The sequence below is a fragment of the Leuciscus leuciscus genome (genome assembly GCF_965113295.1).
Source record: "Leuciscus leuciscus genome assembly, contig: HAP1_SCAFFOLD_153, whole genome shotgun sequence".
Classification (NCBI taxonomy): Eukaryota; Metazoa; Chordata; class Actinopteri; order Cypriniformes; family Leuciscidae; genus Leuciscus; species Leuciscus leuciscus.
Window position 1 is genome coordinate 67756 of NW_028118514.1, and position 70029 is coordinate 137784.

At 38.8% G+C, this 70029-nt stretch overlaps 4 protein-coding genes and 1 long non-coding RNA gene across 40 annotated transcripts; 3 read left to right on the plus strand and 2 right to left on the minus strand.

The window, feature by feature from the left end:
- Nucleotides 1–15365: 15365 nt before the first annotated feature.
- LOC309491370 lies at nt 15366–16779 on the minus strand. Its single transcript, XR_014203087.1, has 2 exons — nt 16696–16779; nt 15366–16016 (listed from the first exon to the last, which is right to left on the minus strand). It is a non-coding gene; the product is annotated as an uncharacterized lncRNA (long non-coding RNA).
- Nucleotides 16780–16849: 70 nt separating this feature from the next.
- LOC309491369 (uncharacterized protein) lies at nt 16850–20039 on the plus strand. 3 transcript variants are annotated; one of them, XM_082190398.1, is made up of 7 exons: nt 16850–17080; nt 17214–17415; nt 17504–17611; nt 17725–17858; nt 17964–18137; nt 18246–18481; nt 18711–19882. In XM_082190398.1, the coding sequence occupies exons 2-7, from the start codon at nt 17290–17292 to the stop codon at nt 19265–19267; spliced, it is 1335 nt and encodes a 444-aa protein (XP_082046524.1). In that variant the 5' UTR covers nt 16850–17080; nt 17214–17289; the 3' UTR covers nt 19268–19882. The 3 variants fall into 3 exon arrangements, with proteins under 3 accessions (XP_082046524.1, XP_082046523.1, XP_082046525.1); XM_082190399.1 differs by lacking the exon at nt 16850–17080 and having other exon boundaries at nt 17110–17415; nt 18711–18932; nt 19779–20039; XM_082190397.1 differs by lacking the exon at nt 16850–17080 and having other exon boundaries at nt 17108–17415.
- Nucleotides 20040–20628: 589 nt separating this feature from the next.
- LOC309491368 (uncharacterized protein) lies at nt 20629–24918 on the plus strand. Of its 3 annotated transcripts, none has more exons than XM_082190394.1 (13): nt 20629–20768; nt 21028–21156; nt 21291–21335; nt 21425–21543; nt 21632–21754; nt 21829–21894; nt 21993–22081; nt 22179–22284; nt 22609–22714; nt 23002–23080; nt 23189–23424; nt 23793–24014; nt 24198–24918. In XM_082190394.1, the coding sequence occupies exons 1-13, from the start codon at nt 20759–20761 to the stop codon at nt 24605–24607; spliced, it is 1740 nt and encodes a 579-aa protein (XP_082046520.1). In that variant the 5' UTR covers nt 20629–20758; the 3' UTR covers nt 24608–24918. The 3 variants fall into 3 exon arrangements, with proteins under 3 accessions (XP_082046520.1, XP_082046521.1, XP_082046522.1); XM_082190395.1 differs by having other exon boundaries at nt 21028–21147; XM_082190396.1 differs by lacking the exon at nt 20629–20768 and having other exon boundaries at nt 21029–21156; nt 21513–21543.
- Nucleotides 24919–28093: 3175 nt separating this feature from the next.
- Nucleotides 28094–44241, minus strand: LOC309491366 (regulator of telomere elongation helicase 1-like). 8 transcript variants are annotated; one of them, XM_082190391.1, is made up of 34 exons: nt 43579–44241; nt 42896–42934; nt 42104–42302; nt 41795–41888; nt 41130–41211; nt 40961–41021; nt 40747–40816; nt 40526–40610; nt 39983–40048; nt 39751–39892; nt 39538–39576; nt 39331–39409; nt 39080–39177; nt 38924–38979; nt 38778–38849; nt 38114–38195; nt 37276–37408; nt 37076–37189; nt 35230–35270; nt 35046–35131; nt 34633–34710; nt 34450–34527; nt 34211–34357; nt 33632–33747; nt 33423–33546; nt 33152–33323; nt 32666–32814; nt 31994–32089; nt 31560–31749; nt 31019–31156; nt 30809–30913; nt 30488–30709; nt 28311–28433; nt 28094–28214 (listed from the first exon to the last, which is right to left on the minus strand). In XM_082190391.1, the coding sequence occupies exons 2-34, from the start codon at nt 42923–42925 to the stop codon at nt 28204–28206; spliced, it is 3378 nt and encodes a 1125-aa protein (XP_082046517.1). In that variant the 5' UTR covers nt 42926–42934; nt 43579–44241; the 3' UTR covers nt 28094–28203. The 8 variants fall into 8 exon arrangements, 6 of the variants coding, with proteins under 6 accessions (XP_082046517.1, XP_082046516.1, XP_082046514.1 ...); XM_082190390.1 differs by having other exon boundaries at nt 42896–42982; XR_014203062.1 differs by lacking the exon at nt 43579–44241 and having other exon boundaries at nt 28196–28214; nt 28311–28407; nt 30488–30548; nt 30662–30709; nt 42896–43149.
- LOC309491367 (uncharacterized protein) lies at nt 42255–57145 on the plus strand. 25 transcript variants are annotated; one of them, XR_014203073.1, is made up of 24 exons: nt 43162–43285; nt 44359–44404; nt 44677–46015; nt 46162–46368; nt 46475–46618; nt 46753–48376; nt 48558–48665; nt 48887–48973; nt 49086–49326; nt 49406–49626; nt 50049–50211; nt 50310–50411; nt 50514–50624; nt 50741–50822; nt 51942–52125; nt 52461–52627; nt 52747–52826; nt 52924–53655; nt 53726–53807; nt 54096–54141; nt 54344–54553; nt 54717–55485; nt 55585–55673; nt 56013–57145. XR_014203073.1 is itself a non-coding variant. In XM_082190393.1 (22 exons), exons 10-13 carry the CDS (start codon nt 49580–49582, stop codon nt 50544–50546), a joined length of 345 nt encoding a protein of 114 aa, XP_082046519.1. In that variant the 5' UTR covers nt 43162–43285; nt 44359–44404; nt 44677–46015; nt 46162–46368; nt 46475–46618; nt 46753–48376; nt 48558–48665; nt 48887–48973; nt 49086–49326; nt 49406–49579; the 3' UTR covers nt 50547–50624; nt 50741–50822; nt 51942–52125; nt 52461–52627; nt 52747–52826; nt 52924–53655; nt 53726–54553; nt 54717–55485; nt 55585–55673; nt 56013–57145. The 25 variants fall into 25 exon arrangements, 1 of the variants encoding a protein (XP_082046519.1); XR_014203076.1 differs by having other exon boundaries at nt 52924–53019; nt 53154–53198; nt 53313–53655; nt 53726–54553; XR_014203070.1 differs by having other exon boundaries at nt 53726–54229.
- Nucleotides 57146–70029: the final 12884 nt, after the last annotated feature.

Genomic DNA, 70029 nt, shown 5'->3' on the forward strand with positions numbered 1-70029 from the left:
TAAATAGATAGATAGATGAATAGATGAATATATAGATACATGAGTTTAAACAACTTTTTGTTAAAAAAAAAAAAGTTTTTGTTTGAAAAAGTGAATGTTTTTAGGCCTGTGTTATACATGGATGGATGGAGTGATGGAGTGATGGAGTGATGGATGGATGGATGGATAGATAGATGGATAGATGGATAGATGGATAGATGGATAGATGGATAGATGGATAGATGAGTTTGATCGACTGTTTGTTCATATTTTTTTATTGTTTTGTGTTAAATATTGAAAGTAGTCTTTGGACTAATGGTTAGTTTGGGTTTAGGGTTAGTTTGGGGCTATGGTTAGGTTAGGGTTAAAATGGCATATAGGTAGGGAGGTAAAAACGACTTTCACCCTCATTAGTAACCACCCTCATTTGCATAAAGGGCATCTGATTGGCCGAATCTTAACTGTCCATATATCTGCAACGGTGTGTTTTATCTGTACGAAACTTGGTTTATATAGTAATTGATGTATGGCTAGTCGACTGGTGGTGGTTTGGTGCGCCTCTAGCGCCACCAGGTGTGTAGACACGGTACTGCACTTTATTTTTTAGATTTGTTTTTTTTTAACAGGGGTCTATTTTATAAATTGCTGTTGTATCTAGGGTTATTTTATATAGGGGTGGTCTATCCTGGTATATTTTGGGTAGGGTCTGTGTAGGTCCCGCCAGTGGTCAGTGTTTTTTGGTTTTGTTTTCTGTTTTTTTGTGCAGGTGGTGGGTAGGTTTAGCTGGTTAGGTGAGGTAGCGTGCCAGGCCTTTGGCCTTTGACCCTGCATCCATGCAGACGCCCTGACGCAAACTGAACTTGAGTTTTCCCCCAGCTGTTCACCTGTCAATGCAAAATGGTTGCATTTGCCGTGCATATCAGCACGAGTGCTGAAACAGCACCAATGCTGACAGGTAAGTGTCTATTTCTATAGATAGATTGATGGATGGAGTGATGGATGGATGGATGGATGGATGGATGGATGGATGGATGGATGGATGGATGGATGGATGGATGGATAGATAGGTACATGAGTTGAAACAACTTTTTGTTAAAAAAAATGTTTTTGTTAAAAAAAATGTTTTTGTTTGAAAAAGTGAATGTTTTTTAGGCCTGTGTTACATTGATGGATGGAGTGATGGAGTGATGGATGGATGGATGGATGGATGGATAGATAGATGAATAGATGAATATATAGATACATGAGTTTAAACCACTTTTTGTTAAAAAAAATATGTTTTTGTTTGAAAAAGTGAATGTTTTTAGGCCTGTGTTATACATGGATGGATGGAGTGATGGAGTGATGGATGGATGGATGGATGGATGGATGGATAGATAGATAAATAGATAGATAGATGAATAGATGAATATATAGATACATGAGTTTAAACAACTTTTTGTTAAAAAAAAAAAAGTTTTTGTTTGAAAAAGTGAATGTTTTTAGGCCTGTGTTATACATGGATGGATGGAGTGATGGAGTGATGGAGTGATGGATGGATGGATGGATAGATAGATGGATAGATGGATAGATGGATAGATGGATAGATGAGTTTGATCGACTGTTTGTTCATATTTTTTTATTGTTTTGTGTTAAATATTGAAAGTAGTCTTTGGACTAATGGTTAGTTTGGGTTTAGGTAGGGAGGTAAAAACGACTTTCACCCTCATTAGTAACCACCCTCATTTGCATAAAGGGCATCTGATTGGCCGAATCTTAACTGTCCATATATCTGCAACGGTGTGTTTTATCTGTACGAAACTTGGTTTATATAGTAATTGATGTATGGCTAGTCGACTGGTGGTGGTTTGGTGCGCCTCTAGCGCCACCAGGTGTGTAGACACGGTACTGCACTTTATTTTTTAGATTTGTTTTTTTTTAACAGGGGTCTATTTTATAAATTGCTGTTGTATCTAGGGTTATTTTATATAGGGGTGGTCTATCCTGGTATATTTTGGGTAGGGTCTGTGTAGGTCCCGCCAGTGGTCAGTGTTTTTTGGTTTTGTTTTCTGTTTTTTTGTGCAGGTGGTGGGTAGGTTTAGCTGGTTAGGTGAGGTAGCGTGCCAGGCCTTTGGCCTTTGACCCTGCATCCATGCAGACGCCCTGACGCAAACTGAACTTGAGTTTTCCCCCAGCTGTTCACCTGTCAATGCAAAATGGTTGCATTTGCCGTGCATATCAGCACGAGTGCTGAAACAGCACCAATGCTGACAGGTAAGTGTCTATTTCTATAGATAGATTGATGGATGGAGTGATGGATGGATGGATGGATGGATGGATGGATGGATGGATGGATAGATAGGTACATGAGTTTAAACAACTTTTTGTCAAAAAAAATGTTTTTGTTAAAAAAAATGTTTTTGTTTGAAAAAGTGAATGTTTTTTAGGCCTGTGTTACATTGATGGATGGAGTGATGGAGTGATGGATGGATGGATGGATGGATGGATAGATAGATGAATAGATGAATATATAGATACATGAGTTTAAACCACTTTTTGTTAAAAAAAATATGTTTTTGTTTGAAAAAGTGAATGTTTTTAGGCCTGTGTTATACATGGATGGATGGAGTGATGGAGTGATGGATGGATGGATGGATGGATGGATAGATAGATAAATAGATAGATAGATGAATAGATGAATATATAGATACATGAGTTTAAACAACTTTTTGTTAAAAAAAAAAAACTTTTTGTTTGAAAAAGTGAATGTTTTTAGGCCTGTGTTATACATGGATGGATGGAGTGATGGAGTGATGGATGGATGGATGGATAGATAGATGGATAGATGGATAGATGGATAGATGGATAGATGAGTTTGATCGACTGTTTGTTCATATTTTTTTATTGTTTTGTGTTAAATATTGAAAGTAGTCTTTGGACTAATGGTTAGTTTGGGTTTAGGGTTAGTTTGGGGCTATGGTTAGGTTAGGGTTAAAATGGCATATAGGTAGGGAGGTAAAAACGACTTTCACCCTCATTAGTAACCACCCTCATTTGCATAAAGGGCATCTGATTGGCCGAATCTTAACTGTCCATATATCTGCAACGGTGTGTTTTATCTGTACGAAACTTGGTTTATATAGTAATTGATGTATGGCTAGTCGACTGGTGGTGGTTTGGTGCGCCTCTAGCGCCACCAGGTGTGTAGACACGGTACTGCACTTTATTTTTTAGATTTGTTTTTTTTTAACAGGGGTCTATTTTATAAATTGCTGTTGTATCTAGGGTTATTTTATATAGGGGTGGTCTATCCTGGTATATTTTGGGTAGGGTCTGTGTAGGTCCCGCCAGTGGTCAGTGTTTTTTGGTTTTGTTTTCTGTTTTTTTGTGCAGGTGGTGGGTAGGTTTAGCTGGTTAGGTGAGGTAGCGTGCCAGGCCTTTGGCCTTTGACCCTGCATCCATGCAGACGCCCTGACGCAAACTGAACTTGAGTTTTCCCCCAGCTGTTCACCTGTCAATGCAAAATGGTTGCATTTGCCGTGCATATCAGCACGAGTGCTGAAACAGCACCAATGCTGACAGGTAAGTGTCTATTTCTATAGATAGATTGATGGATGGAGTGATGGATGGATGGATGGATGGATGGATGGATGGATGGATGGATAGATAGGTACATGAGTTTAAACAACTTTTTGTCAAAAAAAATGTTTTTGTTAAAAAAAATGTTTTTGTTTGAAAAAGTGAATGTTTTTTAGGCCTGTGTTACATTGATGGATGGAGTGATGGAGTGATGGATGGATGGATGGATGGATGGATAGATAGATGAATAGATGAATATATAGATACATGAGTTTAAACCACTTTTTGTTAAAAAAAATATGTTTTTGTTTGAAAAAGTGAATGTTTTTAGGCCTGTGTTATACATGGATGGATGGAGTGATGGAGTGATGGATGGATGGATGGATGGATGGATAGATAGATAAATAGATAGATAGATGAATAGATGAATATATAGATACATGAGTTTAAACAACTTTTTGTTAAAAAAAAAAAACTTTTTGTTTGAAAAAGTGAATGTTTTTAGGCCTGTGTTATACATGGATGGATGGAGTGATGGAGTGATGGATGGATGGATGGATAGATAGATGGATAGATGGATAGATGGATAGATGGATAGATGAGTTTGATCGACTGTTTGTTCATATTTTTTTATTGTTTTGTGTTAAATATTGAAAGTAGTCTTTGGACTAATGGTTAGTTTGGGTTTAGGGTTAGTTTGGGGCTATGGTTAGGTTAGGGTTAAAATGGCATATAGGTAGGGAGGTAAAAACGACTTTCACCCTCATTAGTAACCACCCTCATTTGCATAAAGGGCATCTGATTGGCCGAATCTTAACTGTCCATATATCTGCAACGGTGTGTTTTATCTGTACGAAACTTGGTTTATATAGTAATTGATGTATGGCTAGTCGACTGGTGGTGGTTTGGTGCGCCTCTAGCGCCACCAGGTGTGTAGACACGGTACTGCACTTTATTTTTTAGATTTGTTTTTTTTTAACAGGGGTCTATTTTATAAATTGCTGTTGTATCTAGGGTTATTTTATATAGGGGTGGTCTATCCTGGTATATTTTGGGTAGGGTCTGTGTAGGTCCCGCCAGTGGTCAGTGTTTTTTGGTTTTGTTTTCTGTTTTTTTGTGCAGGTGGTGGGTAGGTTTAGCTGGTTAGGTGAGGTAGCGTGCCAGGCCTTTGGCCTTTGACCCTGCATCCATGCAGACGCCCTGACGCAAACTGAACTTGAGTTTTCCCCCAGCTGTTCACCTGTCAATGCAAAATGGTTGCATTTGCCGTGCATATCAGCACGAGTGCTGAAACAGCACCAATGCTGACAGGTAAGTGTCTATTTCTATAGATAGATTGATGGATGGAGTGATGGATGGATGGATGGATGGATGGATGGATGGATGGATGGATGGATGGATGGATGGATGGATAGATAGGTACATGAGTTGAAACAACTTTTTGTTAAAAAAAATGTTTTTGTTAAAAAAAATGTTTTTGTTTGAAAAAGTGAATGTTTTTTAGGCCTGTGTTACATTGATGGATGGAGTGATGGAGTGATGGATGGATGGATGGATGGATGGATGGATAGATAGATGAATAGATGAATATATAGATACATGAGTTTAAACCACTTTTTGTTAAAAAAAATATGTTTTTGTTTGAAAAAGTGAATGTTTTTAGGCCTGTGTTATACATGGATGGATGGAGTGATGGATGGATGGATGGATGGATGGATAGATAGATAAATAGATAGATAGATGAATAGATGAATATATAGATACATGAGTTTAAACAACTTTTTGTTAAAAAAAAAAAAGTTTTTGTTTGAAAAAGTGAATGTTTTTAGGCCTGTGTTATACATGGATGGATGGAGTGATGGAGTGATGGAGTGATGGATGGATGGATGGATAGATAGATGGATAGATGGATAGATGGATAGATGGATAGATGAGTTTGATCGACTGTTTGTTCATATTTTTTTATTGTTTTGTGTTAAATATTGAAAGTAGTCTTTGGACTAATGGTTAGTTTGGGTTTAGGGTTAGTTTGAGGCTATGGTTAGGTTAGGGTTAAAATGGCATATAGGTAGGGAGGTAAAAACGACTTTCACCCTCATTAGTAACCACCCTCATTTGCATAAAGGGCATCTGATTGGCCGAATCTTAACTGTCCATATATCTGCAACGGTGTGTTTTATCTGTACGAAACTTGGTTTATATAGTAATTGATGTATGGCTAGTCGACTGGTGGTGGGTTAGGGTTAGGTTAGGTAGGGAGGTAAAAACGACTTTCACCCTCATTAGTAACCACCCTCATTTGCATAAAGGGCATCTGATTGGCCGAATCTTAACTGTCCATATATCTGCAACGGTGTGTTTTATCTGTACGAAACTTGGTTTATATAGTAATTGATGTATGGCTAGTCGACTGGTGGTGGTTTGGTGCGCCTCTAGCGCCACCAGGTGTGTAGACACGGTACTGCACTTTATTTTTTAGATTTGTTTTTTTTTAACAGGGGTCTATTTTATAAATTGCTGTTGTATCTAGGGTTATTTTATATAGGGGTGGTCTATCCTGGTATATTTTGGGTAGGGTCTGTGTAGGTCCCGCCAGTGGTCAGTGTTTTTTGGTTTTGTTTTCTGTTTTTTTGTGCAGGTGGTGGGTAGGTTTAGCTGGTTAGGTGAGGTAGCGTGCCAGGCCTTTGGCCTTTGACCCTGCATCCATGCAGACGCCCTGACGCAAACTGAACTTGAGTTTTCCCCCAGCTGTTCACCTGTCAATGCAAAATGGTTGCATTTGCCGTGCATATCAGCACGAGTGCTGAAACAGCACCAATGCTGACAGGTAAGTGTCTATTTCTATAGATAGATTGATGGATGGAGTGATGGATGGATGGATGGATGGATGGATGGATGGATAGATAGGTACATGAGTTTAAACAACTTTTTGTTAAAAAAAATGTTTTTGTTAAAAAAAATGTTTTTGTTTGAAAAAGTGAATGTTTTTTAGGCCTGTGTTACATTGATGGATGGAGTGATGGAGTGATGGATGGATGGATGGATGGATGGATGGATAGATAGATGAATAGATGAATATATAGATACATGAGTTTAAACCACTTTTTGTTAAAAAAAATATGTTTTTGTTTGAAAAAGTGAATGTTTTTAGGCCTGTGTTATACATGGATGGATGGAGTGATGGATGGATGGATGGATGGATGGATAGATAGATAAATAGATAGATAGATGAATAGATGAATATATAGATACATGAGTTTAAACAACTTTTTGTTAAAAAAAAAAAAGTTTTTGTTTGAAAAAGTGAATGTTTTTAGGCCTGTGTTATACATGGATGGATGGAGTGATGGAGTGATGGAGTGATGGATGGATGGATGGATAGATAGATGGATAGATGGATAGATGGATAGATGGATAGATGAGTTTGATCGACTGTTTGTTCATATTTTTTTATTGTTTTGTGTTAAATATTGAAAGTAGTCTTTGGACTAATGGTTAGTTTGGGTTTAGGGTTAGTTTGAGGCTATGGTTAGGTTAGGGTTAAAATGGCATATAGGTAGGGAGGTAAAAACGACTTTCACCCTCATTAGTAACCACCCTCATTTGCATAAAGGGCATCTGATTGGCCGAATCTTAACTGTCCATATATCTGCAACGGTGTGTTTTATCTGTACGAAACTTGGTTTATATAGTAATTGATGTATGGCTAGTCGACTGGTGGTGGTTTGGTGCGCCTCTAGCGCCACCAGGTGTGTAGACACGGTACTGCACTTTATTTTTTAGATTTGTTTTTTTTTAACAGGGGTCTATTTTATAAATTGCTGTTGTATCTAGGGTTATTTTATATAGGGGTGGTCTATCCTGGTATATTTTGGGTAGGGTCTGTGTAGGTCCCGCCAGTGGTCAGTGTTTTTTGGTTTTGTTTTCTGTTTTTTTGTGCAGGTGGTGGGTAGGTTTAGCTGGTTAGGTGAGGTAGCGTGCCAGGCCTTTGGCCTTTGACCCTGCATCCATGCAGACGCCCTGACGCAAACTGAACTTGAGTTTTCCCCCAGCTGTTCACCTGTCAATGCAAAATGGTTGCATTTGCCGTGCATATCAGCACGAGTGCTGAAACAGCACCAATGCTGACAGGTAAGTGTCTATTTCTATAGATAGATTGATGGATGGAGTGATGGATGGATGGATGGATGGATGGATGGATGGATGGATGGATGGATGGATGGATGGATGGATAGATAGGTACATGAGTTGAAACAACTTTTTGTTAAAAAAAATGTTTTTGTTAAAAAAAATGTTTTTGTTTGAAAAAGTGAATGTTTTTTAGGCCTGTGTTACATTGATGGATGGAGTGATGGAGTGATGGATGGATGGATGGATGGATGGATGGATAGATAGATGAATAGATGAATATATAGATACATGAGTTTAAACCACTTTTTGTTAAAAAAAATATGTTTTTGTTTGAAAAAGTGAATGTTTTTAGGCCTGTGTTATACATGGATGGATGGAGTGATGGATGGATGGATGGATGGATGGATAGATAGATAAATAGATAGATAGATGAATAGATGAATATATAGATACATGAGTTTAAACAACTTTTTGTTAAAAAAAAAAAAGTTTTTGTTTGAAAAAGTGAATGTTTTTAGGCCTGTGTTATACATGGATGGATGGAGTGATGGAGTGATGGAGTGATGGATGGATGGATGGATAGATAGATGGATAGATGGATAGATGGATAGATGGATAGATGAGTTTGATCGACTGTTTGTTCATATTTTTTTATTGTTTTGTGTTAAATATTGAAAGTAGTCTTTGGACTAATGGTTAGTTTGGGTTTAGGGTTAGTTTGAGGCTATGGTTAGGTTAGGGTTAAAATGGCATATAGGTAGGGAGGTAAAAACGACTTTCACCCTCATTAGTAACCACCCTCATTTGCATAAAGGGCATCTGATTGGCCGAATCTTAACTGTCCATATATCTGCAACGGTGTGTTTTATCTGTACGAAACTTGGTTTATATAGTAATTGATGTATGGCTAGTCGACTGGTGGTGGTTTGGTGCGCCTCTAGCGCCACCAGGTGTGTAGACACGGTACTGCACTTTATTTTTTAGATTTGTTTTTTTTTAACAGGGGTCTATTTTATAAATTGCTGTTGTATCTAGGGTTATTTTATATAGGGGTGGTCTATCCTGGTATATTTTGGGTAGGGTCTGTGTAGGTCCCGCCAGTGGTCAGTGTTTTTTGGTTTTGTTTTCTGTTTTTTTGTGCAGGTGGTGGGTAGGTTTAGCTGGTTAGGTGAGGTAGCGTGCCAGGCCTTTGGCCTTTGACCCTGCATCCATGCAGACGCCCTGACGCAAACTGAACTTGAGTTTTCCCCCAGCTGTTCACCTGTCAATGCAAAATGGTTGCATTTGCCGTGCATATCAGCACGAGTGCTGAAACAGCACCAATGCTGACAGGTAAGTGTCTATTTCTATAGATAGATTGATGGATGGAGTGATGGATGGATGGATGGATGGATGGATGGATGGATGGATGGATGGATGGATGGATGGATAGATAGGTACATGAGTTGAAACAACTTTTTGTTAAAAAAAATGTTTTTGTTAAAAAAAATGTTTTTGTTTGAAAAAGTGAATGTTTTTTAGGCCTGTGTTACATTGATGGATGGAGTGATGGAGTGATGGATGGATGGATGGATGGATGGATAGATAGATGAATAGATGAATATATAGATACATGAGTTTAAACCACTTTTTGTTAAAAAAAATATGTTTTTGTTTGAAAAAGTGAATGTTTTTAGGCCTGTGTTATACATGGATGGATGGAGTGATGGAGTGATGGATGGATGGATGGATGGATGGATGGATAGATAGATAAATAGATAGATAGATGAATAGATGAATATATAGATACATGAGTTTAAACAACTTTTTGTTAAAAAAAAAAACTTTTTGTTTGAAAAAGTGAATGTTTTTAGGCCTGTGTTATACATGGATGGATGGAGTGATGGAGTGATGGAGTGATGGATGGATGGATGGATAGATAGATGGATAGATGGATAGATGGATAGATGGATAGATGGATAGATGAGTTTGATCGACTGTTTGTTCATATTTTTTTATTGTTTTGTGTTAAATATTGAAAGTAGTCTTTGGACTAATGGTTAGTTTGGGTTTAGGGTTAGTTTGGGGCTATGGTTAGGTTAGGGTTAAAATGGCATATAGGTAGGGAGGTAAAAACGACTTTCACCCTCATTAGTAACCACCCTCATTTGCATAAAGGGCATCTGATTGGCCGAATCTTAACTGTCCATATATCTGCAACGGTGTGTTTTATCTGTACGAAACTTGGTTTATATAGTAATTGATGTATGGCTAGTCGACTGGTGGTGGTTTGGTGCGCCTCTAGCGCCACCAGGTGTGTAGACACGGTACTGCACTTTATTTTTTAGATTTGTTTTTTTTTAACAGGGGTCTATTTTATAAATTGCTGTTGTATCTAGGGTTATTTTATATAGGGGTGGTCTATCCTGGTATATTTTGGGTAGGGTCTGTGTAGGTCCCGCCAGTGGTCAGTGTTTTTTGGTTTTGTTTTCTGTTTTTTTGTGCAGGTGGTGGGTAGGTTTAGCTGGTTAGGTGAGGTAGCGTGCCAGGCCTTTGGCCTTTGACCCTGCATCCATGCAGACGCCCTGACGCAAACTGAACTTGAGTTTTCCCCCAGCTGTTCACCTGTCAATGCAAAATGGTTGCATTTGCCGTGCATATCAGCACGAGTGCTGAAACAGCACCAATGCTGACAGGTAAGTGTCTATTTCTATAGATAGATTGATGGATGGAGTGATGGATGGATGGATGGATGGATGGATGGATGGATGGATGGATGGATGGATGGATGGATAGATAGGTACATGAGTTGAAACAACTTTTTGTTAAAAAAAATGTTTTTGTTAAAAAAAATGTTTTTGTTTGAAAAAGTGAATGTTTTTTAGGCCTGTGTTACATTGATGGATGGAGTGATGGAGTGATGGATGGATGGATGGATGGATGGATAGATAGATGAATAGATGAATATATAGATACATGAGTTTAAACCACTTTTTGTTAAAAAAAATATGTTTTTGTTTGAAAAAGTGAATGTTTTTAGGCCTGTGTTATACATGGATGGATGGAGTGATGGAGTGATGGATGGATGGATGGATGGATGGATGGATAGATAGATAAATAGATAGATAGATGAATAGATGAATATATAGATACATGAGTTTAAACAACTTTTTGTTAAAAAAAAAAACTTTTTGTTTGAAAAAGTGAATGTTTTTAGGCCTGTGTTATACATGGATGGATGGAGTGATGGAGTGATGGAGTGATGGATGGATGGATGGATAGATAGATGGATAGATGGATAGATGGATAGATGGATAGATGGATAGATGAGTTTGATCGACTGTTTGTTCATATTTTTTTATTGTTTTGTGTTAAATATTGAAAGTAGTCTTTGGACTAATGGTTAGTTTGGGTTTAGGGTTAGTTTGGGGCTATGGTTAGGTTAGGGTTAAAATGGCATATAGGTAGGGAGGTAAAAACGACTTTCACCCTCATTAGTAACCACCCTCATTTGCATAAAGGGCATCTGATTGGCCGAATCTTAACTGTCCATATATCTGCAACGGTGTGTTTTATCTGTACGAAACTTGGTTTATATAGTAATTGATGTATGGCTAGTCGACTGGTGGTGGTTTGGTGCGCCTCTAGCGCCACCAGGTGTGTAGACACGGTACTGCACTTTATTTTTTAGATTTGTTTTTTTTTAACAGGGGTCTATTTTATAAATTGCTGTTGTATCTAGGGTTATTTTATATAGGGGTGGTCTATCCTGGTATATTTTGGGTAGGGTCTGTGTAGGTCCCGCCAGTGGTCAGTGTTTTTTGGTTTTGTTTTCTGTTTTTTTGTGCAGGTGGTGGGTAGGTTTAGCTGGTTAGGTGAGGTAGCGTGCCAGGCCTTTGGCCTTTGACCCTGCATCCATGCAGACGCCCTGACGCAAACTGAACTTGAGTTTTCCCCCAGCTGTTCACCTGTCAATGCAAAATGGTTGCATTTGCCGTGCATATCAGCACGAGTGCTGAAACAGCACCAATGCTGACAGGTAAGTGTCTATTTCTATAGATAGATTGATGGATGGAGTGATGGATGGATGGATGGATGGATGGATGGATGGATGGATGGATGGATGGATGGATGGATGGATGGATAGATAGGTACATGAGTTGAAACAACTTTTTGTTAAAAAAAATGTTTTTGTTAAAAAAAATGTTTTTGTTTGAAAAAGTGAATGTTTTTTAGGCCTGTGTTACATTGATGGATGGAGTGATGGAGTGATGGATGGATGGATGGATGGATGGATAGATAGATGAATAGATGAATATATAGATACATGAGTTTAAACCACTTTTTGTTAAAAAAAATATGTTTTTGTTTGAAAAAGTGAATGTTTTTAGGCCTGTGTTATACATGGATGGATGGAGTGATGGAGTGATGGATGGATGGATGGATGGATGGATGGATAGATAGATAAATAGATAGATAGATGAATAGATGAATATATAGATACATGAGTTTAAACAACTTTTGTTAAAAAATATATTTTTATGTTTGAAAAAGTGAATGTCTTTTAGGCCTGTGTCACATGGATGGATGGAGTTAGACTTTTGGTTGTTTGGACTTGGGTAGATTTGGATTGTGCTTGAGTGGGTGGGGCTTGTTTTCAGCTTGTGTGTGAGTTAGGTTTTGATTTGGGTTAGGTTTGGACTGATGCAGTACCAGATTTGATGCCAGATCACTTGTGATGGAGCGTCACTCTGTTGCACATCTTTTATAGAATCAAAACAGATTCGTCCCCCCCCCCCCCACACCCCCCCCCCCCCCCCCCCCTTTATTGTTTTTATTGTTATTAGGTCCCTAAATCCCTCCCAGACACCGAAAGGTCAAAAAGGTCAAGCCATTGTGCCAACCACAGAAGAATGAGCCAGACGATGAAAGCACAAAGGTGACTATGTACAATATTTTTTTATTTTTTTATTAATTCATTAATTAGTTTATCAGGTCATGTATAATATTTTTATTATACTTGTTAATATTTATTTATTTAATTAATTGTGATGGTTAATAAACATTAAATATGAATAAAATATTCAAATATACATTCATTCATCTTATTATTCAGACATCTCTATTCAGACATCTTATTATTCTGATTAATGTCATAATTCATGAGAACTAGTTTAACATCATTATTAATTTTTAAATCATGTTGCAAGTGAGAGTGAATATAGCACCGTGAATATAGCACCTGTAAAGCAATGGAAATGTGGGAATGTTATTTCAGTTTTTTTTTTTTTTTTTTTTTGACTGATTACCAGAGCCTCATCGTGTGCTTCACCTCAGTAAGTGAGGTTTGGCATAAAGTTTTTCTTCTGTGTGCTTCAGGGTTTGATGAGTACTGGCGCCACCCTGTGTAAAATGTAAGTCACTGCACTTTTTTCCACTGTCAGCACCTAGGAGCTGTCCTGTGCAAACAAGTGCTCAACGTGTCCGTCCCCCACAAAACCCAACACCACACCCACCCTGCGAACACTACTGGCTGCAAGTACTATTTTGATTTCATGCTTATCCGAAGCTCGGTTCCGAGGACTGTATGAATTAGTTGTTTATATGGATATAAACAGATCAAATATCTGTTGGAGTGATGCCAGAGCCTGCCAGATTTTTTTTACCCCTTCCCCACCATGAATATGACAGCGCTGTCCCCTTATGTGCAGGAGACGTCTTTCCAGTATGTACAGTGGTTGTGCTGCCTGAACAGGGTGGGCCAGTGAGAAACATCTGCACAGCAAACCTATCAATGCTGCTCTGGAAAATGTCACCATAACAATGTGAATTTAATAAATATGAAGGTACATATACAAATAAGCTTGTTTTCTTTTCTTTTTTTTTCCTTTTTTTATAAAGTCCCCCCTAGAATCAAAGCAACTTAATGCCTTATAATGCCAATTTGTTGACACACCATTGAAGTGCAGTTTACATATTAATGTTATTTCAACATTAACTTGGTACATCAGACAGCGACATTGTATTACCAGTGTTTAAAAAAAATTATTTAGAATCAACGTCACATTGTGACATTGATCAAACACATTACCAAATAACTTTAGTAATTCAGATTTATTTCTCTCAAATAAGTATTAACATAGTTTTTAATGGCAGTTCTGTTTTGTCCTTATAAATTGCGAGTTATGAAACAGTTAGTAACCTCTATAAATTCATAATTGAAGGATTTAAGTAGAAACACAGGATGCAATTATGCATTTGAAAAAAAAAATTGTGACTTCCTTCAGCTTATGTGATACTATTCACTGCAAATGTTCCTTTTATTCATATATACATGGTTCTATGAATGTATTTTACAAAAAACATGTAATCTTCATTTCTATAATGTTATTATATTGTAGTTACAACCAATAACTTTAGTAATTCAGATTTATTTCTCTCAAATAAGTATTAACATAGTTATTAATAGCAGTTCTGTTTTGTCCTTATAAATTGTGAGTTATGATATGCAATTATGCATTTGGAGTTGTTTGCTTGTCAATGTAACTAATGATCAATCATTCCTGCAATAAAATAATAATGTGTAGAAAATAAATAAGAATACTTACAAACAGTTGTACTAAATATATATATATCTTCTTTTTACATATTGGTTTAAAAATATTTTTAAAAAATTGTATTACACATCGTTGACCTTAGGTTATTAAATGTTTGATCAACACACTTTCATTCCAGACTTTTATTCCATGTAGTGATGTTGGAAAAAAGTTAGGCCCCACCCCATTGGATTTAAATTCCACTTTGAATAGCGGAAACCAAACGACTTTATCGAACAACTTTTACTTATTAGACTTTGTCGAATACGTATTATTCCCTGACTGATTTTTCCATGGCTGATACAGTACAGAAAAGGTAATGCTTCTAAACATTATTTTTTTGTGTTATATCGGTTTCCTCTAGTCAGCTCCAGGTCGACGAATGCGCCCGCGTTCCTCCGACTTATTTGCAGCAACATAGTCTCCGAGTATCAACATTTATGGTAATAATAATCAATGTTTTTTGATCGGCTATTCGGCATGCGATTGATTTCTGAAGTGTCTCATATATATAAACATTAAGTATTCAAGGTGCTATAGGTGCTATGGGCGTGGTCTTCGTGGTAAGCGCTAACGGGACATTTTTTGAAAACATTAAGACGTCTTACAGGTCTAAAACTGCTAAACGGTAGTGTAGTTCCAAAGTTTTGAAGTAAAGCCTTTATGTAAAGAAAATGTATAGTTAGAATCCAGCTTTCAACTTCGACTTGTTTTTTGTGAATAAGCTACAATCAATTCATTGAGGTCAGAGGTCATGGTGGTTACAGAGAAACCAATTTCTCTCAACCAAAAAAAAACAAACAAACAAAAAACTCATGTTAACAACGTTTCAAAGCAAACCTATTGTGTTTTCAATTTAAGAGACACCCGATCACCAGGCATTTTCCACCTATATTCTTAGTTTAAACTGGACTGCAAATACACTACCAAAAATGATTTTCCAACTTAGTGTTTGTCTTTTTTTTTTAAAACAGTCCAAATATTGAAAAATATATATACACTATATATAAATAATTATGCATTTAATAGAGGAGTAAAACGGAATAAGATGCAATGTCTTGTTTTCTGGAAAGAATACAAACAAAGCGAGTTGTTTAGAAGAACAAACAATTACTACAACAATTGCACAAACAAATTATTTTATTTTTTTAAAACCAAGTTTTCAAGCGAATTCATTGTGTGTTTCTCAGCGTTTAAAGACAACGTTTAGGTTTAAGATGACCATTGTCATTAAAGGGTGTGAGCGTGCACAGACTAAGGCCCTCACAATGCAAATGGCATTAGTGCAGGGCAGGCCCTGTTGTGCTGCTGCTCATTTAGTGTGGTTTTTTTTTTTAATTACATTTCTTCAAATCATGAATTGTTCTTTAAAATCGTTGAAATAATTTCTTTCACGTGTCTGTTTGTCTCCCAGGACTCCTGATCGTCATCTTGTCCACTGCTTGCGGTGCCACAAGCCTCAGGAGTGCATCTCCGTTCACCTGGCTCGTGTGTGCATGAGGAGCAGCACTCCAGAGGAGAGAGCAGCCGAGGTGCAGAGCGCAAAGGCCTCAAGCAAGGGTTGGGTCCGCTACGGCAGAAACTGGGACTACAATGTCATCTGCAAGCTCATTCCTGACAGATGCTCCCAGGCCAACTTGGTCAATGAACTTCTTCGCCGCGGCTTCTTCGTTGCCAATCAGCCCTCGGAGACCGATGCTGAAGCTCCATCTCCAACCCGCGTAGTCCCGTCTGGTCCGACTCAAAAGTAAGTGCAGTAAACCGTGTGCTACACTGCAAAAAGAAAAAGAGTGTTATTCCCCCTCCGTATCCTTGTCTCGTTTTCCAGTCCAAATATCTAACAATTCTTAAATCAGGATGCATTCACTAGATGTCATAATTATAGTGGGTCCTGTTTTCTGTGATAAGTAAATCAGATTGAAGGGAGTTGTTAACAAAGACATTCACTGCAAAAAATGCTTTTCTTACTTAGTATCCGTGTCTTGTTTTCCAGTCCTAATATCAAAAGAATTTCTTAAAATCAAGATGAATTTACTAAAGTAGTAAAATGCTATATTATGTCTGGTTTTCTGTGGAAATAATTAAAATGAAGGGTTTTTTTGCTTAACACAAGCAAAACTATCGGTCCATGGGGTAAGAAAAATATGGTTTCTTATTGAATTTAAGGTTCTTTTTCTTAATCCATGGACAGATAGTTTAGCTTGTGTTGAGTAAAAACCCACTTCATTTTAATGCATCTTCATGTAAGAATTTTTAGATGTTTGGACTGGAAACCAGACAATAATACTAAGTAAGAAAATGTTTGTTTTTTGCAGTGCAGCATCTTATACAAATCTACTCCTCTAGTAAATGCATTTCGACTTGAGATTATTTAGCCATTTGTACTGGAAACAAGACAAAAGTACTAATTAAGAACATCAATCATGAGAAATGTAGTGTGGATGTTACCTACCATAAGGTGACAATGCAACTGAATAAAACAAACAAACAAACTCACTGACATGTGCGACCACACTTTTATCCTGAGATGATAAAGTCACAATGCCAAGAAATGCTCTTGGCTCTCACCTGCAAACACTCTGCAATCAATCAGTCAATCACCCTCATCAACTCGACACAGTGTCTGTCAGCTGTTTGTCTGGTGTTGAGTATGATCCTGCCATGTGTTCCCTTGTCTAATGTGCCATGTTGTCATTGGTTCATTGTTTACAGGTGTCCCTTGTCTTGTCATTAGTCTTGTGTGTATTTAAGCCCTCATGTTTGCCACGTGTCTTTGTCAGTTTTTTGTTTCACTGTACCCGTGTTTGCTGAGTGTCATGCCGTCCCATCCTTCTGTTGTGAGTTAATGCCACGCTGTGCTTTTGTTCTATGTCTGATCTTGATATGTTTCTAAATGCATTTGAGTTCTCATCTATACTTGCCTCCAGCAGATCCCTTACACCTGTCTTGTTTTTTGTTTTGTCCAAACAGGTTCTTCCTCTTTGGGATTGCTGCACTCAAAGATTGTCAAACTATTTTAAGAGTGGCGAAGCCGGAAATAAACAGGATGTGTCAAGATCTGGAGATGGGCAGAAAACTCGGGCACAGAGAAAGTACCATGTATAGGTACTACTGCGAAGCTACACTGGTTTTTGCCCACATGCTGCGCCCGATTGCTGTGGAGTCCTTGACAGTAAGTCCATGTCTACTTTAAAGACTTTACGCTCATGATATGATGCAGTGTTTACGTATGCATTAGTGACCGCTCTTTCGTTATCCAGGATTCAGATTGGCTTGATCGGTTTGAGCATAGTGGCAGGGTGGTGATCGGCGTAGGGAGGGGCACGGATACCAACACGCTGCTTGCCCTGACCCAATGGGAGGAAGCTGTGAGTTTTAGTATGACATAAACAGCCGATGACTTGCTACCATTGTTTATACCATTTAATAATCTTTTGTTCGCACAGACATTTTTTCCCTTTTTTGTTTTTGTTTCCCATAGTGTTTGCAGGTCTACTTCAGCAAGATAAGGCCAGGGAACATCTGTCACGAGAAACCATGCAATGCCTTCTTTCTTGTGTCCTCCGGTGAGGCGGTCTCCAGCGTATCGCGAGACCTCAAATGCCTACACGATCTGTATGTACCTGCACATATGCGTGTGTGAGTGCACACCGTTAACTACATTTTGTCAGTCACAGTCATTTCACAGGCAACCCTTTGTGTTCCATTTTGTTTCTGCAGGCACAAACTTCCCCACTTTACTAGCCAGGATGTGCGCAGGGCGGTTGGCATTGCTGCGCAGAAGCTAACGGAGCCCCAACGGCAGGCGGTGCAGTTTTACCTGGACCGTGGCGCTCGTGATGTCGGACCACAGGACGCTGTTGACGCAGCTGTGCTGCTGGACTCTTTGTGCGTGTAAGTCTCTTCACGCAGCAAGGACCTAACATGTCACAAACAATCTTTACATCCGAGTAGCCATAATTTTGCCCAAGTAACAAACCTTTTTGTTCCTCGCCTACAAAGCAATTCTTCGGACGACGACCACCAGTCATTTGCTGAATTGGCTACAGCCGGAGGCAGTTCGAGTCTGCCAACTGCCCGCAAAGACTTCTCTGCATTTGTGACCAGTTTTCCCATTTCACTGGATGGGCAGCCTCCATCGAAAAAACAGCGTGTGAAGTATGGGTTTCCTGAAGACGGCACCTTCTATGATAAGTGGCGGGTCTCGCAGTACGCCCAGAGGCGGGAATATCTTCTGGGTAAGTCTCCGAATCCACCAATACAGCATTGTCCCGCATTTTAACATGCAGACGCTGCAGGTTGCTGTGGGGTTGTGTGTTTTTTTTTATTTTTATTTTTTTTATGCAAACCCAAAACCCAAAGACCTTTTTCTACCACACACTATCTCTATCAAAACGCAGCAATGTCCGACTCACACCGATCACTTTTGACTTCTTTTGAGTAAAGTGGTTTCATTTTGTCTTTCAGAACACTTCAAAGTCCATAAGCCTTCGACCGGAAAGTTGTCGAGGCTGATTAGGCAGGAGGGGTGGAAGTCCAACTACCCGAAGCCAGAGGAGATTCAACGGTTGTGGAAACCATCTCCTTCCAACCTCGCCATAGAGTCGGATGAGGCCATAATGAAGTGCCTGTCTGAGCAGACCTGGACGGGGCTGGCTATTAAGGACTTCGGTGCCAAGCAAGGTCGTGGTAAGGGTAAAACTGTGGCATTAGTTTGTTCTATAAATGAAACGTGGGCCATGCAACGTATACTGCAAGGAATTATTAGCATAGGCAGTAGAGGTTTTTTTTTTGGTAAAAAAAAAGTAAATTGGACTACTTTTCAGATTGTATTTCATAAAACAACATCTCAGGAAAATGTTAAGGGGTTTAAAAAAAAAAAAAAAAATTCTGTTACAGAACAGGGCATTGATTTCATACGTGTCCACTGTAGAGGACACCAGGACTTAAATCATGTTTATCAGGCATTTTGTGAGACGAAACAAGTGAATATGGAAATAAATTATACATCAATATTTCTATGAAATATTAGATATTATTATTCAAATGTTGCCAATTATTACTCCAATTATTACACTTCTTTTTTCATTAAATGTTGCTCCAAGAACACATTAATGTGCACATTAGATACAGTTTATAGATACATTGCATTGAATGGGAATATTAATTTATGGACATTTTACCCACATATTGCATAAAGTAAAATGGTGTATCAATTCATTCCATTATTTCTTTCATAACATAGTTGAGAATAATCTTTATACAAATTTTGGTTGAAAAAATCCTGAAACCCCCAAATTTATTGGTGATTGAAAAAAAAAATCCCATTGTTTTTGCCTATACATATAATTTCATGTCATTTTATTTTTTAAACAACTTAGTCCTGACGTCCACTACAGAGGACATAGCATAACGTATGAATAAAATATTATTTTTCAAAAATGTTTTTTTTTACCATTTGTTTATTGTGCTCTAAACAGTGTGATAACCTGGAAAAAAACTAAATTCAAAAAACTTTTTTTTTCTGGGTCCCAGGAGGATATCTGTTGCTAAAGTGGAAGTTGTCTCAAGTTGTCCAGCAGAGGGCAGCAGATTCCTTTTTAAATGAGAAGTCCCGCTCCTTATTCTGTTCTCAGTTATGGCCTAAAGTTTATTATAGATGCAGAATATTAAAAATGAAGGGGCAACGTGTCTGACAATCTTTATGAATAGACAAAATGATATGATATGTTCAATCGACCCCACTGTCCTTCGGTCTCAAATGAAATGCACATGTGCTTTAAGTAGTTTTTTCTCTTTTTTATTTTTTACTTTTTATATTGTTATGTTTCCTTTTCATGTAAAGCACTTTAAATTGCCATTGAGTATGACATGTGCTATATAAATAACGTGCCTTGCCTTTGCTACGAGGGGCAAAACATCAGTGGCCACGAGTGTAAATTAGAGATATTATAGCCTACTGTATGGCCACCGCTACTCTACTAATTCCCATCCCCCTCTGTGACCTGTGACGTCTTACTGTCAATCAAACCTGTTGTTTTACACCGTGTGAGATCGATCTTCTGCTGATCAAGGTGACAGTCTTTCAACTTTTTTAATTATTTGCATGATATTTCAAGTTATGCCTGTACTTATGACATCACGTGAGCGGTTTCGAAACTGGGCTACTGAGTGGATAAATAACAGTTTCATGTGGCTTTGAAGTGATCGAGCGTTTATACGCTGTGTTGTTACCTTGTAACACTTTTGCTATAGCTTTTTTTTTTTTCTCTGCCATATATAAAACCATTTGGACATGAACATTTTTTTACTAAAAAAAATACCATGCTTGAACGTCATGTAGCGAAACAATGATTAATTTTGTAGTCTTTATTGTTCTCTTGTTTAAATTGTATTTTTGATTGTGTATTTATCAACATCTTTGGCTCTTTTTAATTTATACTTTTTGAATGATTATTTGTAGGTTTTCTAAAAAGAATCAGTTATTGCAAGAGACTGATTTTTGACGTGTGACAATGGAAGAAGGTAAGGCCCGATTCACTAGAAAACTGCCATGCAAAGTTTGGTCCCACTTCATCAAGTGTCTTTAAGGACATCGTCAATGAATGAATAATTTAATTACATATATATATATACATAGAGAGAGAGAGAGAGAGAGAGAGATCAAATGATTCTATCCTCAAGTCCTTTTATTAGACAATTGCTTTGAGTGATAGCCATATGGAATAAGTTAGCACTGGGACAATAACCCATCTCATAATTCACATTCATTATTTCTTTCTAGAGTCTGTGAGACGCATCAGAAGGCAATACAAGGATGTAAGACGACATGTTGTCCAACTCATTATAGATAGCAAGGAAGACATGAGGAGGCTAGAGCATCGTCTGCTGGATCTGGGCACATGTACAAACAGTAAAATATCAATTCACATACTTTTTTTAACATTATATTTATTTTGTATAAGGCAAGACACATTTAAAATTGTAGTTGTGTTGTCAAACTAAATAAACAAATAATCTATCACTGTGTTATCCACCCTTCCACAGCAGAAACTGTGTCAGAAACTCAAGTCAGCCCACGCATAGAACAGTGTAAGTTAGAAATATTGCGTCTGTGATGTGAACTATGGGAAGGCTCTTTGAAAAGTGACATTATACACTCAGTATGTTTTCAAATACAGGCATTACAGATGCATGGAGAGGAAAGAATGTTTTTGTGATGGTCTCCAAAATTGGGCCATACAAAGTCTTCTTTTTTGACCTTTACAGTACTTCTCCAGGTCTGGAGCTCGAGAGTGAGGTACACAAACAAACAGTCGCTTGACTTTATTATTATGTATAATAAACACAACATGTATGCACCCTCATGTGAACCTCATTGTCAGCAGGTCATCAATGCCTTCATCTATCTGGAAATCCAGAAATTCAACATTCGGTCAGCAGAGCAGGCATTCTACATAGACAGCTTTGAAATGAGAAAAATTTGGCGAGGACATTTAACAATGCTGAAGGTTGGTTTTATTCAGTGTAAATACGATAAGGTCACAAAGGCTTTGAATTCTAACAACAACAAAAATATTTTCAGATTGACCCCTCAGTGTACCACTTCATCATTGGCATCACAAACAAGCACAACCACTGGACAGTTACGGTATAAGATGGAACTTGCTTTGTTTTTGAAATAAACCAAACTAAAATGGACCATTAGTGTGCATAACTATGTTTCTATATATTCTAAAATACTGAAAGGTTATCCTGCCATCACAGAAGAAGGCATTGTTTTTAGACCCAATGGGAGAAAGTCAAATCGATATAATGAAGTGCCAGAAGGTGACAAGGTATGAATAAATAAAATCAAAGGCTTTTTACAGTAATGTATTTGAAACTACAATGCATAGCGCTGTCATTTGTTACATTGTTGTTTGTCAATATAAGAGCACTGATGCTTCAGAGAGGATACGACGCCTCAGCCTGGACGTGCGAGACGGTTCCTCATCCCAAACAGAGGGATTCCTCGTCCTGTGGAGTTTTTGCACTGAAGGTATCAAAGGTGTAAAAAACTGCTCAACTTATTTTGATGAGTTAATGTAATATGTTTTCCTGACATATAAGATTCAACTTATTTTTTTAAGTCAGTTTGATGAATTCAAGTTTCAATGACTTAAACATCCAATTTGATTGAATAATAAATAAAAAAATAAGGATGATTATATGATGGTGGCCATGGACATCATATAGTAATTTCTAATAGCACTGTCCTAAAATGACAACATATATATATATATATATATATATATATATATATATATATATATATATATATATATATATATACACACATCTTTTTTTATTACATTTTTTGTAGTTTGCCGAATGTATTCTCCGTCAGCAGCCAATTGATTTTTCCAGTGATGAAGAATCAGTTAACAACCTCAGGAAACACATAGCTGTCACTCTTCTACAAGACAGTGGTACGTTTCACGGAAGTTCTCAAGTTCAGACAGAGCACCATTCATTTTAGTACACATCGTTTAAATCACTGATGCATAACCAGTTTTTTAAATTATGATTTAGTATGTAGAGTAGACCTTATGGCAGTAAAATCCTTGAGCTGTGAATGTCTCGAGAAGCTAATAAAAATGTTCGTAATGATTATTGCAGTTCTTCCCAGACATGACACAGGGAGAGCATTACATCTATATAAATTGTTTTTGGCCTCCTATTTTTTTTCTCTCTTTTATTCTGTATTGTTTTCTAGATGATTTAACCCGGTTGTGCTCATTCTGGTTGTGCCAGGACGCTGTTGACGCAGCTGTGCTGCTGGACTCTTTGTGCGTGTATGTCTCTTCACGCAGCAAGGACCTAACATGTCACAAACAATCTTTACATCCGAGTAGCCATAATTTTGCCCAAGTAACAAACCTTTTTGTTCCTCGCCTACAAAGCAATTCTTCGGACGACGACCACCAGTCATTTGCTGAATTGGCTACAGCCGGAGGCAGTTCGAGTCTGCCAACTGCCCGCAAAGACTTCTCTGCATTTGTGACCAGTTTTCCCATTTCACTGGATGGGCAGCCTCCATCGAAAAAACAGCGTGTGAAGTATGGGTTTCCTGAAGACGGCACCTTCTATGATAAGTGGCGGGTCTCGCAGTACGCCCAGAGGCGGGAATATCTTCTGGGTAAGTCTCCGAATCCACCAATACAGCATTGTCCCGCATTTTAACATGCAGACGCTGCAGGTTGCTGTGGGTGTTTTTTTTTATTTTTTTTTAAATTTTTTTGTAAACAGCCGCCAAGTTTTTACCAATGCTTAAGGCATTTTTTTTTTCTAAACCCCTTAACACAGCAACACACCCACATCACACAATTAGCCAAGGGTTTGATCTCCTGGTCAAAACTAAACCTTTGTTTGTTTTTTTTTAATACAAACTCCAAACCCAAACACCTTTTCCTACCACACACTATCTCTATCAAAACGCAGCAATGTCCGACTCACACGATCACTTTTGACTTCTTTTGAGTAAAGTGGTTTCATTTTGTCTTTCAGAACACTTCAAAGTCCATAAGCCTTCGACCGGAAAGTTGTCGAGGCTGATTAGGCAGGAGGGGTGGAAGTCCAACTACCCGAAGCCAGAGGAGATTCAACGGTTGTGGAAACCATCTCCTTCCAACCTCGCCATAGAGTCGGATGAGGCCATAATGAAGTGCCTGTCTGAGCAGACCTGGACGGGGCTGGCTATTAAGGACTTCGGTGCCAAGCAAGGTCGTGGTAAGGGTAAAACTGTGGCATTAGTTTGTTCTATAAATGAAACGTGGGCCATGCAACGTATACTGCAGTGAATTATTAGCATAGGCAGTAGAGGTTTTTTTTTTTTTTTTACAGAACACATTTTTCAAATGAATGCAATGTTTATTCAACCAACTCAAAATGTAATGTTTTGTTCTATTGTAGGAGTGGTTGCAACACGGCCCTTTCTTAAAGGGGAAATAGTTTGTGACTATCACGGGAAGGTGATTCCAGCATCAGTTGGGAAGGAGATGATGCGGGACCTCGGTGACCAGGCTGGCTACTTGTTTTTTTTTAAGGCGGGCCAAAGAGACCTATGTGTCGACGCGCAGACCTTTCCCTGCACATGCCATCCCAACTCGGACACGTTTGGCCGACTCATAAATCATTCTGCAAAGATGCCAAACTTAAAGCCGTTTTACTGCTCCGTTAAGCTGAGTGGAGTGAAAACGGATGTAATTTTGTTCAAAGCGCTCTCTGACATACCTGTCGACACCCAGCTCAAATTCGATTATGGTGTTCGGAGGACCTCATTCCGTGGCGAGGGCTTAAACCTAGAATGGCTTGATGAGTAGGCCAGGACTTGCACCTAAAAAATCTGTCCTGTCACTTTTCGACACAGGCGAAGCTTGGTTCCGAGGACTGGATGAATTTGTATGTGGATCTTGTGCCGAAGATGGCTGCCTGCCGGGGTTTTTTTGTCTCCCCTTTCCCCTCAGTCCACAGAGCTTGATTTCGTTGCCAGTTGTTTTGTCTCAATTTTATAGTTCTGTTATAGTTTTTATTTTATAGTTCTTTAATGTTTACATTGTTTCTTTTTAAGATGTTATTTTGTAAAATGTTTGTCACTTTTTTATTTTTCAAATAAATCTGTTACCCATCTCAATTTCTCTGCTTGTTCTCTATAAATATTTTAATTTGAGATGTCATGCATTAGTGTATACAACCAAATTACTTTTTAGTGTATACAAAAGTGAGCCCCCCCCCCCCCCCTCCTGATTTGAGCCTCTGAGTCCAGTTCTCATGCTCCGTAGGCCCTTAACATTGCAACAGAAACCAGTGTATTTACAGAAAACAATTTCAAAATGAATGCATTGTTTATTCACAAACTCAATGTAATGTTTTCTTCTATTGCAAATCACAAGTGGTGTTGTGGCCTTTGACCCTGCATGCAGACGGCCTGACGCAAAGTGTACTTGAGTTTTCCCCACCTGTTAACCTGTCAATGCGTAATGGTTGCATTTGGCGTGCATATCAGCACCAGTGCTGAACCGGCTCAATGGCTGTATGTAATGTGGCTTTGTATGAATTTGAGCACCTATGCCCAGTTGTCCTGCTCTGGCTGGGCCTGGATGGATGGATGGCTAATACATTAAAACAAGCAAAATTATCAAGTTATGTCCCTTTTGATCTGTTTCTATGTGTGAGTTGTTTGTATTGTTCTCTGTCCAGGAAGAAGACTGGATTGGTCCTGCAGTCTGATTGGTGCCACGTCCTGATTGGTCAGCTGACTCCTGATCGTTTATTACATATTTGTAACTCTGTGGTCTAAGTTTTAAATGTTAGAAAAATAAATGCCTTTTAAGACATCTTTCATCTTGTGTGTTGATCTCATGTTAGGGTTAGGGTTAGGTAGGGAGGTAAAAACGACTTTCACCCTCATTAGTAACCACCCTCATTTGCATATATGGAATCTGATTGGCCGAATCTTAACTGTCCAGATATCTGCAACGGTGTGTTTTATCTGTACGAAACTTGGTTTATATAGTAATTGATGTATGGCTAGTCGACTGGTGGTGGTTTGGTGCGCCTCTAGCGCCACCAGGTGTGTAGACACGGTACTGCACTTTATTTGTTTTTTTTTTAACAGGGGTCTATTTTATAAATTGCTGTTGTATCTAGGGTTATTTTATATAGGGGTGGTCTATCCTGGTATATTTTGGGTAGGGTCTGTGTAGGTCCCGCCAGTGGTCAGTGTTTTTTGGTTTTGTTTTCTGTTTTTTTGTGCAGGTGGTGGGTAGGTATAGCTGGTTAGGTGAGGTAGCGTGCCAGGCCTTTGGCCTTTGACCCTGCATCCATGCAGACGCCCTGACGCAAACTGAACTTGAGTTTTCCCCCAGCTGTTCACCTGTCAATGCAAAATGGTTGCATTTGCCGTGTATATCAGCACGAGTGCTGAAACAGCACCAATGCTGACAGGTAAGTGTCTATTTCTATAGATGGAGTGATGGATGGAGTGATGGATGGATGGATGGGTGGATGGATGGATGGATGGATGGATGGATGGATGGATGGATGTGAACTTGAGTTTTTCCCAGCTGTTCACCTGTCAATGGGAACTGGTTGCATTTACCGTGCATATCAGCACCAGTGCTGACAGGTAAGTGTCTATTTCGATGGATGGATGGATGAACAACTTTTTTTTTTGTAAAAATATGTTTTTGTTTAAAAAAGTTAATGTTTTTTAGGCCTGTGTTACATGGATGGGTGGAGTGATGGATGGATGGAGGTTCATGATAGTCAGGTTAAAGTTCATAGAATAGTTTAGATAAAGCATAGTGAAAACAATCTGATTTTCTGCTAACATTTGTGAAATCTTAGCAGGTTAATCCATGTTATGTAAACTGTTCTCCACCAGAGGGCTTGATTGAGCAGGTGTTAGGGTTAGAGTGAGGGGTTAGAAATGAAAACTAGAATCATTCACCGGGAAAATCATAGATGGAGCTCTACTGCCATCTAGCATTCACACGCGAACTTTGCACTGATTCATGGATTTATAAAAGAGTTATTATTAAAGAGTGTGATTTTAATTATGTAGATTTAATTGATGGAATTTTTAATATGTAGTCACATGTTTTTTTATTAAAGGTTATTAGTCAACAATATTTATTTTTGAACTCATGATGATAGATAGATAGATAGATAGATAGATAGATAGATAGATAGATAGATAGATAGATAGATAGATAGATAGATAACCAACAGTGAGCTGTACTAATGGATGACTGTATTGTGTAGTGGTAGGCATGCAAATTCGGCCATTACCCAGTTCACAAAGGACCATTTGTAAGTGCAAATTGGTGTGACTAACTATAGCAAAAAAACAAACTAAACAAAAACATAATTTAAAGTTACAATAAAGAAAGGAAATAAGTATTACTTTACTTCTACCTGTGATTGTTTTTATTCTGTCCTGTTGCTCATATATATACACATTTATTTATTTATTTTTGTCTCTGGGGTAGGTGGGCATAACTTAGTGTTTGGGCCGGGGTCAATTGGTATGTGGGTTGTTTTTTTTTCTTTGGTGGGAGTTAGTGTTAGGGTTTATGTAAGTCCAATCGACAGGCCCGCCATTCCGCTGACCGCTTAAAATAGAAAAGATTATGGTAATAGGTAGAAAGCCTCAATTTTTTATTATTATTAATTAAAAAAAAAAGTTTTTAGGTCCTGAAATCCATCGTAGACACTGAAAGGTCAAAAATGTCAAGCTGTCTGCCAGACGGTGAAAATATAAAGGTGAGTACTTATAATATAATATAATGTTTATTTATTTATCATGTGGTTATGTATAATATCTTACAGTGTTTATTTATTTATTTCTGTGTCCAGGTTGTAACAGACAGGAAGAGGGATCTGATGTTGTAATGGTACAGCAAAATTGAGAGCGCATTGATTGGACGGCAGGAGACACACTAGGAAACCTGCACTTCAGACTGTACCATGAGGGCAATAGACTGGTTCCTCTTCTGCCAAAACTTAACATCAAGGTAGAGGTGAACTGGACCGCAACGTTACAACTGCCACATTTATGTGTCCCATCTCAAGCACAGAGAGAGCATCACTACAATGTGTCTTTCCACGACCAGCACACGGTCAACATGTCATTCTTAATTGTGCCTCGTCCAGATGAGCCTGACTGTTTGTGGGTCAACTATGAGAATAAAACAGACTGTCAAAATGCTGAAAGTGTGAGTACTTTAAGTGTGTCTGCGGATGACCTGTATAAATAATCTCTGGCCGTAAAAGAAAAAAAAAAGTTCCCAACTCAGTAATTGTAGTATAAAACATTTATTTGTAACATTTATATATATATATATATATATATATATTCAACGTCCTAGCAGCATTCATGAAAAGGATGATATCTTCTTTGAGTCTTTTCTGCAGATTACGGAGACGCTGCAAAGAAAAATATTTTTTTTTTCAGAATAATTACAATGTTTACATACTATACATAAAATATATATACTTGATACTACTACTAAAACAAAATACCTTGAATCTGTGGACTTGATTTCATGGCTGGATCCTGGTTCACCACTGTATCATTTCGAGTCAAGGATTTTAACAGCTCACTGAACTGCTTCCTGTGCTGTGGTGGAATGAGCACAGATAAACCTAGACCAAACCGATCAAGTTAAACCTCTTTTCCAACAGATACACAATTTGATAAATTCAATTAGCCTGGGAAAACGCAGACAAATTTCAGGCAAATTTAGTTTAACTCTGGAAGTTAGTCTGGCGAAGAGCCCATTCATGTTCATTTCCAATCTTTCCATATGGAGGCACCAATCACAAACGTTGAGGCGGACTTTACACAATGACAATCTTTTTATCCAATTGCGTCCAGAGACATTTAAACGACGTCCGTTGGTGAGGCCCCTTTGGAAATGAGCTGTCAATGAACCTTCCCCAGACCCTTCTCAGTCCTACAGTGGGGAGAACAAGTATTTGATACACTGCCGATTTTGCAGGTTTTCCCACTTAAAGCATGTAGAAGTCTGTCATTTTTACCATAGGTACTCCTCAAATGTTAGAGAAGGAATCTTAAACAAAAATGACATAAGTATTTGATCACCTACCAACCATTAAGAATTTTGGCTCACACAGACCTGTTAAGTTTTTCTTTAAGAAGCCCTCCTGTTCTCCACCCATTACCTGTATTAACTGCACCGGTTTGAACTCGCTACCTGTATAAAAGACACCTGTCCACACACTCAATCAAACAGACTCCAACCTCTCCACAATGGCCAAGACCAGAGAGCTGTGTAAGGACATCAGGGATAAAACTGTAGACCTGCACAAGGCTGGGATGGGCTACAGGACAATAGGCAAGCAGCTTGGTGAGAAGGAAACAACTGTTGGCACCATTATTAGACAATGGAAGAAGTTCAAGATGACGGTCAATCTCCCTCGGTCTGGGGCACCATGCAAGATCTCACCTCGTGGGGCATCAATGATCATGAGGAAGGTGAGGGATCAGCCCAGAACTACACGGCAGGACCTGGTCAATGACCTGAAGAAAGCTGGGACCACAGTCTCAAAGAAAACCATTAGTAACACACTACGCCGTCATGGATTAAAATCCTGCAGCGCACGCAAGGTCCCCCTGCTCAAGCCAGTGCATGTCCAGGCCCGTCTGAAGCTTGCCAATGACCATCTGGATGATCCAGAGGAGGAATGGGAGAAGGTCATGTGGTCTGATGAGACAAAAATAGAGCTTTTTGGTCTAAACTCCACTCGCCGTGTTTGGAGGAAGAAGGATGAGTACAACCCCAAGAACACCATCCCAACCGTGAAGCATGGAGGTGGAAACATCCTTCTTTGGGGATGCTTTTCTGCAAAGGGAACAGGACAACTGCACCGTATTGAGGGGAGGATGGATGAGGCCATGTATTGCGAGATCTTGGCCAACAACCTCCTTCCCTCAGTAAGAGCATTGAAGATGGGTCGTGGCTGGGTCTTCCAGCATGACAACGACCCGAAACACACAGCCAGGGCAACTGAGGAGTGGCTCCGTAAGAAGCATCTCAAGGTCCTGGAGTGGCCTAGCCAGTCTCCACACCTGAACCCAATAGAAAATCTTTGGAGGAGCTGAAGGCCTTATTGCCCAGCGACAGCTCCGAAGCCTGAAGGATCTGGAGAAGGTCTGTATGGAGGAGTGAGCCAGAATCCCTGCTGCAGTGTGTGCAAGCCTGGTCAAGAACTACAGGAAACGTATGATCTCTGTGATTGCAAACAAAGTTTTCTGTACCAAATACAGTAAGTTCTGCTGTATCACACACTTATGTCATGCAATAAAATGCAAATTAATTACTTAAAATCATACAATGTGATTTTCTGGATTTGTCACTTACAGTTGAAGAGTACCTATGATACGGCAGTGGCTCCATGAGTAAGACACCTAACCCCATCTGCTCCGGACGAGCTGGTTGGCGCCTTGCATGGCTGACACCGCCGTCGGTGCATGAATGTTAAAGCGTTATATAAATACAGTACATTTATTTACCATATGATAAAAATGACAGACTTCTACATGCTTTGTAAGTGGGAAAACCTGCAAAATCAGCAGTGTATCAAATACTTGTTCTCCCCACTGTAGGACTGAGAAGGGTCTGGTTTTAACCAGGGTAAAAGTAAATGGTTTTGATAAACAAAAGAAATTGACTAACGTTCTAGTAGAGTTATGTCCTCATCCCTCTCAGTCAATAGACTCACAACGGTCGACACCATCTGTTGGTAATTGTTTGACGTTTTATACGCCTGCAAGGCTAAAAACATCTGACAGGTTTTTTCAGCACCGATGGTCTGTTTTATGTCTGACAACAGAGAGGAGCACGACAGACCTTCTTTAATGGATGTTTGTGGATTCTGGTCTTCACTTCTTACATTCTCTGTAAATAATTCCACAAACTGAATCAGAAAAATGTTTGCATCAAGAGTGAGGAATAGGCATTTTTATTAAAAGCTAGTATAAATAAGCACCAATTTACCTCCAATGTTATCATCCCCTCCATCAAGTTTTACGGTTTCCAAGTGAGGATCACCTTGTTTCAGCTGCTCCTGGGGTGGACTTACAGGTGGAATCTCAGCTTTCGCTAGAAAAGTAACAAGAACAAAGGTTATTAACAATAATGGATAGGTGAAATAAGGCCCAAGTGTTTCCTGTAATGGCTATACTCTATTTACTAGTCGAATGTTACCTGTGTTCTGCCCAAGAGCCTCTTGCTCCTCCCTGGACAGTGAATGCTCTGGTTTATAGCCACAACCTTCACCTGTTAACTCCAAGCAACGCTCATCAAAATCTTTCTTATGGTGTGGTCTGATGAACTGATAAAGACCTTGATAAAAAGATAGTCTGTTAAGACTCAGAGGTAAAATTGCAAACTTAAAGTTGATTTCACCTATTGTTTCACCTTTAACACTTCAACAACCATAATGCACTAGGCATGTTGCCGGCTAAGGCCACTCCCACTATTCTGCTATGGTTACGCTTGACCAAAGTCAAATAGCACCTTGCTTTAGTAGGAAATACTTCTTAGAAAACTTTTAGTCATAATGGTGTCAACTTGTATTGTTCCCTCCCAGTTGTAAGAATTTAAAGAGTAAATGTTTAGCGGGAGTGAGTTACTTTCGGTTTCCAGTGAACGATCGAGAGCATTTTAGGCAGTGGCTAAAGGCTGCAAGAATCAAAGTACAGAGAGAACACATGGGAAAAAATATGGATATGATGAGATTCCGCACCTCTGAGCAATCCGTGTGTGTCCCGTATGAGCGGTTCAACCACATTCGCCAGAAAGTTACTCAGGTCATCGGTTGTCTTGTACAAGTGTAACGCCTCCATGATGATCCTGAAATTCTCATTACTCAGGCATCGTCTCAGCTCCATCATGAAAACATTGCCTGCTTTTTCAGTACAGGAATCCATTGTTTTCTGAAAAAGCAGAAGACAGAATACATCTTAGATAGATGTATAGATGGATGGATGGATGGATGGATAGATAAACATATTTACAGTACGTTCTGATTTTGTAAAAGAATGTGAATTTTTTATTTGAACATCTGTTAAAATAATCCAGTTTCTGTATAGTCATGTTATTGACAGCATATTTAGGTCTACATACACAAATGGAACTAAAAATCACACAGCTCACAAAACTTCAGTCAGGATGCCTTACCCGGTGTTGAACCACTTTAATTTTCCGTTTCCCACCCCTCGATTCACGACCCAGACGTTTGTCATGCTGGAGGGAAAGAGAAGACAAGCGACTCGCCTCCAGAAGGTCACAGACCAATGAGAGAAAAGAAAATTAGCCACATAGTTATGTTACAGCATGTGATAAATCTTACAGACTAGCACAATGAGCTAATCTTAAGAAAGTACAAAGATTTGAGTAACAGATAAAAAGGGATCAAAGGTGTCCCTGATCATGATTTATGGGGTAATGTTTTACATATCTCATATGTTATTCCAATTCCTCAGAGAAATGTGATGTCTTGTGCCTAGACAAGGGTTTCTCACAGTAAGCTATCATGAATTCAGAAGATCTGGAAAATGGGGCAAACTTCGCATGGAACTACTTTTTTTATACTTTTTTTGGACCATGGCGGTATACATCAACATCATTAGGAAAAGAAAAGAGCTGCTCTGACAATCTGCATTACATCTCATTAGATTTTAAACAGTAGAGAGAAAGTAACACTGGTTCGGAAAAAAGTGTTTGAAAGTGGACAAGCTCAAAAGTTTTAGACCTGTATTTAGCCTCATCCACTTGTGATCCGATCGACCAAAACGCACCAGCTGTAAACAGGGCCTAAGAAAATCTTTTGCAATGTAATTCTTGTCTTACCCTTTCTTCCCCAACCATGGTGTCTTCCCTTCCTTTGTTTTGTCTCTCATCTAGGACGTCCAGCAGGCTGACTGGTTTTTTTTTAATGTCCATCTCATATTGAATGAAAATTTGGGCATCCCCATCACTTCCAGACTGCTCTTCTGACTCTAAAACAACACAATTATTTTTGCTGACTTGTCAATTAGTTAAAAATGAATGCGTCAAAACAAATTATGAATGATCAAATCGGAGGGCTCTGTTTCCGTTAAATGATAGAATAAGCTCCAAGCATTATCTTATGTTAATGTTTCATTTGCTCAGCTGGGTTCAACAGTGTCCGAATGAGACCAAATTATAACTTATTGCTTAATTACTTGACTTTTATATTGATTAATGTATAAAAGTAATTAGGGAATCAATGGCAACATACATTTCCAAGACCTATTATGTCTTAATGAAAAACACATTCATCCAAGAAAAAAAGTTAAATAGAGGCGATCTCACCTATGTTTTTCCTTTTTAGGCTGGGGACGTGGGAGTCTACTGGTTTGGCCTTTCGAGATGTGTCACTGAGCCAGACACTCTTATGAGGACCGCCGGAGCCTCTGTTGAGCGGCCTGGTGTCTGCCTGTTTCTCACTGCTCTCTGCTTTTCCTTTCCTAACAGGAACTGGTCTCTGATAAACAAATCAACCAATAAATGTGCATGTCAGCTCCTATTAGTGTGAAAAGGGCCTTGCAGATTTTTAGGGTAGACGAACAAGAAATAAACATACTGTTTTCTGCGCCGTCCGAAAGAAATGAACCACATCACGGACCATGGTACCGAAGTTATCATAAATTTTAACATATGGCCTCACCCAAGAAGGAAGCTGATTACGGGCTTCGGTGCCACTGAACCTGGATTACAATTCCAGAAGATTAATATTGGAGTGCATGCTCTCCAGTCAAATTGGGAATTGCTGTTCTAGTAATTAGCGCTGACCTGTGATCACAGAGGAAGATGGCTCCGTAGTCTTCTCTGTGGCGGATCACTCTGCCAATGGCTTGATTCACAGCTCGATAGGCCTGCTGTCTGTACCACTCCTGCCCGGACAGATACTGAACAACAACACAGACCATAAGAACCTTTACATCATGATCTTAATCATCATTAAGATAATAAAAAAAAATAAAAAAAATAATACTAATAAGAATATTTATTTAATAAAATATTTGTAAAAACATTTGAAGATCATGGTATATTTTCTTTTGTTTTTTCAATGAATTATTAATACATAAAAATCACTATGTATTGGGGAGTTGTACCACAGATAATATCTATTAAAAGGTATTATCTGATAAGAGACTTCCTCTCTATTATAACATATTTGATAAAACAATTTCTTTTGAAAAAAGATTTTAGGATTTTGTGATATGGATTTTTTTTCTCTAAATTAATTTGCATTCACTGCACACACATTTTATTTGCAAACAAGGATAAAACAGAAACATAAAATGGTACATGGGTACAATATCTGCATTCCATTAAAAAACACAGTTGAGCATTTTGAAGAGCAGGTACCTTCACCCCACTAATGTTATTTTTGCACATCTCGTCCAGATACTGCATTTTAAGCACCACTCTGGGGTCCATCATCGGGGGGAAGGGAAGTCCAGTGACAACAACACCTCGACAGTACGTGTCAGCAAAATCCAACCCTTCGCTTGCCTTGGGGAAAGATGGAAAACAAGAAATGTGTTGATATTACTGGTGTCGGTTCATAAAAGTAATCTTATTGCATCAAATATTTATAGTCTCACCTTTCCTCTACATACAGCGAAGAAGCTTCCTCCGCTGGAGTTTGGGTCTTTCAGCTTGGCATAATAGCCATCAATCACCTGCAAGAGAATCCAATTTCAGAGCAGCACTGACTGAGAGCTTGTGCACATCAAGCTATGCTAGCATTTTGTTAGCATCTATATCAAATCATACTGAGTGGTTACCTCAGTAAAAGTGCCTTTACCCCTCGGTTCAACAAACATGGGCTTCACTTTCTCAATGCGACCTGCATGTCCACTAGCCTGAGAGAGTGAAGAGGATTGGTGCATAGTAAATGAAATGCTAAAGTTGGCAAAAGATGAACAAGGTACAGAAATTTTCAAAGAAACTTAAAAAAAATTTTTTTCATTAATTTAGCAATAAACCTAGCAAGAGTAAGAAACATGCTGTCTAACTTTTAAACAAATCATTCTTTTAGTTCTGTTCAAAAAATCATCAAGATTTTTTTTCTTCTCGGAATCAGTCTGAATCAAAATCACAACTCATCCCTTAAACTGATCATCTCCAATTTGAACTGGTCAGTCAGCGTCAGCAACATACTGTATATCTTTAACACGGTCAGACCGAACACACTTACCCTCCAGAACTCCAGAGTCTTATCCATCACCGGATATGAGGGGAAGAACACCAGCAGTCCATGAGGGACCAGCCGTGTCAGATTGACTGCAAACCCAATCATATGAATATCATCATGCTGATCATCAGATCATTCCTGATAAGAGTTTAAGATCAGCTGCTGTGCTAGTATAAAGATGTCTTACCAAGAGTGTTTCCCATAGACGACATGTTTTCAGGAAGAAACCTTCCAAAACAAAAGAGCAGTTTACAAGCCTCCTAATGGCTCACATTTAATCTTTCCCGAGTCATATAAACCGTGGCTCGCAAGACTGAGTGAGTAGGTTGTGGGGATGTGCAGTCAAATAAACAACAACAACAAATGTAATTTAGTTTTTCAGTTGCGAGACTTATTTTGAAAGACGTGCATAAAAGCTGATGACTCTTCTGTCAGTTTAAATAAAGCGTGTCTGAGAAAAACTTGTTGTCCTGCTTCAGTATCTGTTGTCAGGCTATGTCAGAGCCATTTTTCTGACTTGTTCTGAACCTCAGAAAAACTAACTTTCCTGTCCTGTCAGCCATTACACTGCACTCACAGGGTGCACTGCGGTGGCACACACTATATATCACTTGGTTATAAATAAAGCACAAAAAAAAAAAAAAAATGTAACGTCATAGTTATGTTGTCAATTAGTAAGCCACAAAATTACCCAAAAGTACCAGTAAATTCCGTAACTGGTACTTGTGTTAGCTGGGAAGGATTTGCATGCAGCTATGATGTTCATTCTATTAACCAGGAGCAGTTTCCATTTCATTAACAGTTTATGCTAGTATTGTTTATTTACTATGGTAACTGTTGTTTCTGTAACCCCAAAATGCCACTTTGTTTTTTACTTTGTGTCATTGTGTATATTGTTAAATGACTGTGGTGGCTCACACCATATTGTATTTAAGGGATGGTTCCCCCAAAAATGGACATTCTATCATTACTCACACTCATGTTGTTCTAAAGCCATAAGACTTTCGTTCATCTTCAGAACACAAATGAGATCTTTTTTGAGAGATTTATGTCCATCCATTGACAAGTCTAAACAACTTCCACTTTGACGCTTTAAAAAGTCCATAAAGATATCGTAAAGCTAATCCATACGAATTGAGTGGTTTAGTCCAAATTTTCTGAAGAGACTCAATAGCTTAATTTGATGAACAGATTGAATATTGGCTTTAATTCACATATAAACATTCATCACACATCAGATATGGTAAACAGAAGCTCGAGCATGTTCACTTGACGTGAGAACCAATGAGGTTCATTCTCATGTGTTAAGCAGCACGTCTGAGCTTCTACTAGAACCAATGAGGTTTGTTCTTGCACGTCAAGCAGGTTCAGTTGAGGTTCTGTTTATGTTCTGTTGATCAATGTTTATATGTGAATAAAAGACTAATTAAATCTGTCTCCTCAGAAAATTTGAACTTAAACACTTAATTCATATGGATTAGTTTTACAATCTCTTTATGAACGTTTTTCATTAAGATCATTTGTGTTCACTTCATTTGTGTTCCAAGAATGAACGAAAGCCTTCCAGGTTTGCAATGACATGAGGGTGAGTAATGACATAATTTAAAATGTGGGGTGAAATAACCCTTTAACAAAAACTATTTTAAACCTGCTATTAAACAGCCTTACCTTATAGGCTACTTTTTATTCATCAGTATTAGTCTTATCCTTAAAATTAATGTGCAGGTAAAGGAAAGTCTGATTGTATTTTTTTTATGTAAAATTCTTACAAAATTGGGGTCACGGGTTTAATGACCATGGGAGAATGTGGATCCCATGGCCAAAGCAGTAGAGAACCACTGATATAAACTTCTTCTATGGTACTTTTTGGACCTTGACAGCCTATGGTCAAATATATATTAAATTTCTCAGATCAAAATAATAGCACCTGGGTTTGAAATAGAAAGTGGGTGAATAATAAATGACAGTATAAAACAGAGGGTGTTGATGTGACTAAACAGTCCTTGATACACTACACTACTTGAAACACTCACCTCCTGTCAAAGGCCGTGCTCAACTTCACGCCGTCCGGACCTTTTTCAATGATACTGACGAAAATCTGATCAGGCTGGATGACATGAGGATTCTCCAAGGATACAGGGAAAGGACTGCAGAAAATCAGCAGAGAATTAGTATCCTACCAGCATCAACTCATAAACCTCGGCAGGGACAGCTAGAGGAGAAGAGCACGAACATTTTCATTTCACAGGTGAAGGATGAGAGCGGCGAGAGAGTTCCACTGGTCAGAATGATGCTGCGTACTCCCTGTCCGAGCAGCTCCTGCATGCTGAACCCCGGAGAAAAGCACCAGTAACTCAGCACATTCCCTATAAAATATACACACACCATTTCAATCTTTCCTAGCTTTGGCATACAATGTTGATGAGCAATATCACTTTTTTTCAGGATTTCACTGTGGAAGTGGTTTTCATGTGCACCAAGGTAAACAAAACATATAATAGTGAAGCAATAATACACATTTTGGCCTGGGTTTGCAGACAGGGCTCAGATTAAGCCATGATTAGGCCAAGACATTTAAGTGGCATTCATAAACGCGCCATAAAAAAAACTAAAAAAAAAACTAATTGGACAAGTCAAGTCAAGTATATTTGTATAGCGCTTTTCACAATACAGATTGTATCAAAACAGCTTCACAGTATTACATCTAAATAACACAACAAGGTTTGTTTCTAGTGGAAAAACGTCCACGTTTGGTAAGGCTGATCAATAGTATTATTGATTGCTTAAATTAAATATTTAATATATTATAATTAAATATAATTAAATATAATATGGTGTGCATTTTGAGACAAAACAACAGCACTCATAAGTTGCTTTCAGTTAAAACAGCTCAAACATGCATTATAGTCTGGGATTAGGCTTAAGCCTTGACTGTGAAACCAGGGGAATACATTTCAGATTCTCCATGACTGAAAAATGACATAAAAACACCCAGAATGTGTGCTCCAGTCAATAGCAATGAATAGCAAAACACATGAGGTGTAGCAAAGTGTTGAATAAGAGTCTCAAACCTTGTTTCTTTGTAGAAGAGGAAGCCCATAAATCAGTCTGCTGTTTCGTCGTGAAGTTGTTGGTGAATGGATGAATGTGGACCTGATCTCAGACACAAATTTGTAATTCAGAAGCAAGTGGGGCGGGGTGGATGAAAGACGAGTATTAAAGGAACTATCGTCTGACATACACTAGTTTAGGGTCAGTAAGAGTTTTTCATTTGAAAAAAGTCTTTTGTTCAACAAGGCTGCATTTATTTGATCAAAAAACACAGTAGAACAGCAAATTTCAATGTATTTATTTTAAACAGACATTAATCCAGTAATTATTCCTGTGATCAAAGCTGAATTTTCAGCATCATTACTCCAGTCTTCAGTGTCACATGATCCTTCTGAAATCATTCTAATATGATGATTTATAATCAATGTTTAAAACAGTTATTATAATAATATGTGGATGGAAATCCATTTTCAGGATTCTTTGATTTTGATTGCATTTATTTGAATAAAAAATATTTTGTAACATTATAAATGTCTTTACATCTTAAAATGTACCCTTTTAATTAATTTCCTTTTTATTATAAAATTTGCAACATCACATTATCACTTACTCCAACTAAAACCTGATGTCTGCAGATATTTAACAATGAAAACTCCATGAATGTGAAAATCAGTCGGAGCAAACCTTAAATTCCTTCATGCCGTTTCCCATCTGTGATGTCTTGCTGTCCTCTGTAGCTTTAGCCCCAAACACCAACTAATTCAGGACAAACACAATAAACATACGGAACATTGTCAGCTTATCTTTTTAACACGGTCTACACTTCTTACCTGGATAATATCTGCTACTTTCTGTAGTCCGCTGGTGTTCAGAAAGACACCAGGCCCTGCAAAAAAACAAAACAAAAAAAAAACATAAATGGGTCAATGTTGAACCGATAAACAGAAAGTGATATTATATTGGAGGATCAGTTGAGTAATACTCACTCCCTGCTAAATATCCTGTAATCTGCTCCATGGCTTCCACTATAGCCGTTTTATTCTCAAAGTTTACATTAGCCGTTTGAAAAAGGTCATATATGAAGCTTCAAAAGAGGAAGAGACAGAAAATGACCAGTTCAGTTTAGCTGTTGTGCATCTAAAATTGGTGATTTTATAGTCAATATAATCAAGGTCACTAATACTCATTGCCAGCACTAAACTGAATCAGATCGCAGGTTCAGTGAGGCTCCACTCACCTGGCAGGTTTGGTGATTCCTTGATTATTTGCTGGCATTTCAAAACCGTTAATGGAAGATCCCAGATCCATCAAAATTTCTGTAAGATTATTAAGTTCTCAGCAAAAATGATTTTCATTACTGAAAAAAGTATTCCAAATAACTACATAAATTCAATTTTGTAATCAAATATATACATTTCCATTTTTGAAGTGTAAGTTAACCTACGTTTTATTTTTGCAATTGTGGTGATATCCAGTTTTAATCCTGTGAAATAACAAAGGATAAAAATAATGGAGTTATTTATTGGATATATATATATATATATATATATATATATATATATATACACACACACACAAATATATAAACCACTTATTTATATAATGTTTAAAATATACATTTTAAATAGAAATATCGACGGGTTTTTTCCAAACTAACCAGAATTCAGTGATTCCACATTAAAATCTGTTTTGCTAATGTCTGAGGCATGTTCCTGAAGCAGACGATCCACGGCTTCAATGGCAGAAATCAGGTCGTGAGGGGAGAGGTCAAAAGAGGTGGACTCTTCACACATCTTCTCCTAAAAATGTACACAAACAGTAGATAGAATATAAAACAAACAAAAATATAGAACGGCTATGATATCTCAAACAACAATCAAAACACTTACAATATTATGAGCCTCGTCAAAAATAACCACAGCTCCTTTCAGCTCTATGTTGTGTGCTCTTCGACTCTGTGAAATTAACAGAAATCATAAATGTGAATAAAATAAAAAACTTTTATCCTCAAACTATACATATCAAATCAAAAATAATAATAATTAAAATATAAACTAAATGTACAATGTCATTAAAATGTCAGTAAATAAATTATTTAAATAAATAATTTCATTAAACAAGGACACATTAAGTTGATAAAAAGTGACAGTATTTCTTTTTAATGTTACATATTTTCTACTTCAAATTAATGCTGTTCTTTTGAACTTTCTATTTCATCAAATAAATGTATTACACTTTACACAAAAATATTAAGCAGCACAACTGTTTTCAACACTGACAATAATCATACATGTTTCTTGATCATCATATTAGAGTGATTTCAGAAGGATCATGTGACACTGAAGACTGGAGTAATGATGCTGAAAATTCAGCTTTGATCACAAGATTCATATTTTGAAATGTATTAAAATATTTCATTTAAAATGTCTCACCTTTGGGTCAAGCAGGTAGTTGTAAGGCATGAAGATGACATCAGCGTGTTGTTTGAGTGAGCGTGACAGGTAGTATGGACAAACTCTGTGGGAATAAACAGTCTGAGCAATGTCACTATTTACAAACACTCCAATTGGAATTAATTCAGATGCAGCACCAGCAGTTCGAAGAACACCACTATTTCTTTCAGTGCTTCAGTAAGGCAATGATAGTGTCTCACCTTTGCTTTTTGCATGTTTTCACAAGATCCTCCACATCCATGATAGTATTCATGATTTCTGTGCTTTTCTCTAAATAAAGACCCAAACCCAAAAACATAGTCAGCTATTTCTCGTAGAGTCGTACATTAACAACTAAAACCATTATAATTGAAAAAATTGTATCTAATACAATCACAAATCTCTATTGACAGGCCACCAATGTTAGTCTCATACCGTCAACATTGTTGTAGAAGACACAGGAGCGGGACGACACTTTTGCTCTGCACATGTGGACCTTGAAATAAGGCATAATGCCTTCATTAATTTGGTGTTGAGATACAGCCTCTGGTATTTTAACTGTCTGTCGTCACACATACTCACAGTGAGATACTGATCAGCATACCTTAATGTGGTTACTCTCTTGACGCATCACTTCCTGGTTTATGCAGAGCTGTTCTCTAGATCCCAAAACACAAATATTTGGCCTATAATAAAGAACAGTACCATCTGTTAATAATATTTGTAAATAAATTAATACTTTTAATCAGCAAAGATGAATTAAAATGCTCAAAAATGACAGTCAAGACATTTTTTTTTTCTTCATTTCAAATGAATGCTGTTCTTTTTTCTATTGATAAAATAATCCTGGAGAAAAAAAATTTCAACAAATATTAACATTATGATAATAAAACGAAATGTTTCATGAGCACCAAATCAGCATATTTGTTTGTGGTCAATTGTTTTTACACACACACACAAAAAGGACACTTACAAACATAATAATCTATGAATGCATATAACATAATAATTATTTATAATAATCAGTTATAATTTTTATGATAACCAGACAGTTGACGGCACCCATTGACTTTCCTCTACTATGGAAGTCAATAGATGTCTTCAACTGTTTGGTTACCAACATTCTTCAAAATATCTTCATTTGTGTTCAGCAGAGGAAAGAAACTTGTACAGGTTTGGAACAACTTGAGGGTGAGTAAATAATTACAGAATTTTCATCTTTCTGTGAACTACCCCTTTAAACATGTGATGTTAACTCAGATAGCTGACCTGTAGGATGTGTTCTTGAGCTCATTTATGACCTGTGCTAGCTGGGAATGGGTCCTGGAAGCATATATGATCTTAGGGATGTCCGTGTCATAAGCTAAAGTAAAAAAAAAACAAAGACAAGACAAAACTCATGATAATGAAACTTGGTTCTTGAAATATAATTCCTATGGTTGTCCGTAATGTCAACTGTCACTATGATTTGGTTTATAATTTCGACAACAATGTAACTTTTGAAAACACAAGCAATGTTTATAAATGTTAATGAAAATAAATCATATCAATTTTGAATCAATAAATGAAGGACAGTACTTGGAGTGTCTTTGTTGGTGACTGCTGTTCCCCTCGATGACATTGGTCTGTCAGGGAACAGCTCCGCACCGCCCATTCTCTCGGCTATCTTGCGGTCAGAGATTGTGTCTTTGAAGTTCTCTCTCCAGCCCAGCGCTGAACACAGCAGACAGAGTGTTTTACCAGTACCAGTGGGACTTTCAAGAACACCATTGACTTTCTGGAAAAGAACAAGTGCATGTCATTCTTATTAATAGAAGAATAATAGAGCATGTGTGACCTTACAGGAAGACTTTCAAATATTTATTGCATTAGATTAAAGCACTACAGCCTTCATATTATACACTAATCAAAGGGTAAGTAAAACAAAATCTCATTCTACCTTTGATAGAATGTCATTCTGCCATTGCATTTTACCTCTGATGGAAAAAGTGATTTAACTTTTTGGAAACAACAAAAAGTGGCAGACTTTTGTCTTTTTTGGCTATAACCTTAGTAGTAAAAGTAGTTTTTTTAAATTTTGAGGGTGAATCTTTTAAAGTTTTTGAGCGTATTTATTTTAAATTAAATTAAATTCCAATGTATTTGTATAGTGCTTTTCACAATACATATCATTTCAAAGCAGCTTTGCAGAAAATGCATGCAATTCAGTTATCAGTTATGCATTTCAGAAATGTACATATACACATTTACAGTTACCTAATAATGTATTAATTTAAGGCAGAACATTTAACCGGTGTTGAGTATAAATAAATGTTGCTTGCAGTGCAGTGCATGCAGGGTTGCACACAGTGTGGTGACTGAGATTCTTACATTCTGCAGGCACTCGATTACTTTTCTCATGTAGTCCTCCTGACACGTGTATGGAGTGAAGGGAAAGTCCACAGTGACTCCTCTTAGCTTAATAAGAGGCATTATCAACCAAAAGACACTGATCGCTCACATGTAAAGAGCAGCACCAAAACACTCTTAAAGGTGCTCTAAGTGACGTCACTTCTTGTTTACGTTCGAAGTATTGTCAAAAAAAAACAGAGGCTAGCTAGACCCTCCCTCCTCCTCCTCCTCATCCGCTCACAAACCCCACCCCCAAATCCTTCTTGCTTCTGGAACAATTTGTTATTATGTTTCAAAGGGCCTGTTAGCCCAGTTAGTTGTTTCTTTGGGCCACAGACTGCGTCTTTTAACAGTGTGTTCCGGGGACAGGTAAGTTAGCTAGTGGATAGTGAGGAGATGTTTGCTGCATGTGACAATACATGTTTTAAAAAACGCTTAGAGCAACTTTAAGCAAAACAAAAATAAAAAAATAAATTTATACTTTAAAAAATATACTTTAATGAACTTTAAATTGTCATCAGAAACTAATTCTACTGAAACGAATGTAAACAAAATAATCTGGCCGTGGTCTGTGAGACGCGACATGAAAAGAAGAAAAGAGTCAAATAATGATACAAACTTTCACAAATAATGCGTAAAGCCTTTACATCTGAAAACATTACCTGTGACAAATATGGCGCTGTCCAACTGGATAGGCAGGTAAAACTTTCTGCGTCCGGGGAGGAAACAATTCAAAAGGTAAATAAAAATCTCCACCATTTCGAGCAGCACTGAAGTCGTTCGAACCGTATAGATGAACACTCTCCCCGCTGTATATTCCAGACGTTTTCGTTGAGTTTTCGCTGAGAAATGAGCCCAAATCCACCAGCCGCTATTAGAAATGTTGGCCGCCATTGACTCGCTCAAAGTAAATGAGTGCGGCCATGTTTGTTTATATTACAATGTCTCACGTGATTTGTCCGATTTACTGACAATCTTAAAAAAATAAGCAGCACAACTATTTTCGCTTAGATCAGAGTAAAAAAAAAATACATTTGACTATATATTCACATACAAAACATGTGTGAAAAAAACATTTTACTTTCTAATAATAGCAGTTTCTCACCCATTGGAAATCACTGTTTTATAATTTATGTATTTATATAGTGTTAAATGTCAAGTTCACAGGTCAGCACCAAAGGACAATTTTTAGTAGGCTAAAAAAAAGTGAAAAAGAGCACCAATGTACAAATATATGTTTATCTTTGTGTCAATATTCATACTTGAAACACACCAGATACCAAACCTTTGTGTACAGAATATCACACATAAAGTAATCTGTCTTTATTTCTTACAGTCTCTGTCTCCACGTGATGGAGATATCACGATATCCAGAGGAGGATAGACATGTAAGTTCTTACTTTTTAGCATGTTGCTCATTTATTTTTGTTCATTGTTTACAGCGAGTTCCTCTTCACTGGAGCGGTGAGATTTGGAGAGCCATGGCTGGTATGTGCTCCACTTTATAAAGACTTCATCAGACTGTACCGCTCTGCTCTGGACACAGGAACAAACCCTTGCCACATACACACTGACTGAGAGGCGCAGACACAACACAACACGCCTCTGATGAAGTTCAAGTTCATGGAAATATGTTCAGCTGTCCATTCATATCACCTTTCACCTCACAATCCAAAGAAATGAGAAATAATATTTGGGCTGTTTATGATATATTCATTGTATGTAGTTATTAGAGCCTCACACGTGTTTGTCTTTTCCAGGTGTTTGTAGCAGGTGACCCCTACAGGTAAGTGCACTGCAAGTATAATGGACAAGCCTGATGAACACCGTGATGTTAAGCCAGTGATCCAGGGTCTGCAGAAGTTGAACCAGGAGGCAGTGTCTATTGTCTGTGTCGTGTCTGTTCAGACATGGGTATTTTTAGTTCAATGATATATTGTCAATAAGAGAATGTATTGTTTGTGTTTAATAGTATTCTTGTAGTCTCTCATCCTCCTAGCATAGAGTCCAATGAGTGTAATGCTCCAGTTATTCTAAAAATGAGATGTACATCCCACATGTTCGTGGCAAAGAACGTTTCAAAATGTAACCTAATTATTTATATTGTCCTGGCTGAAGCCATTAGGGGGACAGATAACGGGGAGTCAGTCTCATACTTATTCAGTCGTGTCCTTTTGTAGTTCCCCTGTATGTTCCAGGTACAGGTGTAACATTGTCGGCAGGGTGTGGCCGTATGATGAACAACAGACAACTCTCCTGCCTGCCTGATGAACACAGCGATGTGAACAACAGAAGAAGCAAGTTGACGAAAGCGTTTATGGCAAGTATTCAAGAACCACATGTATTTGATGAATGAGGTTCTTGTTGTTGTGCCCATATTTCAGGACTTGAAGAAGACTTCAAGAGTCTTCTACTTTCAGTTTTGGCCTGACTACGCCTGCTCAGCAACGTGCACGACTGCTTCAACAAAAGCATCCACAGCAGTCGCAGGAAATGGCATTGACGTCGATAAATGGGACTATTTCGCCAGGGACTGCTATCATCTGGGAATTTTTTTCTGTCTAGGGCAAAAACCTCTATATGAATGAATATGTTTGTGCAGTGCAACACAACACAATGGCCACACACCAGGGTGTGGACACTTCCATGCTCCGTAGCGCCATCTGGATCTAGATCCAGTGCAAGTTCGGGATTCGACGAAAGCGTTTTTGGCAAGTACCAATACCCAAATGTCTCCTGCTATGGCACATCAATAGAAAATCAGTTTAAAGGCTGACGTTCGAGGTTGTGGCATGTCACGATGCACATCTGTGGCCTGGCCTGTGGTAGTTTCTGGGATGGAGGTAGTCTACAGGAATAACATCGATGATGTTGAGAGATATCTCAATTCTACATGCAAATGCAGAAGCGACTGGTGCAGGCACTGACGAACACAGCGACGTGAAGCCCGTGATCCAGTGGCTGAAGCGGGTCGAACCAGAAGCGGGTCCTGGCTGAAGCTATCAGGCGGTCACACAACGGGGAGTCGGTCTCATACTACTCTCCTGCCAGGCTTTTCTGCCTTGCAACAGATGAAGCAAGTTGACGAAAGCTTTTATGGCAAGTACCAAGACTTAAAGTTTTTATTTGATTTATTTATGGTTTAACTTCATTTTTTTCTTTTATTAGGAGGCACAGGGGGTAAAATTAAAATGATGCTATCTAAAATCTTATTGTGATGAGAGATGTTTTCTTTTTGACCACAGGAGTTGTTGCAACCAAGGCCTTTGGGAAGGAGTAAGAGGAGGTACCAGGAGGATGGGTTCGATTTGGAACCATCTGTGCTCCACTCTGTGTTCGATGGTACTCCAGTTGCCCAGACCCACAGAAGAAAGATGAGGCGCACAAGTCCAGATGAAGATGAGCAGCGAAGACGAGCACGCGGACGTCTCCCAGTACGGAAGCGCAACCAGGTATGGCACCTTAATCTTTAAGATTGAAGTGAAGTGCACTTTAAATTATACCGGTACTTTGACTTCTTTCATGCTTTTAAGACATTTAAAAATCTTTGCTTAACAGCTTGGGGACGAAAGTGACGACTGTGTTCCCTCTCAACCGTGCATTATCTGCCAAAAGTGAGGATGAAGATGAGCAGCTTGGGAGCACACGGACGTCTCCCAGGGTGGAGGCATAGACTGCAGCACTTGGACAGACTTCTGCCAGGTGTGACATGCACTTCAGACATGCACTTCAGGTTTTTTTTTTGAGTTGTTTGTAATAATTGCCATTTTGTGTTATGCACCATTTATGTATTTGTGTGGTTGCTACATTGGTTCCTGTCATCTTGCCAATTTTAGGGAGAGGCCATTCTAACCCCAAGGAGGAGATCAGGGAGATGTTCTGGCCTTCTGGATACAGGCAGCCCAGGCCCTGCGGAGAGAGAGACAGCGCAGCCACGCAGATTTTTATGTTAATCTTAAAAGATAAGCCGGCCTTTAAACTGATTTCCTATTGATGTGCTACAGCAAAAGACATTTCAGCTACAATAGATCACATTGTCTTTTGCTGTAGCACATCAATAGGAAATCAGTTTAAAGGCCGGCTTATCTTCATGTCTGATGCAAAAACTGTATTCTATATCGTGCAGGTGAAGGGTAAGGAGAGATTTGAAATGCTGAAGAAGATAAACGACAAGTGAACATATTTTCTTCTGAGATCGTGACGTCACCGTGCGCCCACTGAAATCATGAAACTTATATCGTTCTTTTCAGTTCGTCAAGACGGTTCCAACGAGCTCGGTCTGTTGAGTTTTGTTTCCGTTGAGTTTTCGCTGAGATATTTGCGTTGTGATTATAGTTCTTTAGTGCTACGAGCGCAGCCATGTAAGTTTTTGTTGCAAAGCACTCTGGGATATGACGTCTTTGCTTCTACCACGCTATTGTTAATGTGGACAAAAAAATGTCACTTCCCATAATGCATTGCAACAAAAACAAACATGTTGGCGCCGCGCTAACACGATCATTCACTACATCCTATCTGTATGTCACTCATTCTAACTTATGCACAATGCATTTAACCATCGCTTTTGAAGCTCTGCCGGATGTCGGATCTGCAGGATCAGAATACACTACAAGGGCAACGGAAAACCAGGTAAGTGCACTGCAAGTACAATGGACTGGACAAGGCTGCCGTCTGATGAACACCGTGACGTTAAGCCAGTGATCCAGGGGCTAAAGAGAGTTGAACCAGGAGGCAGTGCCTATTGTCTGTGTCGTGTCTGTTCAGACATGGGTATTTTTAGTTCAATGATATATTGTCAATAAGAGAATGTATTGTTTGTGTTTAATAGTATTCTTGTAGTCTCTCATCCTCCTAGCATAGAGTCCAATGAGTGTAATGCTCCAGTTATTCTAAAGACGAAATGTACATCCCACATGTACGTGGCAAAGAATGTTTCAAAATCCTAAAAGGGTAACCTAATTATTTCTATGGTTCTGGCTGAAGCGATTAGGCAGTCACATTACGTGGAGTCAGTCTCATACTTATTCAGTCGTGTCCTTTTGTAGTTCCCCTGTATGTTCCAGGTACAGGTGTAACATTGTCGGCAGGGTGTGGCCGTATGATGGACAACAGACAACTCTCCTGCCTGCCTGATGAACACAGCGATGTGAACAACAGAAGAAGCAAGTTGACGAAAGCGTTTATGGCAAGTATTCAAGAACCACATGTATTTGATGAATGAGGTTCTTGTTGTTGTGCCCATATTTCAGGACTTGAAGAAGACTTCAAGAGTCTTCTACTTTCAGTTTTGGCCTGACTACGCCTGCTCAGCAACGTGCACGACTGCTTCAACAAAAGCATCCACAGCAGTCGCAGGAAATGGCATTGACGTCGATAAATGGGACTATTTCGCCAGGGACTGCTATCATCTGGGAATCCATCCCCACAATTTGACGAACAACAAAATGGCCACACAGCACGGTATCAAACTCTACTGTTCAATTATTATCGCATTATGGTCTGGGACTTTTGTCAAGTGGAGGAGTCTGTTCTCCCAATATTTCTAAACTCTAGTATACCACAGTCAATGTGATTACAGTGTATTTTTATTTTCTTTCTGTCTATTGCAAAAACCTCTATACAAATGAATATGTTTGTGCAGTGCAACACAACACAATGGCCACACACCAGGGTGTGGACACTTCCATGCTCCGTAAAGCCATCTGGAACTAGATCCAATGCAAGTTCGGGATTCGGTCAGGCGTTTAAGGCAAGTACGAAAACCCCCATGTGTTCGGTGGATGAGGTTTTTGTATTTGCTGACTACTCAGTGCAGTCGTGACATTCAGGTCAGAGTCACAGCCCAGAGAGAAGTGCATATAATATGTGTATATATGATCTGAAGCTTGTGAAGATGCTTGTAAAAATGCAATAGTTTTTGTACAGGCATTTTAGACAGCACAGTCTTCAAGTAAATTTATGTTGATTCAGACTGAGCTTCCATCAAGATCATCTAGCCCTACAATCAGCAAAGTGTCAGTGAGCAGCTCCATCACAGATATTTTCTGTTAAAGACATGTGAGCAGTTACTCTAACGGTGTAATACTCTAATATATTCCTTTATTTATTAAACCGAATTTGCAGGTGAGTTCAACAATGCTGTTTTTTTGTTTGTTTTTTTTCCCCTCAGATTCCATGGTTCCGGCAGAGAGAAGCTGCTGGGAGACTGTGTCATAATCTGCGTGCCCTTTTTGGAGGAGGCCCGTCAAGAGTCACAGGGCAAGACTGAACCAGCAACTGCACATGTTGCAAATGTCCGCTTGTTATTTTGCATTTTAATGTTGCCCTGTGTTCTAGATACAACAATCCAGCAGTGACGCCCGGATGGCCTTTGAGATGGCTGCTGAGAAAAGAGCAGATTGCTGAACACGGTAAGCAATCTGAAGTCTAATGAACAAGATGGTTATTTGTAATGTTGCTACTCAAAGCAGTCATTCATTGATCTTGTAGACATGAGTCTGCTGCGTCCACGAGCCGAGAGCAGAGGATGGATGAACAAGGTTGTCCCTGCGAATTCCATCATCCGCCCCACCAAGCTACTGTGACATTAGACGTGATTGCAGCCTAGATCAACCTCTCACACCTCTGTTGGATGACTATGATGGAGGAGACAGTCCCATTTTCATGAACGCACCCCAATTCCAGTTCCCCCACTCCCCACTTATTCTGAGGTGAGTGTAAAGTATATTCGCCTAAGGTGCGGTCACATTTACCTTTGCCTAGTGAAATTTCAATAAGAATTTGCACGTTTGGGAGTTTGACATGAGGGTGGAAAAGTTTTCCAACGCAGATTTTGCTCATGGTTAAGTTGGTTACGTGGCAACGTGGTGCTGACCAACCATAGAAATTTTACCAAAATAGCACTAATGTGATTGCACCTTTAGTGTATACAATGTGAATACCAGTCGCTATTGAATATCAACATAAACTGATCTAATTTCAGCAGCTCTAGAACTGAACTGATGCCCATCATAAAAGGCTTTTTTCCCACTTTGTATTTTGTTATCTTATCCATAAACTGTGTGTTGTGGTCACATGTTAACCTATTTTACATTCAGCCCTGCAGATTTTAATGTGTAATGTATAATTACAGGTGGAATCTGTCTTCAGGTTCATGCTTGGACCCCAATGAGCCGAGCCTGTTGTTTGTTAGAGAGGTGGATAAGGTGCAAGAGTACTTTAATGTACTGACAAAAGTACTGACGGAAACGAAACTCAAAGCAGACAGTGCTCAATTATTGGAAAAGTCTCAAGAGGTCAGTACTGTGTAACAAACACATCATGTAACTGTCAACTGATAATTATCAGATAGGCTGTCTTCTGACTGTAACAGCCATTTCTTTCTCTCTTTAAGGTTCATGAAATATTATCTCGTCCAACAGCATCCACACCAAAGACAAAAGTCTCTTCAGTGACTGCAGAGACTTCATCAGTCCTTTGGACAGTATACGAGCTGGTATGTTGAAAAAGGTCAACAAGGAGTTGACAAGGTATTTTTAACTCCTTTTATCTATTAAACCAAAATCACAGGTGAGTTCAACATAACTTTTTTTTTCAGGTTCCATGGTCACGGCAGAGAAAAGCTAAATAACTATGTACAGAGAGAAGCTGCCGTGCCTCTAGCTCGTTTGGTTTGGGTGTGGGGCCCCGGTGAATTTTGGCATAATCGGCGAGTTGAGAAAATCACATTTGATGCCGTGTCACTGTGTTGCACATTTTTTCATAGAATCAAAACATATTAATATTTTTTATATATTAATATTCCAAAATATTTTTTATTATTAGGTCCCTAAATCACTCCCAGACACCAAAAGCCCAAGCCATGTACCATCCACAGAAGAATGAAGCAGACGTTGAAAGCACAAAGGTGAGAGGGTAGATTTGGGTGGGGCTTGTGTTCAACTTGAGTGCGAGTTAGGTTTTGACTTGGGTGGTTTTGACTTGGCAGGATCTCACCCACCCACCAAAATCTACCCATGTGTTCCCTTGTCTGATGTGTCATGTTGTCATTAGTTAATTGTTTCATTGTTCACAGGTGTCCCTTGTCTTGTTATTAGTCTTGTGTGTATTTAGGCCCTCTGTTTGCCACGTGTCTTTGTCAAGTTTTGTTTCACTGTTTGTTAAGCGTCATGGTTTGTTCCAAGTTCATGCCACGCTGTGCTTTTGTTTTATGATTGATCTTGGTATGTTTATTAACAAACTGCACTTGGGTTCTCATCAACACTTGCCAGCGGATCCCTTACACCTGTCTTGGTTTTTTGTTTAGTCCTAGCAGGTTCTTCCTTTATGGGCTTGCCGTACTCAAAGATTGTCAAACAATCTTAAGAGTGGCAAAGCTGGAAGTAAAGAGGATGGCCTGGGTATGGTCAGAAAACTCGGTGACAGAGAAAGGACCATGCATAGGCACTTTTGCACCCTCGGTTAATATTGAAATAATGTTCAGATTTCAACCACAAAATAATGGTGTTAATATTGCTTCAACATTACAAAGTGATGTTGTTTTTGCATCACTCTTGCACCCTCAGTAAATGGTGAAGCAATGTTGAGATTTCAACCAAAAATCAACGGTAATAGTATTTATTCAACATTACAAAGTGATATTTTATTAACATAACTTTTGCACCCTCAGTTAATGTTGAAACTGTTGAACAACAAATCAATAGTTATGCTACTGAATCAACATTACACTATGATTGATTCTACATCACCGATGCTGAATCAATACTGAAATTAACTAAAATAATCAATGGTAATATTGAATCAACGTTACACTAAGATGTTGAATCTACATCACTGCTGTTGAATTAACTCTGAAATTAACAAAAATAATCAATGGTAATATTGTTGAATCAATGTTACACTATGATGTTGAATCTACATCACTGCTGTTGAATTAACTCTGAAATTAACAGAAATAATCTTTGGTAATATTGTTTGGTAAGAAAAGTTTTTGTACAGGCATTTTAGTAAATTTATGTTCATGCAGATGGCCCCTAGGTCCCCACGCACCATCCAGTCTAAAGTTCTGATCCTGGCGTCACTGTAACATCGACCATCTGTGCTCCACGCTGTGTTCCATGGTAACAGACCGTCAGTGTGTTTTTTAATTCAGCTATGCTGCCAGATCCTGAAGGCAGACTACAGAAAAGCCAGTTGCCCAGGTAAAGCAGGTACAACTTATTATTTTAGTTATTTTTAGATTATGATGAGATCTACTTTGTACATCTCAAAGAAACAAGGCCAGTTTGACCACCTCTCTTTTACTACAGAAAAAACAATAGTAACTAAACTACAAATACTAACCTTGAATATGAATCAAAACACAAAAAGAAAGCTTGAGATTTGACTGAAAGCAAAGTGGCTTTAAGTTACATTCAAAAGCTAATTTTATCATTTTAAAATTAAGGTTTTTATTTTATTGCATTCACTGTGTAGTTTTTCATTTTAACCCCTATTATGCAAAAACATGCTACAGATGTTCCCTCTTTTTTTAATTGACAACTAGGAATAATGGAATAGGTCTCCGGCAAACTTGACAATGGTGTGAAGAGAAAGTCTTTCCGGGGAGAGGGCCTGAACCTGGAATGGCTGGACGAGTAGGCCTGGTCCAAAGGAGGACAGCAAGAAGGCCAAGCTGAGCATCAGGGGACATATATATCGTGCAGGTGAAGGGTAAGGAGAGATATGAAATGTTAAAGAAAATAAACGACAGTTTGGAACTTAGCGACGTTATGCCTCCATGTGACATGGACAAATTCAGCTCTCTGACTGAAGATGATCTGACCAAGCAGGTTCTGGAGCTCTCTGAGGAGCTGAGCAGAGGGACGCTGTGTCAGATTTTGACCTTTTTGCACAAATGAAGCAGATGATGGTGAGATGGATTTTGGCGTGGATTTAAGTCTGGATGTAAAATGGCATTTTATGGCTAGAGCCATTCTCAAATGTCAGTCATATAACTGCATTCGCAGAACTTTCAGAGGAACACAGTGATGGCGTGCCCTCGGAGACCGTCTCAGCTAATGCACCGGGCGTAGGACAGACATGCTGTCTGCCCACACAACCAGGTATGAATATAGTTCTATTGTTTCCAAGGCATCAAATTCTTGAAAGGTCACTGCTTACAGGAAATAAGTGATTGGACATGCAAAACTATGCAAATTGTTACCTCAAATGATAGAGAAATTAATCTCAATAAAAGGACAAGTGGGGCCTGACGGATCTCAGCCAAACTGCCATGCTTCAGGTAATTAAAATTTTATTCATTTTGACTCACAGTTCTGATGATGAAATCTACATTCTGCATGTAAGTGGCAAAGAGCGTTTTAGATTTCTTTCTCTGTGGGTCTCTGTACATCAGCTCAGCCAGCCACACAGCAGAAAGAGGAGGCGCACCAGCCCGTGTGCTTAAAGCACTACTGATCCCAGGAGAGAGCAGTGCTTCCTCGACCCATCCAGCATCCAGGTGAGTCATTAGAAATGACACAATTCATTCTAACACAATGTCTGGTTTTCAGTGAGTCGGAGAAGATGGTGTCTGAAAAGAAGCCCGCAGGAACGGTGTCTCCACCGACAGGGAGTCCCACTCCAGCAGCTCCGCCCTCATCAGTGCAACACAACACAATGGCCAGACACCAGGGTGTGGACACTTCCATGCTCCGTAGAGCCATCTGGAACTATATTCAGTGCTAGTTCGGGATTCGGTAAGTCTCTCCACTGCTCAACATTGAATATGTTTATTCATTCTACAAGTAACGTTTTAAAATGCTGAAGATGTCTCAGAGGCTCCCCCGGGGCCTTCAAAGAAGCCAGCAGGAGAGCATTTGTTTATGCATCTCAACAGGTCCAGGGCCAGGTGAGTCATAAAATAAAATAAAAAAATCACACACTTCCACTTGTATGTACGGCATAAGATATGACTACGGCTATAGTGGTGAATAATAATCGATACAGATTTAGATCTTAAAATCCTTTCTTGCATCTCTATAAAAAGCAGAGGTCACAGACTTGTTTTTGTTTTCCAGTGATTTGACATGCGCTTCTGGCATGTGCGCGCTGAGATGCTGGACCAAGGGAGGACATACATGCTGTACATTCTTACTTTTTACTATGTTGCTAATGTATTTTTGTTCATTGTTTACAGCGAGTTCCTCTTCACTGGAGCGGTGAGATTTGGAGAGCCATGGCTGGTATGTGCTCCGCTTTATAAAGACTTCATCAGACTGTACCGCTTTGCTCTGGACGCAGGAACAAACCTTTGCCACATACACACTGACTGTGAGACGCAGACACAGCACGCCTCTGATGAAGTTCAAATTCATGGAAATATGTTCATTCATACCCGACCAGATAGACCACAGCCACAGAAATGTAATGTATTGTCTCCCTAAGGCCTTCAGAGAGATGCTCTGGCCTTTGAACATGTGAACAGGTGGAGGTGAACTTTCACCGGCTTTCAATGAGGTTGACAACCTAATGGTCGATCTGTTGGACAACATCTCTACAAAAGTGCAGCAGTCGGACTGACTGAAGGAGATCTGACCAAAAGGTACTGGCCCAGGGACCTGATGGACCTCAGCCAAACTGCTATGCTTCAGGCATGTTTAAGGTTATTAAAAAATAAATAATTAACTCACCAGCTCATTCTTACTCACAGTTCTGATGAAGAAATCTACATTCTTCATTCGGCAAAGAGTGTTACATACTATTTATGTATTTGTGTGGTTACATACTTGGTTCCTGTTGTCTTGCCAATTTTAGGGAGATGCTCTGGCCTTGTGGATACAGACCGCCCATGCTCTGCGGAGAGAGAAGCAGCGCAACCACATATTATTATTTGTTAAGATAAGTATTAGCATTGCTTAATTTGTGTCTTCTTGTTTAAAGGGATAGTTCACCCAAAAATGAAAATTCGGTCATCATTTACTCACCCTCAAGTTGTTTCAAACCTGTAAAAAAAATTTTTTTTCTGCTGAACACAAAAGAAGATATTTTGAAAAATGTCTGTAACCAAACAGTTGATGGACCCCATTGACTTCCATAGTATTTTTTTTTCCTACTATGGAAGTCAATGGGGTCCATCAACTGTTTGGTTACAGACATTTTTCAAAATATCTTCTTTTGTGTTCAGCAGAAAAAAGAAATTCTTACAGGTTTGAAACAAAGTCATACAAGACCCATGATGACAAGACACAACCTGACACAAGACATTCATTTTGTGTTTATATATTTTTTTATTTTAATGCATTTAGGGTCCATGTGTGCGCCCGTCTTGTCTCACATCATCTCGAGTGCGGTATCTTTAGTAAACCTGTCTTGTTTTTTGTTTCGTCCTAACAGGTTCTTTCTTTATGGGCTTGCAGTACTGCCAGACAATCTTAAGAGTGGCAAAGCTGGAAGTAAAGAGGATGGCTCATGATCTGGTTTTGGGCAGAAAACTCAGGGACAGAGAAAGGACCATGCATAGGTACTACTGCGAGGCTGTCTTGGTTTTTGCCCACATGCAGCGCCCAAGAGCTGTGGAATCCTTGACGGTAAGTACATCTCTATTTTAACGACTCTACGCTTGCAATATGATGCAATGTTTACAGCACGTATGCATTAGTAAGTGACCATTTTTCGTTGTTATCTAGGATTCAGAGTGGAAAAAGAAAAAAAGTATTTCATAGTCTTGATATATACGTAGATATCAAGTACGCCCAGAGACAGGACTATCTTCTGTGTAAGTCTCCGAATCCACCAATACAGCAATGTCGCTCATTTTAACTTGACACTGCAGGTGTTTTTTGTTTGTCGCCAACAAGCGTTTACCAATGATTATGGTAATTTTTCTAAACCTTTAACACAGCAACAAACACCTACATCACACAGTTAGCCAAATGTTTGATCTTCTGGTCAAAACCACTTTTTTTTTTTTTTTTTTTTTTTTTAGTTATACAAACTATACACCAAAAAACTTTTTGTACCGTACACGTTCTCTATCAAAACGCAGCAAGCCCAACTCAAAATTGAAGTCAAAAAAGTGATCGTCTGAGTAAAGTGATTTGATTTTGTCTTTCAGCACACTTCAAAGTCCACTAGCCTTCGACCGCAAAGTTGTCAAGGCTGATTGGGCAGGAGGGGTGGAGGTCCAACTACCCAAAACCCGAGGAGATTCAACGGTTGTGGAAACCGGCTTCCAACCTCGCCACAGAGTCAGATGAGGCCATAATGAAGTGCCTGTCTGAGCAGACCTGGACAGGGCTGGCCATTCTCTCTTGGCCCAAAAGAGTTTTTGCTTCAAGTATCAGGACATAAAGGAATTTGTGCGAACTGAAGTTACTGTGGGACATCCGGCAAAGATAATTCTGCTGGAGAAGCCAGATATACCTTTCCAGGTCATAAATGGCCATGGCTTTGACACACCATTGGTCATGCAGCTGTGTGATAAATGGGGAAATCCTTTAACAGATCAGCGGCTTGAGATTGTGATGAAGAGTTAAAGATAAAGTCCTGAGTGACGTCTCAGCCTGTAGATTCACACGGAAAAGCTTGCTTCATATTAGAAAGTATAAGTGGTCCAAAAGGGGAGCATCATTTGGAATTCAGGGGATGTTTTGGCAGGAAAGGTATTGCAGGGCAAGTAATAAGACTAAATGTGATTCCTGATCCCAACAAACCCTTTTGGCACTTTGTGACATCAGTGTGGACACCCAGCTAAAATTTGATTATGGTGTTTCTCTCTCACTCATGTAATTGATTTTGTGGTTTCTGGGTTCTTAAATATTTGGCCTAGTCGAGGGGTGGCCTTGAAAATAGTTTGGTTGTGGATAATGACAGTGATTTTTTTTATGATCCGCCCCTCAACAGTGTTGGGAACTGTTTTCTTGTAAGCAAGAAAAATTGGATAATTTACTTAATTTAAAAAGAATACATGTTTTATCAATTACTGTATTTGCTTCATCCTTGGTTTAAAAAAAAAGAAAAAAACTAAAACACCACCAGGTGAGGATGTGACTATATTGGTATTGCATAACTAAAACATTCAATAATATTTTCTAGAAGATATATTTTTCTTATTTATTTTTTCACAGTCTCTGGCAGTTCATCAGTTTTGTTCTTGTTGACATCATTTTATTTATTGTTCATTTTTATGTTGTGCTTTGTTGTGTATAGTTCTTTCGTGTCCCCGGAATAAAATGTCCCTTAACTCATTGTTTAATTGCATTCTTTTCTTTTACTAATACAAGTGTTTTCATTAGGTATAAATAATACAACATATAAGCACTGCACTTCACTGGTGTACAGAATATTGCCCAACACTCACAAACTGTCACACATAGAACAGACACTTGTACGAATAAATGTGAATGAGCTGTACAGATCTAGTGATTCATTACCCCCATTCTCCAACAGAACAAGTTGGTCACTGTTGTTTGAAGTGAAGTGTCTGCTCTTCTTCAGTGTAAAAACTCAGAGAGGTCGAAGTCTGTATCACATCTATCAAACTCAAACAGACAAAATTCACAAGTTCACAAAAGGTGATATAACTAACAAAATATATGTTAATATTTTAATGCAATGGTCAAAATATTAGCCAACCCAAATCACAAACATAAAATACTCTAAAACTCTACTTATTTTACATTATAATCAAATTAATATTACTGAACTGAGACGGAGCATAAATATACCCACCCACAGCCTGCAGTACACAATAGGTGTGTTCGACATCGGCTGCGGCTGGATGTAACCGATCGGCGAGAGTAGCCGCGTGCAGGCGGGGAGGAGCTGCAAACGGAGACGTGAAGTCGGACACTTTCTGGTTCCCGTATTGACCGCTCACGTGGTGTTTGCATACTTTACCACAGCTAAAGAGAAGCCCAAGAGGCGAAACTCTGTTGTGTTATGGGTAACAGTTTGTAGATGGCGCTGTGGAGGCGCGTCCGCCATTATGGACTGAAAGCTGCTGAAATCGTTAGCGATCTTATGGCACCACTTCCATTTTAGTACTGTTTATAGATCATGTGTGCACTTGCTAGATTTCACATCTTTTTTGTACCTTTCCGCCTGTAATAGGACATTCACAGATTGTTTTTGTTCTTGCCATTGAAACGTTCACTGTGTGCACTTTCACTGAAGATGTTGAAAAAACAAGTTGTTAATATTTTTGTGATATTCTATGTAAGATTAACTGTCTTTAGAAATTTTCATTTATAATTGTATTTATTTTTTTAGGGTTAGGGTTAGGGTTAGGTAGGGAGGTAAAAACGACTTTCACCCTCATTAGTAACCACCCTCATTAGCATATATGGCATCTGATTGGCCGAATCTGGCCAGTGGGTGGGTCTGTGTCCCCTGAGTGGTGTACAGTAGGTTTCACCAGATAAAAGCACTGTATTTATGAAATATGACCTTTTAATGTAATGTCCACAGACAGCATATAGGGAATCTGTCAAATAAGTTACAGGCGGGACTTTATCCAAAACATCCCAGCTGTAACTTATTTGACAGGACTCCTATATGCTGTCTGTGGACGGTTGAGTTTTATGCAAATTATGCATAATTAATGGCTGCAATGTACATCAGTGGGTGGGTCTGTGTCCCCTGAGTGGTGTACAGAAGGTTTCACCTCATAAACAGACAGCCTAGAGGCCGCGTCGAATAAGTTACAGGTGGGACTTTAACAAAAACATCCCACCTGTAACTTATTTGACAGGACCCCAGTTTTCTCGGGCCTCGAGCAAGGCGCATTAATGAGACTGGGCTCATGTGAAACTGCACAACACGAGCTTTCTCGTGATATAAAATACAGTTTGATTGCCCTTTGTAATTGCCCTTTTGATTGTGCCACTTGTCCCTCTAAGAAGTTGGACGCCGACCGCTCGGGGCCGCATAACTAGTTAGCATGCCGGAGTCTCGTTCGTTATCAGAATGAACCAGACAAATCGCTCCACCAACTAAGAACGGCCATGCACCACCACCCACAGAATCGAGAAAGAGCTATCAATCTGTCAATCCTTTCCGTGTCCGGGCCGGGTGAGCTTTCCCGTGTTGAGTCAAATTAAGCCGCAGGCTCCACTCCTGGTGGTGCCCTTCCGTCAATTCCTTTAAGTTTCAGCTTTGCAACCATACTCCCCCCGGAACCCAAAGACTCGTGGTTTCCCGCACGCTGCCCGGCGGGTCATGGGAATAACGCCAACCGGATCGCGGGTCGGCATCGTTTACGGTCGGAACTACGACGGTATCTGATCGTCTTCGAACCTCCGACTTTCGTTCTTGATTAATGAAAGGCACATAGATGGTACTAAGTAGTGGTCTGTGCTTGACAGTGGGCCTCTGGAAAGAGGCAAATTTAGGCTAATTAATTATTTTAATAACTTTTGTTATTTTATATAGTTCTTTACTATGTTTTGTTGTTAACATAAAGGAATTCACTAATGATCCTTCATGTCAAGGCGTCCTATTTCTTTCATTAGCTGCCTTGTTAGAGGAAATGGACCGGAAAGGCTTGGTGGTGAGGAACATAACTCCACTCCTTCCTGCTCCATCTTCGGTTCTCCATCTCTGCAGCGCTTCTTGATCAAGTACTTCACATCTAACCCTGCAGCCAAGGCGCTGTGTTGGCCAATGCTAGCTGCTGTCTACATTTTCAGTCACTATTCTTTCCTTCACCTGGAGGCCAACATTTAATTGAGGACGCTGTTTGATTCAAGTGTGTGAATCCAGTGTTTTTCTTAGCTGGTTAGAAGAAATGGACAGGAAGGGCTTGGTGGTGAGGAACATCCCTCCACTCCTTCCTGCGCCATCTTCCGTGCCTCAGAGCTCCTCGAGGGATGCTGAGAGCGAGCCACAAGTGGAGCCAGCGATGCCTCCACTGCCAAACCACTGGACCTGGGAAGCTACTCCAAGACTGGTGCCTATGGTCTCCCTGTGGAAGAAGATGCAGGCCATTTTTGGAGCTGATATGATGCACTGTCAGGTGTGTGCCTCACTGCTTTGTAATTTCCTGTTGCAGTACTCAAAATTCCATCAAATGTGTGTATATTCACTTCTTTTTTTTTTTTTTTGCCTTTGGCAGAGGCAAAAAGGGTAATCCAGTGAACAGAGCTAAATCCAAAAACCGAGAGACGAGCAGTGCCAACATAACCTGCATGGACTACACCGCCAGCTTTAGTCCACAGTACAGCTTCATACAAAACATGTACAATACAAACACTATACAATAACGCTTTATTGATGTTGCACATGCGCAGTTTACTGTTAGTTGACGTAATTTCATAATACAACCTTAAATGTTACAAATACTTTACCATTTACAAACGAATGCGTACATTAAGTGCTGTAAATGGATTATTCCTGCTAGCTAATGTGTAGAACATTATTGTAAAGTGTTATATATATATATATATATATATATATATATATATATATATATATATATATATATATATAGGCTATTATTACTATAATTAAACACAAATGTCGCATGAATGCAAAATAAAAAGAACTGCATTTATTAATTTATTTATAAAGATTTTAATTTTAAGAAATGCTCACAACGACTTTGTTTCCTCAGACGAAGATGGGGAATGTCTCCAGCGACAGTGGCGTGACCACTTCACCTGGAAGTGGGAGTTTGGTAAGTAGAAATAAATATTGATAGAAAATGCTTTTTCATTTGGCCAAATCTTAATCTTTAGTAACTTGATTTATAACAAATTAAAGCTTGTGGTAATAATTCAAGTCAAGTCAAGTCAAGTGAATTTATTGATTGAATTAGGGTTAGGGTTAGAGTTAGGGTTAGGGTTAGGTAGGGAGGTAAAAACGACTTTCACCCTCATTAGTAACCACCCTCATTTGCATAAAGGGCATCTGATTGGCCGAATCTTAACTGTCCATATATCTGCAACGGTGTGTTTTATCTGTACGAAACTTGGTTTATATAGTAATTGATGTATGGCTAGTCGACTGGTGGTGGTTTGGTGCGCCTCTAGCGCCACCAGGTGTGTAGACACGGTACTGCACTTTATTTTTTAGATTTGTTTTTTTTTAACAGGGGTCTATTTTATAAATTGCTGTTGTATCTAGGGTTATTTTATATAGGGGTGGTCTATCCTGGTATATTTTGGGTAGGGTCTGTGTAGGTCCCGCCAGTGGTCAGTGTTTTTTGGTTTTGTTTTCTGTTTTTTTGTGCAGGTGGTGGGTAGGTTTAGCTGGTTAGGTGAGGTAGCGTGCCAGGCCTTTGGCCTTTGACCCTGCATCCATGCAGACGCCCTGACGCAAACTGAACTTGAGTTTTCCCCCAGCTGTTCACCTGTCAATGCAAAATGGTTGCATTTGCCGTGCATATCAGCACGAGTGCTGAAACAGCACCAATGCTGACAGGTAAGTGTCTATTTCTATAGATAGATTGATGGATGGAGTGATGGATGGATGGATGGATGGATGGATGGATGGATGGATGGATGGATGGATGGATGGATGGATGGATAGATAGGTACATGAGTTGAAACAACTTTTTGTTAAAAAAAATGTTTTTGTTAAAAAAAATGTTTTTGTTTGAAAAAGTGAATGTTTTTTAGGCCTGTGTTACATTGATGGATGGAGTGATGGAGTGATGGATGGATGGATGGATGGATGGATAGATAGATGAATAGATGAATATATAGATACATGAGTTTAAACCACTTTTTGTTAAAAAAAATATGTTTTTGTTTGAAAAAGTGAATGTTTTTAGGCCTGTGTTATACATGGATGGATGGAGTGATGGATGGATGGATGGATGGATGGATAGATAGATAAATAGATAGATAGATGAATAGATGAATATATAGATACATGAGTTTAAACAACTTTTTGTTAAAAAAAAAAAAGTTTTTGTTTGAAAAAGTGAATGTTTTTAGGCCTGTGTTATACATGGATGGATGGAGTGATGGAGTGATGGAGTGATGGAGTGATGGATGGATGGATGGATAGATAGATGGATAGATGGATAGATGGATAGATGGATAGATGAGTTTGATCGACTGTTTGTTCATATTTTTTTATTGTTTTGTGTTAAATATTGAAAGTAGTCTTTGGACTAATGGTTAGTTTGGGTTTAGGGTTAGTTTGAGGCTATGGTTAGGTTAGGGTTAAAATGGCATATAGGTAGGGAGGTAAAAACGACTTTCACCCTCATTAGTAACCACCCTCATTTGCATAAAGGGCATCTGATTGGCCGAATCTTAACTGTCCATATATCTGCAACGGTGTGTTTTATCTGTACGAAACTTGGTTTATATAGTAATTGATGTATGGCTAGTCGACTGGTGGTGGTTTGGTGCGCCTCTAGCGCCACCAGGTGTGTAGACACGGTACTGCACTTTATTTTTTAGATTTGTTTTTTTTTAACAGGGGTCTATTTTATAAATTGCTGTTGTATCTAGGGTTATTTTATATAGGGGTGGTCTATCCTGGTATATTTTGGGTAGGGTCTGTGTAGGTCCCGCCAGTGGTCAGTGTTTTTTGGTTTTGTTTTCTGTTTTTTTGTGCAGGTGGTGGGTAGGTTTAGCTGGTTAGGTGAGGTAGCGTGCCAGGCCTTTGGCCTTTGACCCTGCATCCATGCAGACGCCCTGACGCAAACTGAACTTGAGTTTTCCCCCAGCTGTTCACCTGTCAATGCAAAATGGTTGCATTTGCCGTGCATATCAGCACGAGTGCTGAAACAGCACCAATGCTGACAGGTAAGTGTCTATTTCTATAGATAGATTGATGGATGGAGTGATGGATGGATGGATGGATGGATGGATGGATGGATGGATGGATGGATGGATGGATGGATGGATGGATAGATAGGTACATGAGTTGAAACAACTTTTTGTTAAAAAAAATGTTTTTGTTAAAAAAAATGTTTTTGTTTGAAAAAGTGAATGTTTTTTAGGCCTGTGTTACATTGATGGATGGAGTGATGGAGTGATGGATGGATGGATGGATGGATGGATAGATAGATGAATAGATGAATATATAGATACATGAGTTTAAACCACTTTTTGTTAAAAAAAATATGTTTTTGTTTGAAAAAGTGAATGTTTTTAGGCCTGTGTTATACATGGATGGATGGAGTGATGGATGGATGGATGGATGGATGGATAGATAGATAAATAGATAGATAGATGAATAGATGAATATATAGATACATGAGTTTAAACAACTTTTTGTTAAAAAAAAAAAAGTTTTTGTTTGAAAAAGTGAATGTTTTTAGGCCTGTGTTATACATGGATGGATGGAGTGATGGAGTGATGGAGTGATGGATGGATGGATGGATAGATAGATGGATAGATGGATAGATGGATAGATGGATAGATGAGTTTGATCGACTGTTTGTTCATATTTTTTTATTGTTTTGTGTTAAATATTGAAAGTAGTCTTTGGACTAATGGTTAGTTTGGGTTTAGGGTTAGTTTGAGGCTATGGTTAGGTTAGGGTTAAAATGGCATATAGGTAGGGAGGTAAAAACGACTTTCACCCTCATTAGTAACCACCCTCATTTGCATAAAGGGCATCTGATTGGCCGAATCTTAACTGTCCATATATCTGCAACGGTGTGTTTTATCTGTACGAAACTTGGTTTATATAGTAATTGATGTATGGCTAGTCGACTGGTGGTGGTTTGGTGCGCCTCTAGCGCCACCAGGTGTGTAGACACGGTACTGCACTTTATTTTTTAGATTTGTTTTTTTTTAACAGGGGTCTATTTTATAAATTGCTGTTGTATCTAGGGTTATTTTATATAGGGGTGGTCTATCCTGGTATATTTTGGGTAGGGTCTGTGTAGGTCCCGCCAGTGGTCAGTGTTTTTTGGTTTTGTTTTCTGTTTTTTTGTGCAGGTGGTGGGTAGGTTTAGCTGGTTAGGTGAGGTAGCGTGCCAGGCCTTTGGCCTTTGACCCTGCATCCATGCAGACGCCCTGACGCAAACTGAACTTGAGTTTTCCCCCAGCTGTTCACCTGTCAATGCAAAATGGTTGCATTTGCCGTGCATATCAGCACGAGTGCTGAAACAGCACCAATGCTGACAGGTAAGTGTCTATTTCTATAGATAGATTGATGGATGGAGTGATGGATGGATGGATGGATGGATGGATGGATGGATGGATGGATGGATGGATGGATAGATAGGTACATGAGTTGAAACAACTTTTTGTTAAAAAAAATGTTTTTGTTAAAAAAAATTTTTTTGTTTGAAAAAGTGAATGTTTTTTAGGCCTGTGTTACATTGATGGATGGAGTGATGGAGTGATGGATGGATGGATGGATGGATGGATAGATAGATGAATAGATGAATATATAGATACATGAGTTTAAACCACTTTTTGTTAAAAAAAATATGTTTTTGTTTGAAAAAGTGAATGTTTTTAGGCCTGTGTTATACATGGATGGATGGAGTGATGGATGGATGGATGGATGGATGGATAGATAGATAAATAGATAGATAGATGAATAGATGAATATATAGATACATGAGTTTAAACAACTTTTTGTTAAAAAAAAAAAAGTTTTTGTTTGAAAAAGTGAATGTTTTTAGGCCTGTGTTATACATGGATGGATGGAGTGATGGAGTGATGGAGTGATGGATGGATGGATGGATAGATAGATGGATAGATGGATAGATGGATAGATGGATAGATGAGTTTGATCGACTGTTTGTTCATATTTTTTTATTGTTTTGTGTTAAATATTGAAAGTAGTCTTTGGACTAATGGTTAGTTTGGGTTTAGGGTTAGTTTGGGGCTATGGTTAGGTTAGGGTTAAAATGGCATATAGGTAGGGAGGTAAAAACGACTTTCACCCTCATTAGTAACCACCCTCATTTGCATAAAGGGCATCTGATTGGCCGAATCTTAACTGTCCATATATCTGCAACGGTGTGTTTTATCTGTACGAAACTTGGTTTATATAGTAATTGATGTATGGCTAGTCGACTGGTGGTGGTTTGGTGCGCCTCTAGCGCCACCAGGTGTGTAGACACGGTACTGCACTTTATTTTTTAGATTTGTTTTTTTTTAACAGGGGTCTATTTTATAAATTGCTGTTGTATCTAGGGTTATTTTATATAGGGGTGGTCTATCCTGGTATATTTTGGGTAGGGTCTGTGTAGGTCCCGCCAGTGGTCAGTGTTTTTTGGTTTTGTTTTCTGTTTTTTTGTGCAGGTGGTGGGTAGGTTTAGCTGGTTAGGTGAGGTAGCGTGCCAGGCCTTTGGCCTTTGACCCTGCATCCATGCAGACGCCCTGACGCAAACTGAACTTGAGTTTTCCCCCAGCTGTTCACCTGTCAATGCAAAATGGTTGCATTTGCCGTGCATGGGTTAGAGTTAGGGTTAGGGTTAGGTAGGGAGGTAAAAACGACTTTCACCCTCATTAGTAACCACCCTCATTTGCATAAAGGGCATCTGATTGGCCGAATCTTAACTGTCCATATATCTGCAACGGTGTGTTTTATCTGTACGAAACTTGGTTTATATAGTAATTGATGTATGGCTAGTCGACTGGTGGTGGTTTGGTGCGCCTCTAGCGCCACCAGGTGTGTAGACACGGTACTGCACTTTATTTTTTAGATTTGTTTTTTTTTAACAGGGGTCTATTTTATAAATTGCTGTTGTATCTAGGGTTATTTTATATAGGGGTGGTCTATCCTGGTATATTTTGGGTAGGGTCTGTGTAGGTCCCGCCAGTGGTCAGTGTTTTTTGGTTTTGTTTTCTGTTTTTTTGTGCAGGTGGTGGGTAGGTTTAGCTGGTTAGGTGAGGTAGCGTGCCAGGCCTTTGGCCTTTGACCCTGCATCCATGCAGACGCCCTGACGCAAACTGAACTTGAGTTTTCCCCCAGCTGTTCACCTGTCAATGCAAAATGGTTGCATTTGCCGTGCATATCAGCACGAGTGCTGAAACAGCACCAATGCTGACAGGTAAGTGTCTATTTCTATAGATAGATTGATGGATGGAGTGATGGATGGATGGATGGATGGATGGATGGATGGATGGATGGATGGATGGATAGATAGGTACATGAGTTGAAACAACTTTTTGTTAAAAAAAATGTTTTTGTTAAAAAAAATGTTTTTGTTTGAAAAAGTGAATGTTTTTTAGGCCTGTGTTACATTGATGGATGGAGTGATGGAGTGATGGATGGATGGATGGATGGATGGATAGATAGATGAATAGATGAATATATAGATACATGAGTTTAAACCACTTTTTGTTAAAAAAAATATGTTTTTGTTTGAAAAAGTGAATGTTTTTAGGCCTGTGTTATACATGGATGGATGGAGTGATGGATGGATGGATGGATGGATGGATAGATAGATAAATAGATAGATAGATGAATAGATGAATATATAGATACATGAGTTTAAACAACTTTTTGTTAAAAAAAAAAAAGTTTTTGTTTGAAAAAGTGAATGTTTTTAGGCCTGTGTTATACATGGATGGATGGAGTGATGGAGTGATGGAGTGATGGATGGATGGATGGATAGATAGATGGATAGATGGATAGATGGATAGATGGATAGATGGATAGATGAGTTTGATCGACTGTTTGTTCATATTTTTTTATTGTTTTGTGTTAAATATTGAAAGTAGTCTTTGGACTAATGGTTAGTTTGGGTTTAGGGTTAGTTTGAGGCTATGGTTAGGTTAGGGTTAAAATGGCATATAGGTAGGGAGGTAAAAACGACTTTCACCCTCATTAGTAACCACCCTCATTTGCATAAAGGGCATCTGATTGGCCGAATCTTAACTGTCCATATATCTGCAACGGTGTGTTTTATCTGTACGAAACTTGGTTTATATAGTAATTGATGTATGGCTAGTCGACTGGTGGTGGTTTGGTGCGCCTCTAGCGCCACCAGGTGTGTAGACACGGTACTGCACTTTATTTTTTAGATTTGTTTTTTTTTAACAGGGGTCTATTTTATAAATTGCTGTTGTATCTAGGGTTATTTTATATAGGGGTGGTCTATCCTGGTATATTTTGGGTAGGGTCTGTGTAGGTCCCGCCAGTGGTCAGTGTTTTTTGGTTTTGTTTTCTGTTTTTTTGTGCAGGTGGTGGGTAGGTTTAGCTGGTTAGGTGAGGTAGCGTGCCAGGCCTTTGGCCTTTGACCCTGCATCCATGCAGACGCCCTGACGCAAACTGAACTTGAGTTTTCCCCCAGCTGTTCACCTGTCAATGCAAAATGGTTGCATTTGCCGTGCATATCAGCACGAGTGCTGAAACAGCACCAATGCTGACAGGTAAGTGTCTATTTCTATAGATAGATTGATGGATGGAGTGATGGATGGATGGATGGATGGATGGATGGATGGATGGATGGATGGATGGATGGATGGATAGATAGGTACATGAGTTGAAACAACTTTTTGTTAAAAAAAATGTTTTTGTTAAAAAAAATGTTTTTGTTTGAAAAAGTGAATGTTTTTTAGGCCTGTGTTACATTGATGGATGGAGTGATGGAGTGATGGATGGATGGATGGATGGATGGATAGATAGATGAATAGATGAATATATAGATACATGAGTTTAAACCACTTTTTGTTAAAAAAAATATGTTTTTGTTTGAAAAAGTGAATGTTTTTAGGCCTGTGTTATACATGGATGGATGGAGTGATGGATGGATGGATGGATGGATGGATAGATAGATAAATAGATAGATAGATGAATAGATGAATATATAGATACATGAGTTTAAACAACTTTTTGTTAAAAAAAAAAAGTTTTTGTTTGAAAAAGTGAATGTTTTTAGGCCTGTGTTATACATGGATGGATGGAGTGATGGAGTGATGGAGTGATGGATGGATGGATGGATAGATAGATGGATAGATGGATAGATGGATAGATGGATAGATGAGTTTGATCGACTGTTTGTTCATATTTTTTTATTGTTTTGTGTTAAATATTGAAAGTAGTCTTTGGACTAATGGTTAGTTTGGGTTTAGGGTTAGTTTGAGGCTATGGTTAGGTTAGGGTTAAAATGGCATATAGGTAGGGAGGTAAAAACGACTTTCACCCTCATTAGTAACCACCCTCATTTGCATAAAGGGCATCTGATTGGCCGAATCTTAACTGTCCATATATCTGCAACGGTGTGTTTTATCTGTACGAAACTTGGTTTATATAGTAATTGATGTATGGCTAGTCGACTGGTGGTGGTTTGGTGCGCCTCTAGCGCCACCAGGTGTGTAGACACGGTACTGCACTTTATTTTTTAGATTTGTTTTTTTTTAACAGGGGTCTATTTTATAAATTGCTGTTGTATCTAGGGTTATTTTATATAGGGGTGGTCTATCCTGGTATATTTTGGGTAGGGTCTGTGTAGGTCCCGCCAGTGGTCAGTGTTTTTTGGTTTTGTTTTCTGTTTTTTTGTGCAGGTGGTGGGTAGGTTTAGCTGGTTAGGTGAGGTAGCGTGCCAGGCCTTTGGCCTTTGACCCTGCATCCATGCAGACGCCCTGACGCAAACTGAACTTGAGTTTTCCCCCAGCTGTTCACCTGTCAATGCAAAATGGTTGCATTTGCCGTGCATATCAGCACGAGTGCTGAAACAGCACCAATGCTGACAGGTAAGTGTCTATTTCTATAGATAGATTGATGGATGGAGTGATGGATGGATGGATGGATGGATGGATGGATGGATGGATGGATGGATGGATGGATGGATGGATGGATGGATGGATGGATGGATGGATAGATAGGTACATGAGTTGAAACAACTTTTTGTTAAAAAAAATGTTTTTGTTAAAAAAAATGTTTTTGTTTGAAAAAGTGAATGTTTTTTAGGCCTGTGTTACATTGATGGATGGAGTGATGGAGTGATGGATGGATGGATGGATGGATGGATGGATAGATAGATGAATAGATGAATATATAGATACATGAGTTTAAACCACTTTTTGTTAAAAAAAATATGTTTTTGTTTGAAAAAGTGAATGTTTTTAGGCCTGTGTTATACATGGATGGATGGAGTGATGGATGGATGGATGGATGGATGGATAGATAGATAAATAGATAGATAGATGAATAGATGAATATATAGATACATGAGTTTAAACAACTTTTTGTTAAAAAAAAAAAAGTTTTTGTTTGAAAAAGTGAATGTTTTTAGGCCTGTGTTATACATGGATGGATGGAGTGATGGAGTGATGGAGTGATGGATGGATGGATGGATAGATAGATGGATAGATGGATAGATGGATAGATGGATAGATGAGTTTGATCGACTGTTTGTTCATATTTTTTTATTGTTTTGTGTTAAATATTGAAAGTAGTCTTTGGACTAATGGTTAGTTTGGGTTTAGGGTTAGTTTGGGGCTATGGTTAGGTTAGGTTAGGGTTAAAATGGCATATAGGTAGGGAGGTAAAAACGACTTTCACCCTCATTAGTAACCACCCTCATTTGCATAAAGGGCATCTGATTGGCCGAATCTTAACTGTCCATATATCTGCAACGGTGTGTTTTATCTGTACGAAACTTGGTTTATATAGTAATTGATGTATGGCTAGTCGACTGGTGGTGGTTTGGTGCGCCTCTAGCGCCACCAGGTGTGTAGACACGGTACTGCACTTTATTTTTTAGATTTGTTTTTTTTTAACAGGGGTCTATTTTATAAATTGCTGTTGTATCTAGGGTTATTTTATATAGGGGTGGTCTATCCTGGTATATTTTGGGTAGGGTCTGTGTAGGTCCCGCCAGTGGTCAGTGTTTTTTGGTTTTGTTTTCTGTTTTTTTGTGCAGGTGGTGGGTAGGTTTAGCTGGTTAGGTGAGGTAGCGTGCCAGGCCTTTGGCCTTTGACCCTGCATCCATGCAGACGCCCTGACGCAAACTGAACTTGAGTTTTCCCCCAGCTGTTCACCTGTCAATGCAAAATGGTTGCATTTGCCGTGCATATCAGCACGAGTGCTGAAACAGCACCAATGCTGACAGGTAAGTGTCTATTTCTATAGATAGATTGATGGATGGAGTGATGGATGGATGGATGGATGGATGGATGGATGGATGGATGGATGGATGGATGGATGGATGGATAGATAGGTACATGAGTTGAAACAACTTTTTGTTAAAAAAAATGTTT

Excerpts from the sequence above, each read along its gene's own strand:
- LOC309491369 (XM_082190397.1), top strand. The coding sequence starts at position 17,137 with ATGCATTTGAGTTCTCATCTATACTTGCCTCCAGCAGATCCCTTACAC. Across the intron at positions 18,138-18,245 it reads CTGCTGGACTCTTTGTGCGT|CAATTCTTCGGACGACGACC; the intron begins GTAAGTCTCTTC and ends TCGCCTACAAAG. Across the intron at positions 18,482-18,710 it reads GAGGCGGGAATATCTTCTGG|AACACTTCAAAGTCCATAAG; the intron begins GTAAGTCTCCGA and ends TTTGTCTTTCAG.
- LOC309491368 (XM_082190394.1), top strand. Across the intron at positions 21,755-21,828 it reads GACATTTAACAATGCTGAAG|ATTGACCCCTCAGTGTACCA; the intron begins GTTGGTTTTATT and ends AAATATTTTCAG. Across the intron at positions 21,895-21,992 it reads ACAACCACTGGACAGTTACG|GTTATCCTGCCATCACAGAA; the intron begins GTATAAGATGGA and ends AAATACTGAAAG.
- LOC309491366 (XM_082190387.1), bottom strand. The coding sequence starts at position 42,997 with ATGCCTCTTATTAAGCTAAGAGGAGTCACTGTGGACTTTCCCTTCACT. Across the intron at positions 40,817-40,960 it reads CTTCTACAACAATGTTGACG|AGAAAAGCACAGAAATCATG; the intron begins GTATGAGACTAA and ends GTCTTTATTTAG. Across the intron at positions 34,528-34,632 it reads GTAAAGGCACTTTTACTGAG|GTGATTGATGGCTATTATGC; the intron begins GTAACCACTCAG and ends ATTCTCTTGCAG.
- LOC309491367 (XM_082190393.1), top strand. The coding sequence starts at position 49,580 with ATGAACGCACCCCAATTCCAGTTCCCCCACTCCCCACTTATTCTGAG. Across the intron at positions 50,212-50,309 it reads TATTGGAAAAGTCTCAAGAG|GTTCATGAAATATTATCTCG; the intron begins GTCAGTACTGTG and ends TCTCTCTTTAAG. Across the intron at positions 50,412-50,513 it reads TTTGGACAGTATACGAGCTG|GTTCCATGGTCACGGCAGAG; the intron begins GTATGTTGAAAA and ends TTTTTTTTTCAG.